The sequence below is a fragment of the Spinacia oleracea genome, chromosome 3, assembly GCF_020520425.1.
Source record: "Spinacia oleracea cultivar Varoflay chromosome 3, BTI_SOV_V1, whole genome shotgun sequence".
Lineage (NCBI taxonomy): Eukaryota > Viridiplantae > Streptophyta > Magnoliopsida > Caryophyllales > Amaranthaceae > Spinacia > Spinacia oleracea.
Genome location: NC_079489.1, coordinates 22,850,513 through 22,911,460, shown reverse-complemented (window position 1 = coordinate 22,911,460; position 60,948 = coordinate 22,850,513). Strand labels below are relative to the sequence as shown.

At 37.5% G+C, this 60,948-nt stretch overlaps 3 protein-coding genes across 3 annotated transcripts; 1 reads left to right on the top strand and 2 right to left on the bottom strand.

Annotated features, from left to right (window-relative positions):
* The first annotated feature begins 355 nt into the window (after positions 1-355).
* LOC110775141 (uncharacterized) lies at positions 356-3,579 on the top strand. Its single transcript, XM_021979745.2, has 2 exons — positions 356-1,151; positions 2,992-3,579. Exons 1-2 carry the CDS (start codon positions 448-450, stop codon positions 3,254-3,256), a joined length of 969 nt encoding a protein of 322 aa, XP_021835437.1. The 5' UTR covers positions 356-447; the 3' UTR covers positions 3,257-3,579.
* Positions 3,580-4,003: 424 nt separating this feature from the next.
* LOC110775139 (U11/U12 small nuclear ribonucleoprotein 35 kDa protein) lies at positions 4,004-12,366 on the bottom strand. The gene is made up of 8 exons (XM_021979742.2): positions 12,150-12,366; positions 11,935-12,032; positions 11,795-11,846; positions 9,176-9,246; positions 7,230-7,320; positions 7,047-7,122; positions 6,065-6,143; positions 4,004-4,683 (listed from the first exon to the last, which is right to left on the bottom strand). The coding sequence occupies exons 1-8, from the start codon at positions 12,301-12,303 to the stop codon at positions 4,321-4,323; spliced, it is 984 nt and encodes a 327-aa protein (XP_021835434.1). The 5' UTR covers positions 12,304-12,366; the 3' UTR covers positions 4,004-4,320.
* Positions 12,367-45,957: 33,591 nt separating this feature from the next.
* On the bottom strand, positions 45,958-52,804 carry LOC110775138 (alkaline/neutral invertase A, mitochondrial-like). Its single transcript, XM_021979741.2, has 6 exons — positions 51,653-52,804; positions 49,872-50,037; positions 49,581-49,792; positions 48,818-49,311; positions 48,669-48,717; positions 45,958-46,552 (listed from the first exon to the last, which is right to left on the bottom strand). The coding sequence occupies exons 1-6, from the start codon at positions 52,463-52,465 to the stop codon at positions 46,226-46,228; spliced, it is 2,061 nt and encodes a 686-aa protein (XP_021835433.2). The 5' UTR covers positions 52,466-52,804; the 3' UTR covers positions 45,958-46,225.
* Positions 52,805-60,948: the final 8,144 nt, after the last annotated feature.

Here is a 60,948-nt window from a genome sequence, read left to right as displayed (position 1 = left end):
AAGGATTTAAACTATATGTTCATTGGTTATATGTTGTTTGGGTATGAACAATATGTTCATTAAAAAACAGGGTGCACAGTGAGCATTGTACACCCGGGTGCATAAACCATATTTTGGGCAAACATGGTGTAAATGGAAAACAAAACCTCAAAATTAGGACATTACTCTTGAGTAGGTCAATTTAAGCTTGCTCTGTTTTTCTGAACTTCCTTTTTTTTTTCATCCGAAAGACTCGCAAAGTTAATCCGCACTTACTACGTACGAAGTATAGGACCCGAGACCCCGAATAGAAGATATCCGATTTCATTACCAAACCGGCAAAGAAGATGTAAAAATAATGTCCAAGTTAGGACAACTCAAAGCCTCCACCTGTACCTGCACTCACTCATTTTCCACAGTTTAAAAACCTGACCAGCCGCTTCTGCTTTCTCTCTCCTCCGCACTTCCATGGCTTCATCTTCCAAATTCTCCAAAAATGATCTTGTCTCTACTTCACCACCACCGCCACCACCACCTCCAACTCCTCTACAGCAACACCAACAACCACCTCTCAAAAAACCAAGCGACCCCATTAACATCAGCAAGAAACGAAAGCTTCACACTTCAACTCCCTCTGACAACAACAACATTCTCTCTCCTTCCATGGAAGACCTCTCTCTCTCAAAGTCCTCACACCTCACTCATCAAGAGGTCCTCCGCCGCCGTCTCCACCGTGTTCGGAGGCTCTCCACTGTTTACAGAGACCATTACTGGGCTTTGATGGAGGATCTTAGGGTTCATTATCGGGATTACTACTGGAAGTACGGTGTTAGCCCTTGCAAGGAGGAGGATGAGAGAGAAAGTGGCGGTGATCGAGAATTCGCCGGATTCAATGTTGAAGGATGTGGAGAATCCAATAACAATAACAACAATAGCACCATTACTAATAATCATGGAAATTGCGTTGTTGCGGGAAATGGTGGTGGTGGCGGAAAATTAGGGTTAGGGTTTGCAGGTGAGAGTGTGCCGGAATTCAAATCCTCTGGGAATAATCGGTGTGCTTATGTAACGTGTAGGTTGAAGGCTATGGCGTTAACTAGCTTTTGCTATTTGCACATTTTGTCTGATCCTCAGCAGAACCTGTACAAGGCTTGCAACTATATTATCAAGATGTAATAATCTCTCCTCCTTTAGTCATTACTTTTTCTCTTGATTATTTATTCTGATTTAATTTGCTAACTGCCTTTTAATTTGTTGCATAAACACTCTTGACTATTATTTCTGATTTATTGCTATTTGGCTTTTAATTTGTTGCATGATTGTTCAATATGTTGAAAGTATGGATGATTCTGGTAGGCATAGGAACTTGAACGGCATCATTTTAGGTGGCTGGTGGCCATTTCCGTTGTACAACCGGAGGCTGAAGGCCATTCCCGTTGTACAACCGGAGGTTGATGGCAATTTCTGTTGTTCAAACGGAGGCTGATGGCAATTTTAGCTGTATAACAGGATGAATTGTACAACGAATGCTACTCTTGTTTTTTAGCTCAGTTGCTCATTTGGGGAGCAACAATATGAGCGGGGTTGTACTTAGATGCTCTGCTTTGATGGTTTACAAATACTGATGTTGAATTATATGGTTGTTGGTGAACTGGTGAAGCATGATATAAAACTTGTGCTGATTGGATGGAAAAATAATAATTGTTGTGTATTGAAAGGCTTAATTTTCACATCTATTGAGTTTGGAGATACTCCCTCCATTCTATTTTAATTGACAGTTTGGAGATACTCCCCCCATACTTCGAATCAGACTATCATTCTGGACGAGGGAGTACCTTTGAAAGTGTCAAAGGAAACAAGGAGTAGTTTGAAGGAATAAAGAGCTTAGCTTTCCGTTGATTATGTGCAAAATATACATATAAATACAAGGCAAAGGAGAGACTTAAACCTAACTTGTTTAGGACCCTAGGAAACCGCTTCACATAAGCAATACAACACGTTAACGAACTAGCTCATAGTTACCTGAATACCATATATTCCCTAATAGGAAGTATACTATAAGGCTATCAACAGGGTTTTGTATGCTTTTTGAGTGAAAATTTCCCTTTCTTTCCAATATCAGCACTGGTTGTATTGCCACACCCCCCCCCCCCTATATTTAGGTGGGAAAAGAACTCTGGTGGCCAATTGGGCTCAAAACCTCATCGGAAAAACAATTTTCCTACTTTATTTTTTGATCTTTTGTTTTCTTCTATCATGCCTCCCTGTTCTACTATCTCCATTTTGCTAGAAAAAATGTTATCCATCTACTACTAATCAGTTAAAGTTTATCGACAATTAGAAAAGAAGGTATGAATTGAAACTTTTAGTGATAATCATCCTTTTTCAGTTTTTCATCAGTCATCACTTGATCTCTAGTATTTGAGGAAAGATAAATAATACAAAGTCCAATAACATTCAGTTCATCAAATCGTCTTTCTGTAGTTTGCCAGCCTAGGAAAGATACCAAATCAGAAGTGTGCACAGAGCAAAGTTTCTCATAGAAAAATCCGCCATTACACTCTCATCTCTCTTAAAATTTAGAATAGTGAGTAGAAGATTTGTGAGATAACAGAATTAGTTTGCAAAAAGCTGTAGCAGCAACAACAATAACAACAATTGGAATGGGGCTGCAAGGTGGTAAATGGGAGAATCAGAGCGAGAGGGAAGGAGAGAGTGAAAAGGGAAGGAAAAAGAAGAGTATCAAGTTCTCTTAACTGATGGAAGTGTGATGCACACACCTATTTCTCCTCTCCGGCTAAGTTTCAGGCCCACTGGATCGCCACATTTGTTTTTTGTTACATATATGTGGTCAGAGGATACCTGTTTGGCAAATGAAATACATTGTAATTTCTATTTGGGCATTCGACCATTTAGCATTTCAAAAAAGCTGGTATTATTAGCGGTTTTATGAAGTTTAACATACAGCACTGTTTAGTGATGCTTACCAAAATGTATTTCTTGTATATCCAGTGCACAACAGGGACCGATACTTTGCGGGAGGCCAATACTAAAAGCAACGGTTCCATCACTGTGCAACATTCACTTTCCGAAGGCTCAGAAAGATGTTAAACATGCGTTGAAGAAAGGAGGTCTAAATGTGTCATCATCTAGTAAACTTGCTGACAAGTTCCATGTTATTGTAGCAGAGTATGTTCAACTTATACAGTCCAAGAGAAGGGCAGCTCAGAAGCGTAATGTCAAGACTGTTGTTGTCAAAGAAGAATCAATGTGCTGAACAACTTTTCTGCTTCAGGATAATAACTTGCTGGGCTAAGTTGAATGCTAAATTTTGTCTCGGGGAGAGAGTTGCTGCTTGTTATCTATGTTACCCGCGCATGATATGCCTTGAGACTTTTTATCCAAGTTAGCCTTTCATAACTTTGCTGCCAATGTATTTATGTTCAAAAATGTATGAGGCGTCACCTTATTTATGCTATAGTGTTGTTGTTTAGACCCACAGTTTGTAAATATGTAAGTTTATTACATGTTGTATGTATGTAAAGTTAGATTTACATTTTGAAAAAGCATTATAAATATTTATAATAGATTCCTTGGGCAGTTTTATTTGTTTTGTCACTTTTATGCACATTGCATTTGATTTATGTCTGTTGGTGATGGATTATTTTGTTTGGTGTTTGGCATCCTTATTCTGTCTTTGTTTTCAAGTTTGACGAGGCCTTTAACTTGGATGAACCATAGGAATTCCTTCGAGCAAAGATGATTATTCCGATACACAAAGTTCTGCTATAGGCTTCTATTATGACCCGAGACCGGGGATGATCTGCAGTTTTGACTTTTGACAGCTCATTACACCCCTTTCTGCCTCCACCACCACATACCTACGAAAATTATATTGTTATGATTTTTTTTAACAAATTTCACATGTTTTGTTTAACAATAATTTCACAAAAAGTTAACATTAATAAACATGTAAATATGAAGAAAAAAAACATCCTTTTGTTACAATAAAACACAAATAATATGATCTCATGAACTTTCTTTTAACAAATTAATCATCGAATTTGTTCATTTTACAAATAATAACGAATTTTAAAGCCAAAAAAAAGGGAAAACCCTCATAATCGGGAGCACAATCTGGTCTAGGCGAAATTGGATTGGAAACTCGATTTGGCCTAGGTGAGGAATAGGATTCCGATGGTTTCCCGGCCAATCAACAAGATGGGGAGTACCACCATCGACGCACAATCAACACCCAATCTTCAACGGAGTTTCCCCCTGACATATACATACACACACACGCAAAAACTCTAGAAAACATCAGAGAAGATGTTACTCAAATCAGTATTCTCTACTCCTTGATCTCTTTTCATGATGATTGGAGTGTCTTCTATGCTTCTGGTGCTTGTGTGAGTGCTTATCTCTTCTGCTTTCCCTGTCTTGGGAGCTTCTTTTCCTCCTAGGTGAAGATTCTTCTCTGTCTTCAGAATTCCTTTCCCTCCTCGATGATGATGATAATGATAATGATGTTTCCCAATCTTTGGAGTTCCTTTCCCTCCTCGATGATGATGTTTCCTGATCTTCAGAATACCGTTTCCTTTGGGGAGGCGATGTTTCCTTCTCTTCGTAGTAGTTCCTTTTCCTCCTAAATGGCGATGTTTCTCTCTCTTCCGAATTTCTTTTCCTCCGAGGTGGTGATGGTACCTGCCAATATGTTAGGCCAATTAAATTACTAAAATCAATGCACCCTGTAATTAGTAGCTACTGATGTCAAAAAAAAAAGTACTTGTAGCTAGTACAGCTCAAAGGAAAGGCAGCAGACATGGTACGAGAATAGTGATGCAAAGAGATAGAGATGGTATAAAACTTGCTTCGTTCCCAGCACCAGCATTTGGCCAAGAAAGTATGCCTCTGCTTACTCCAAAACTTTAAACAACGAAGGATATTGAATAGTGTTAAGCAAGAGGCTTGGTTGTTTACTCTATCAGCATAGACAAGATCCCGAACTGCAACTTATAGTGTCATAAAAGCTAAAAGAATTGCTTTCTAAATACTAAGAAAAGCTTGCCCACCCATAAGCTGACAAACAAACAAAGGGACTTCAGAACTTATTATGCCATATCAACCATCAACACCTAAAAAAGGCCAAGATTGCACTCAGAAAATCTGCCTCCGTATCTCAACCTAAACTGATGGAAATAACCTTAAACAGATGAAAAGAGCAGAGCAGGATAAGGGAGATGTCCGCAGCAGTGTATTAAGTGACAATTGTTCATTTTTGTTTTGAAAGCTGTCCTCTACTCCCTTTGTCCCCTAAAGAACATTACTTTCCTTCATAAGTTAAAAGTCAACAGAAGTTTAACATAGCTACTACGAAAAGACTATAGTAATGGACTAACGGTGGTTGAACTGGTGCCCAAGTCACCTTAAGAAAATGTATTTATCTGCTGCGACTCTGGGCATCTAAGACAGACACTACCAATACTGGGGTGTGATAGGATGGGGAGCGAACAAAGACTATATACCATCTCTCCAACTGATCCCCTCAATCAGCACTACCCCAGCAAAACCAGTTCCTTAGTTCTCTCTTCCCTTCTTAGATGTAGTCCAACAAAACCTTAGCTACGAAATATCAATAAAACCTATCGTTCTTTCGCTGAAATGACACCTGCGATAACATAAACCAGTTGGTTAAATATGAAAGTTCTTTATAGAGTCAGCACAATGTCATTGGTATAGATGCCCCGAAAGCAAAGTTCGCCCAATTTGTTGAAAACTAGCCCAGTGCATTTAGCTCTATGATGAAAGCAACACAGCAAAGCTTGGCTGGATCGTTCTGACTGCTAAGTGACTCTTGAGGCCAAACGGTTAATTCAAGAGTAAATAGGAAGGAAACTCTTGGAAGCATGTGTTGTAGCTCAGGGTGGATATAGATAAAGCATCTTGGGACTCTCTTGGTAGCCATACCTAGCTAAAGCATCTTACATTCAGACCCTCTTGGTAGCCAGACCTGTATAACTATATTGGGTCTTTGTCATTGCTGAGAAGGAAATGCATAAAAACGAGGAAACAAAGTCGCATGTACCTGGAAACGTGTCATAAATCTCCCCTCCGGTGGAGGGGGAATGCCAAGCCTTTTTAAATCATCATGGGGGATAGGTCGCCTGCATCAAGAAAATAAGTCAGTGAACATGAGAGACTTCTTAGCTTCCGTGCATGCCCATAATTCTAGATTGAAACAGAAGCCAATGCCACAAAGATTCCATTTCTCCCACTTATAAGAATACGAAATGGTCTGGATTGTTTTGCAAGCCACATAAACACCAGTAACTTCACAGGTAAACACAGGAAAAATTACCAAGCATGCAACTGTGGAGATCTTAAACCACCAAAAAAGAGCATGCAGAAAAAGATTGTGAACATAAAATTATTACCCCAGCACAACTTTAAAAAACCAGCTGTAAGTGCATTTCTATATATCTAATATGAACCACAAGGCAATCCAAAAAAAATAGGAAAAATTGATATTATCGGTCCCAACTATGGCCGATTTACTTTAAAAGGTCCCAACTTTTGATTATGTCAGGGTGGTCCCAACTATAGAGAGTGTTTTCCAAAAATGGTCCCTTAGTTAAAATTAAGTGCTAAATAACTTAATTAACACTCATATCTCTCGTGCAATAATCATATTTTTTAATTAAATGAAGTAAATGGAACAGTATGATATGCTTAAATCAACTTAATTAATAGTTTAATAAACCAAAGGACCATTCTTGGAAAACACACCTTAAAGTTGAGACCACTCTAGAATAATCAAAAGTTGGGACCTTTAAAAGTTAAACGGCCATAGTTGGAACTGTCAATATCAATTTTTCCAAAAAAATATATACTCGAACTTGGCACAAACTCAAGGCATTAAAAAATGAATTTGATCGAAGGGATAACAAGTAGAAGTTCTTGCATGTAGTTTAAGTTGATTAACCTCATTTACGGGAGGTTTTACTGTTTTACACACATAACTCATAACTGCAATAAAAGAAAGAATTTGTGGAACGGGGAGTGCATACAGTGGAGCACGGAATGGTCTTTCTCGTCCTCCAAAACGAAGTTGTCCAGATTCTTTCTTACCACCAAGGCCGCCTCCTATAAGAGGGAAGAAACTGAGTAAGTCAAACTAGCACACAAACCTTCATGTGTACTACGAAGATTATTAGTAGTAGAAGAAGAAGACAAATAGATGGTAAACTGACCTAACCTTCTTGGGATCCATCCAGGCATTAGTTGTTGTCTGTTGTAATCAACAATGATTTCAGAATCATCAATAAAAGAATGGTGTGCATCCTGCATGGAAAGGATAGAAATAAGATCTACATATTTTTTATTTTCATCAGGCATGTAAACTATATAATTATGTAACTATTTTTATTCTAAATTATACGTCACTTCAAATATCAATGCACTATTATTACATGTTATTTCAATATACCAAAACAATATTTGTCAGGTTTACGTGTCAATGCAAAAGCTAACAACTCCTTAACTCGGTAAGTATCCTGAAGGTTTGCATTGACATGTTCGATGACATACGAGTAGTAACTAAAACAAGGAAGCTAGCTGTTGGTCATGGCTAGAGATCTGCCAGCCATTACAGCTATACCATCTAATGCAAACCCAAAATCCCTAGGAATACCAAGACAGCAACAGAAAAAAAGACCGGGGAAAGAGTATGCTGCTTAAACTAGTCCCTAAAAGTGTGTAATCAGTATAATCAGTATACAACAGCAAACATTAGCCCCTTTATAGCTGGAGATAACCCAAGTATCCTCCCTGAATAATTGTCAATATGAAACCCTAAAAGAAATTTTTTGATGAGCTCGTCACATCCTCAGTGAACAAATTATCCATACCTTAAATCTCTCACCAGAAGATGGATGTAAGTTTTTTTTTGGGAAAATATACAACTGGCAAGTGACAACAATCCATTGCACATCCTATACATACATACAAATGGATCTAGTGTGTGCAAGATGCAAGTTGAGTTGGCATGCTTCCTGTAAACTTATTGATACACTAGGTAAACACTGAACAGAATAATAATTCAAAAGACCCTCCTGCATGCTAGTTAAAAAGAGCATTAAGAATTCAGATTCCCAAAAGAAGCTGATTAATCATTGGTATTCAATAAACTACTTGGATTGAATAAAAAGCCTAGTAGATGAGTTTCCAGAAGGGTTTAGGAATTTCACAATGTGGGAAGCATCGTTGGGTAGCCGGAAAGGATGACAAATGAATCTGATTAGAAAATACAGCCACTCCCAAGGATTTCTTGGTTCCTCCCACCCTTTAAATTGAATATGTTTTCCCTTATAAAAAAGGAATACATTTGAAGTGAGTAGGATCCTTGGATTTCATTCATTCTTTCACCTTCTATTTCTTCTATTAAAGTGGGTCTGGGAAACACAATACTCTACAGTAACCATAAACAGAGGGCAAACAACAAGAGTACACAAAGTTGAAAAGGACACAAACTGCATTATCTGTTTCCAGTAGAGATAAGCACTTGATATGTTCTCATTAACACGTCAACTCACAGTTCACACGCACATGAATGTATCTCAGAAGAGTCTACATATCCTACAAACTAAAGTACTCATCAGTTGAAGTTCACATCCAATAAAAAGGTCTATGTTATTTAGCCTTGGACAAGGATCAAATCGAACATGATCCAGGAATAAAAACAAGCGGTATCTAAAGATTCCAGCCCTGCTTTCCCCTAAATCGATAATTTAAGTATCCAAGTTCCATAACATACCTGGGATATCTAAGCATCGAAAAGGACAGGGGTCAACATGATGAAGTCACTTTCATAAAGGATTTACAATAATAAGGGAGCATGAACTGTAGCCCATCTCCATATTATTAATTTATATACTCTTTCCACCGACATGATCGCAAGCTTTAAATTTTGGGACTCAGTGTTGCTAGTCACAAGTTCCTAAGCTTGGAAACAGTGCATGGCGGCGGGGCTGAGCATGACAAAATCATCAGCAACCAATATTAACCAGCTGAGAGTTAGGGGAAACTAAAATGCACATAAACGAAGGGTCCAGGACTCCAAGAGTACTAGAGTGGTTGTTTCCAAGAGGTTTACTAATAAATGAAAATATATATACTGTACTAAAAAACAAATGATAACCTCATATGCATGCCTCATTTCTTTCTCTCTTTCATATTCAATAAAAGCATAACCCCGAGATGCACCGGTAACTGCAACCATACATGATAAAGTTAGAAACTTGTTACCAGATACATTAGCACAGATTTTTAATATGTTACGGGAAAACTTCTCGAATCTCGAATGAGACTACTGGATGCAATCTCATCAGTGCTGAACGTCATCAGATTTCAAGGAGTCCAACATCGACAAACAGCACAGAAAATTAAGTTTGCACATAGAAAAGCCTAACAATGGAGAAGACCGTAGTTATAAGGTGAAACTAGCTAGGTTAGTAACAAAACATATCCAGCACTACTGGAGCTAGACACCACATTTAGCTATTTCCAGAAACTTCTGAAAGCCTTTTCCCCCTACTTTTAAGCATCAATCTCATCCTTCTACTCTAAAAACAACCTAAAGTGTGAGGAGAATAAATGACAATTATTTGGCAGCTTTGTTAGTGCATTGATCTATTTCCTGTCTTCTAGCATACCAATTCTGGTTGTTTACTACTTTACTGTTAGAGTACATGAAAGTGCTATAGCATTTCCTTGTGAAGTTATTTGTTTGACACTTGTTCTCACTTTCCAAGAATTCAAGTGTTTATAGCCTTATACATCTCAAGTCTATCTACCTGTTCAGAAACCATAAGGGTTCCTATGTAAGGAGGAAAGCATTAGTCTGCACATCCATGGCACTGAAACAAGGTCGAGACAAGGAGCCACTCTTCTCACCCAAAATATAATCCTACACATCACAAAATTCTTATAAGTAAAAAGATTGCCTTGTCTGTCACTCTGTCTAATAATTCTTCTTGGTAGAAAAACTTAGTGTCACTTACCAGAACCGAAAACTAGCTTCATAACTTATACTTTCTTGTCAAATTCCTGAATCTTCTAACGAATGCAAGAGCACAAAATTCTATGTAGCAAGCATGGTGTCTCAACGATGTCTCAATAATCCCAATACTGCATCTCATAGGAAAGATCAACGCCATGTGACAGCCTGACAAGTCTCCTATTACTCAGGAAAACCCAATTTATAATATGCTTCCCCAGTCCGAAAACAAAGTCCTTTCACTTTTGACATAGATTCCACATGTAACTAGATCATTTTTTCCTTTATACATTTGCTCCAGTACAAGCTACATCATAATAACCAATCATTGAAGGGGCCTATTTGCAAATTATTAAGTTTATACCTTTAACAAGAACTTTGGACTTTCAACATTACAACATAGTAATGAGGAAATTTATTTTAGAATAGGAGTCGTTTGTAGAAGTGCGTAGATTGACCAATGAAGGCAAAGGTAAGTCGGGCAATTGCTTATGCAAGGTAAGTATGAAAACATGAAATATTATGGGAAGCATTTATATCCCACATTTTATACGCAACTGCCTTTTTCGGTAAAAATAAATAAGATTTGAACCACTGCCTTGTAAAACAATTGTGTTCAATCTGCAAGCACTAACGGTGTTTGTAAATTCCAGACTATTTTATGGCCCAGAAAACCAGGCCCATCATGAAAGGGTACAAAGGGAGGGAACAATTATGGTTCGTACTTTTTGTTTTATAAGAGAGAGTATTATATTAATCAACCAAGAAAAAGTTTACAGCACGAGGACAAAGTATCCTCAGATTGTAACCAAAAGGTAATTTTTTGGAACTTGTTTAGCATGATCCAAAACCCCATATATAATCAAACCAATGAAGTCGCGAGCATGTAAGTTCTGCAAAAATTCCTACTTTGAGCTAAGAGAGCTTAAGAGAAATAGAAGGCCTACTGTTAGAATCCATCCTACCTTTCATATTTTCCTTTCTCATTCATATCTTCTACTGCTTTTCCTCTGTGTATTTTAGGATCTTTAAGAATACATGTTTAGAGGGTGACCTTGATTAGACTTTAGAGTTATTTTATGCTTCAGTGCTCATTATGAATTTAGCTATCTCCAAACTAAGCCTCTTTAAAGGGCTATGACGAATGAATGAGAATCAATGCTCTCCACCTTAGTACATTTGTTGATATAGGTATTTCCTCTATGTTAATCCCCCCATCCACTTGACACTCTCAGAAATACTCATTCTAGTCATCTCGGACTTGCTTGTCCCGATTCCCCACTAAGTGGATCGAGTGACCCTTAGCCCTCACTCTTTTTTGCACATGCATGATTAGAAATTCAGAACCTATACTTTTCAAATGCTTGCCGATTTCAACAGGTTAGCAATCAAACATTAATAGTAGGAGTTTACCATGGTGTTGGACTGTTGGGAGCCTAGTATTCTAGTAGTATTCTTCTAATTACCAGTTTCTAAAAGAGGACATCAAACATAACTCTCCAGCTTTAAACCCTAGGCTATCCTTCGTGGTTTACAGCCGAAACATAAAAACTGGTGACGTTTGTGCACATGCCTTGAAAAACAACATACCACAATGCATCAACCACATTTATATTCTACATGAGCAATCAAGAAAAACCCATGTTACTCCAAACCATAGACAGCACAATATCTATACTGTTCTGCAATTATAAATATTACCAATAATACAACTTCTTCATACTGAACAAGAATAAGCCAAGAACGTGAATGTAATCTTACCTATGTCTCTCACTATTCGAAGATTCTTCACCTTACCATACCTGCTCATAGCCTGTAAATTACAATCATCCACCATAAAACTATCATATTAGTTCCCCTAAAAATTGAAAACAACAAGCATTCATCATTTAATGAATAACCTTGCAAAGGGTGTCTTCAGTGGTGGAGCGAGAGAGATGACCTACAAACAAAGTGCAATAAGGGTCTCCTACAACTTTTGGATCACCAAATGGGTCATCTGCAAAATCCCCAATAAAACAAAAACCCCAGAAATTATTCAGAAGAAATTTGAATTGGGTACGAAAGAGAATAACTAAATGGAAAGAGGAGAGAGAAGGAGAAAGAGTATAGATACAGAGGCCAGCGGAGGAGCAGAGAAGAGCTCTGTAAACAGCGTTGTCGTGAGGAAGAATGTCAGTGCCATCGATGCTGCCGGCTTGAATGGGATGATATGCTTGTGCGTAAAACACCGCATTCACGCTGTTACTGCTTCTGTTTGTTCCGCTCATCCCGGCCACTTTGCTCTCTCGCTTCTTCTTTTTTTTTTCTTTTTCTTTTACTGATTTTAGTGATATCCCTTGGTCCCAAATACTCCTAAACCCCCGTAAGTCCGTAACTCATGAGAGTCAAGCTCGGAAACGGGGTTGGCAATTTCATCCGAACCCGCCGGATATCCGCCAACTAAATTAAATATATGGATAAAAATCTTATAAAACACAGAGGTTAAACGGGTGGCGGATTAATCGGGTCAGATTCAGGTGGAAGTTCTTCCAACTCATTATCCGATCCATCTATCAGTTAAATCTTTTTCTACAATTGAAATATAAAGGGACCCGTTTAAAATCCCAACTTTCAAAGTTTTTCGCTCTGTTTTAAACATAACATCATTTAAAATAGAACTAGTTTTTGGGCCCGGGCGATGCCCCGGGTACTACATTAATGATATTCACATTTACTTATATGTTTTTTTTTGCAATGATAACATGAACATATATAATAGCTTAGTGGTAAAGGCTTTAATCTTTAAACTCAAGGTCAAGGGTTCAAACCTTATGCAAACCATGTTTGATATTTTTTTAATGTAGATTACATGCAGCGAACCACCCATAAGAAGGGTGCCACGTGTCACATAAACTTTCTTTTAAACGCCTTTTAATATATAGTATAGATAGATTAGTGTATGGTCTGACCGTTGCTTCGGGTTTTACTTTTTTTTGTAAAAATATGCCCATTTTTTTACTGTTTTTGTAAAAATGTGCCCATTTTTAAAAGATGGTATTTGATATTTATATGAGAAAATATAACAAACATTGTAGTTAGTTGAGATGGTACGAAGTGAAACTTTTAATCCATGAGGTTTGATGTTCGATCTCCATACTTATTAGTGGTGATGTGGCGTAATAAGGAGGGGTATACGTGACACATATACGTTTTCGTAAACGCCTTTTAATAAATTCTCTTCAATAAATAATAATTAAATAAATCAATTTATTTAAATAACCCAAATAATTATATGTATAATTTAAATGACTTTTTGGATTTTACCACCTTAAAAAGTTCCAATTTTTGTAATTACCACCTTATAAGTTGTTTTTTTCCTAAATTACCACCTTTAATTTAAAAACATTTCTGAAATCACCACTTGTTAACGTTTTACGTCAAAATTTATGTTAATGGAGCCCACTTTAACGATTTCTTTTCCTTTTCATTCCTTTTTTCCTATATTAAACAACGAGTTTCCATTCTTCCTCCATCGACCATCGGTATACCTTCCTCAAAAAAAATATAAGCAAATTTAACAAACATCAACCCAACCGAGCCAAAAGTATCATCTACCGTACTTGCAAGCAATGAATTTCCGACTCAGATTTTCATGAGTCCAAACGGTTAGCCTTGACACATAGCTCCACAGTGATAATAATCAGATAGTCCATCAACCTGCCACAAACCATTGAGTTTAAAATCCGAATTTAGAAAACCTCCAAATTTACAAGTGAAGAACCATAATTTCAGATTTTGAGGAATTACCTGCTTCACTACTCTAACCGTGATGCAATATAGGGGAAATTATAGAATTTTGTTGCCTAAATAAAATTACTTGGAAAAATTGAAGACAAAATCACAAAGTTTCTTACATTTTTCTGTTTTTTTTCAGGAAGGTATGACAATGGAGGAAGAATGGAAACTCGTGGTTTAATAGAGGAAGAACTGGGGAAAAAAGAAAAGAAATATTCCATCCGTCCTAAATTACTGGTTACACTTACCTTTGCACACAGATTTAGGTGATAAGTGGTTATCAATTGTTATTTTATTGAAAAAGTAGATGTGATATGAGTTAGTACGGTATTTTTTTTTTAATTGAATGAGAGAGGGAGTGAGGACAAAAAAAATTAGTTGGAAGAGAGAGACAGTATAATAATTGTTGGGTCATTCCTAATTTAGAAGTGTAACAACTAATCTGGGATGGACGAAAAAGGAAAGTGTAACAACTAATATGGGACGGAGGGAGTAGTTAAAGTGGGCCCCATTAACGGAAATTTTGACAGAAAACGTTAATTAACAAGTGGTGATTTCAGAAACGTTTGTAAATTAAAGGTGGTAATATAGGAAAAAGAACTTATAAGGTGGTAATTACAAAAGTTGAACTTTTTAAGATGGTAAAATCCAAAAATTCCTAAATATATTTGGATTTTTTTATGTGCGATTGAGCAAATATGAGATACAAGTGGAAATAATGACATACTTTATTGTGAAATTTCATATTTGTATAAAACATACTTAGTTCAAATTGACTGATTAAAGATGATGTTATACTACGTACGCACAATACAAATTTACATCTTGTTCTTTTTAACCTTTTCACTTTTGGGGGTTAGGGGGGATTTAGAGAAATTATGTCGAATAAACATAAGAGTTACTTGATCTCTTTAAATTTTTAAGGTTAAAATTGAAACAAATAAAACTTATGTTATAGTACATGTAACACCCCGACAATTCTCTCTTTTCTAAAATAACTTTTAAATATAAAACGTAGAGAATTATCAAGGCATTATCGCCCGTGTGAAAACGTAACGACTTATTCAGAATTTTGCAGCGGAAAACATAAAACTAACTGTAGGTTTATAAATAATCATTTTCAGAATAAATCCCAAAAACCAATCAACGAAAAACAAAGTTAATGTTACTAATTCAATAAGTTTTAGAGTCCACTTAAACAAACCAAATCCAACTTAGAAAATCAAATGAACTACAAGCTCTCTAATCCCGATCCCAATGATGCATCATCTTCAACCTGTAGATGGGCAACGCTTATTGATCCTTAGAGACTGCTCACCAAAGATGGGTCATCACAGGATCAATAAGGCATAGCCATGATCAACACACACATACAAAGCACGTAATCAGCAAAGCTGAGTACTACATACTAAAACAATAATAATCCTAACATGATACTATTAAACGATCAATCCTAACATGATACTACTGAACATAAGTAAGGACAGACAAAGCATGATAATTTGACGACCATACTTAACTAGACTAGGCTAGACTGGACTAGACTTTTATAACAATAATATTATTTTATTTGAAATAGGCAATGGACCGAGTTTTCTAGCTAGAGGTCTTCACTAAGGAAGACGAGGTACGGGCGCGACTCCGTAACCTCAGTGACCTGCGATATCGAGGAACGTTTGACTAAAAATAGGACACGGTGATCAATTCGGTCCGAATGAAAGGCCATGGGCTACCACCATGAACCCCAACTCCTGTTTGTCCGTCACTTTAGACGTGCACAGTCTAAAGCTATTGCTACTCAGTTTCACTTTACATGATTTACAAATTAACACCCTGTTATGACTCAACAATCACATAAGGCATACAACTCACATTTATTTACAACTGCTTTTATCTTGGAATTGAGTAAGTGATCACAAAGGCATCAAACAAGACTCATTCCAATTAACTCCAATCTTTCCTTTAATACTGATCAACCCCTGTATATGGGTATATGGTTTCAACTTACTAAATGAGGTCCTCCGCCCTCATAAAGTAGTGAAAAGCTAAAAGGGAACAACAATCAACTGATCTGAATTATATACTAAGTAATCTAGTGTTCCCAATCAAACATGTTTGCATCAATCATCCATACTAACATGTTATAATCCTCAAAATGCAATATAAGTTTAATATGTTCATCCAACAGTATCAAACATGCAATTTCAACCTGACTAAGTTCATCAACAACATCAACATAACCAAGTTCATCAACAATTCAACATGGTTTCAACAATTAGCACACATTCCAAGCACACAGGTATGTACGTACCTTGTGTAAACAAACTGATAGACCACTTTAACGAATTCAAAAGTCACCCACAAAGAATTCTCCGCCTAAAATAATCAAGAAACGTACCCAAATCAATTCCTAATCATTTACAGCAACATTAACGTACTCTAAACACATCCTAGACATATTTAGAACATTCCCCAACATCGAAACTTAATTAATTAACTTCCTAGAATAGTGATTACTACACTAATGATCACCAATTATCATAAAAGCATCCCTTTTAAAATTCCAGCAATATAAAATAGTTTCAAACTACTCCAACATATATCAACATGCTTAAAATCATAAAAATAATAACTTTGATAATTCATAATCATCCTACCATGATTTAAAATCGTTAAAACCTTAAAAATTCATACTTTAATAATTAAAACCATTATTTCAATCAAATTGTATAATCTGAAAATCAATAATTTGATTATGCAAAACATGAAATCTATAATTCATAATTAACTCATAAAAACTATAATTTAATTCAAGAAAAACATGAATTATATTAATAAAACATAATTAAAACACTAAATTAGTTTAGGGTTTAAAGAAATAACCAAATAAAGAAGAGAGGGAGCTGCTGGCCGGCGACAGTGGCGGCAGCAGGCGAAGGTCGACGGCAGGGCGGCAAAGCTGGTGGCGCAGGTGGTTGTGCGGTGGTCGCGTAGGCTGGCGACGCGTTTGCGGGGCAGGAAGGAAGAAGCAATGAGAGAAGGGAGTGTTGTTTGCGTGCGTGGAGGAGAATGGAGGGAGGCCGGCTGAGGTTGGGCGGTGCGGCAGCAGACACAGCCGGCGGAGGTCAGTGGAGCCGCCGGTGGTTGCGCGGTGGTGGCTGAGCGAGCAAACAAAAGCAACGATTAATAAGGAGGGAAAACGAAAGAGGAGGAGAACGAAGGAGAGGAGGGAGAAAGAATTACCGACGGCGAGGATGGTGGAACGACGATGGAGGAGCGCCGGCGGGGTGGCGGCGGCGTGGACAGCAGCAGGGACGACGTGAATGGCAGCAGAATTTTTTTTGAGGGTTGAGTCCACGTGAGTTGCAAGGGAACAAGGAGGGTTTTGAGTTTTACGTGAAATAGAATAAGGGAGTTTTTGGGTTTGTATTTTGGGCTTTTTCCATGTGGGCTAGGATTAGGATTTGGGTTTTAGTGTTTGAGTCAAAACCGAATAGGATTGTTTTTCCGAATTCAACGAGTTTTCCTAATTCAGATTCTTTTCAACATAAAAATTCTAAAATTATTTTTGATTGCAAATCGTTAAAATATTTAGAATATATTTAAATTAAATTAAATATACCTTAAATATATAAATATAATAAAGTTCGGAAATCGTTAACTATTTAGAACGTACTTTAAATAAAATAAATATACGTTAATTATATATTTATTACTAAAATTCATAAATTCTATTTAAATATAAATAATATACATTAAAATATATTAATAAAATTTATAAATTTACGGGGGATTACAATCTACCCCTCTTAAAAGAAGTTTCGTCCCGAAACTTGACACGAAATTTCCCACATTTTCCCCGAAAGCTTTTAACTTATTCTTACTAGAGAAGTATTTGTGCCACCTATGTGCACTCTTTTGTCAACTCAAAACTGTTTGTGTTACTAATGAACACCTTTTCTTATGCGGAGAGTCTATTTGCTTTGCCTAAACTGAAGGAAATAATGCCCTTGGTCCAAGTATGCATTCTATGTTAAGTCTAATAAATGCGGTTCAGTATTAATTAACAAGTTAATAATTCAGTGAGATCAAGTGAACTGAATGCCTAGCTAGAGGCCGCTTCAGTTCAAGTGGAATTAATGATATTAATCCACAGCTTACTCTTGACTGAACCCGTAGGGTCACACAAATAGTACGTAAACGGATCAAGTATTTAATGGCATTAAATACTCCATCTATGAATATTCGGAACCGACGGATCTTGGTTTCAGTGGGAGCTAAGATCGTCACAGGCAAGAAATGAATACTCCGGAAACGATGATATTGCCGGAAACGGAAATATGGATCGTATCGGAAATATAAATATTATCCAAGTCGTAGATGTTGCCGGAAACGGAAACATGGTACGTATCGGAAAATATTATCGGAAATGGAAATATTGCCAGAATCGGAAATATTGCCGGAAACGGAAATATTATCAGAATCGGAAATATTACCGGAATCGGAAAATAATTCCGGAAACGGAAATATTAAATATTTGTTCGAAACGGAAATTAATTCCGGAATCGGAAATATTAAATATTGTTCGTATCGGAAATGAATTCCGGAATCGGAAAATTTAATCGGAAGCGCATCGTACGAATAAGCATCGGACGAGGCCTGCCGGACGAGGCCCAGCACGAAGCCAGGCCATCGCCCAGCAAGCCAAGCGCGCCGCACAAACAGCCACGCCAGGCCCAGCGCAAGGCCAGGCCCAGCAGGCTGCGCAGCGCGCACAGCGGGAGCAGCGCGCACAGCGCGCAGCGCGCGCGGGCGCTGCGTGGGCTGCTGCTCGCGCGCACGCATGGTGCCCATCGTGGCTGCCGTGCGTGTGTGTGCAAGTGTTTGTGTTCGTGCACGTTTCCTAAAACATGCAGAGTTCGGTTAATGATTAAATTCCTAATTCTATTTGATAAATTAATTAAATTAGAGTTCTTGTAAGATTCTAGGTTTAATTAATTTGTATCTGAATAGGATTTCGATTCCCTTTCCATACCCCTATAAATATGAGGCTAGGGCTCACAATTTATAACAAGTTTCAAAGTATTCAAAAGTGAGTTTTTTGAGAGAAAATTCAAACACACATCTTGCTCCAAAAGTGCCGAAATTTTCTAGTACCTTAAGGGCGATTCTAGTTGGTCAATCTTAAGGCGGATCCGGACGTGCTGTGGACTATCTACGGAGGGACGACACTTGGAGTCCTAAAGACTTGTTCTTGTTCGGTTCGGGCGCAGCTAGGGAGGGCACGCAACAAAGAGTATGCATCTAAATTATGCTATATGATTATGTGTAAATAATATGTTGTCCTGGGTTAATGGTTGTTTCCGCATGATCTATGTAATGTCATATGTATCATAACCTAACAGTGGTATCACGAGCCCCTTATTATTTTCATAATCTAAATTGCATGAACATGGTTAAATATTACAAATTTGCAAGAATTAAAAGGGGTGATTAATTTTCGTAATTGTTAATTAATTGCAAATTGCGTTTATTTAATTATACGTACGCAGTTTTTCGGCAGTTTCTTCGTTACTCATCCGAATTGAGTGATTTTTGTGTCAATTCCGCATGTAAAAGGCATTCTAAAATTTTGACAAAAATAGTTTTTTTCTGCCGAACCCAGAATTCTCAAATTCGAAGCCTAACTATGACTTTTCGAAGGTTTTAGTTTTTCGAATGCAAAATTTCGTAAATTTAAGATGTTAAATTAAATATTTGCGATTCTTGTTGATAAATCTTGAATTTTTGATTGACCTACTGCATATGTTTAACAAGTTTGAATGCCTAGTCTTGTTAATTATGCAATCTAATTTGTAATTATGATTAATTTGTTGAAAATTAGAATAATTTAGAATTAATTTGATTTTCATAATTAATTGTAATTTAATTAGAAACCTATGATTAAAAACCACCATAAAAATTGTAAATTTATGATAAATTTTAAATTTTTATGACCTAGACTTGAATCCATAACAATCGGAAATCAATTGGATAATAAATTTTCGATTTTTTCGCCCTAAAATTATGAAATTAATATTATTTATTAATTTGTCATTAATTTTAAATATAAATTTTAAATTTTTATGCGATTCGTTCATAAAACTTGCACGCACGAAGCAATGGACGCTTCGTGTTACCCTTAAGGGGTGTTGTGTAATGCGGGCATGCGACGACGAGCAAGGGAGCTCGTCGCCCGTGCGGCACGAATGCAATGAGCAAGGGCGTAGTGCACGAGCACAAGGCAGCAGCCCTGCCTTGTGTCGTGTGCCACGAGCAATGGACGAATGGGCATGGGCGAAGGGCGAGCCAAGGCAGTCGCGTGTGGGCAGCAAGCGAGCTGCGCCACAACGCGCGCTGCCTCGCACAAGAGCGCGCAGCCTCGCGCGCAGCGAGCGCAAGCTCGCGTGCCACGAGCGCTGCGCCCAGCATTGCTCGCGCGCACAATGAGCGAAGACTCGCGCGCAAAGCCAGCATTGCTCGCGCGCACAGCGAGCGATGTCGCCCGCCCAGCGAGCGATGTCGCGCGCCCAGCGAGCGATGGCTCGCGCGCCCAGCGTGCGATGTCGCGCGCCCAGCGAGCGATGTCGCGCGCGCACTGCGAGCGATAGCTCGCGTGCGATGAGCGCTGGCGCGTGCAGCGAGCACCAATGCGTGCGGAGGCTTGCGATGGGGATGCAGCAGCTATGCGACGAGCGCATGGGCTGCGCGCACATGGCCAGCAATGGCTGTGTGCGTGCGGCCCATGGGCGTGCAACGCGTAGGGTGTTTGCGTTACGATTAAAAATCGTTTTGAATGTTTAATTTGAAAATTTCAGTTCACGTAATTTTAATTAATTTTAAAATTAATAATTTAAATTATTTTCTTGGATTTTAATTTTGAATATTGTAATTATAATAAATTTTATTTATTCTAATTATTTTACTAAAATTAAAATCATGAATTAATTTAAATACGACTGAAATTAAATTAAACTTTTTGGATTCAATTATAAATTGATATGAGCTTTAAATTTTAATTAAATTTGTATGTTTCCGGTTGGACTAGAAATACATTTTTATGTTTAAAATTAGTAAAGCATATAAATTTATTGGTTTAAGTGGGAGCGCTTTTAGTCATAAACTCTTGATTAGGTCTACAAATCCTTAAGGTTAAAACAACTTGATTAGAATTAATAAGGACTGAATAATTGGTAGATTATTGGTGCCCTTGATTAATTGCTGCAAATGTTTACGTGATGCATAATGTGTTTTACTAACCAGCTATGTGGGCCATTCATGATAATGAATGGGTGAATGGTATATATTGTATATGTACTGTTTTGCAGGTTATGAAGTGACTAGTATGGCCCAAATAGGATAGAAAATATGGTCTGCGTACCATTAATTTGAATGTAATTGGTCTAAAGTACCAAAGTTATTTTTCAATTCAAATATGGTCTGCGAACCATCAAATAGTTGTAATTAGTTATAGCTTATCCTATTTGAAGAAAATGGTGCCTCCCACGGAGATTTTCAAGACGGACTTTGAAGTCAAAGCTTCAAGATGAAGTCGGGCCATACTAGATCACAAATATCTTATGCATGTTTTAAGTTATTTATTGTTTTAAATATGTCTTAAAATGCATGAGATCAAAAGCTTGATTATGTTGCATGATTAAGGATTTTAGTTCACTTAAAATCTAACCAACATAGTAAGAGCCTTAAGTTCCAAACTTAAAAATTGAGTTAAAAGGTGCCATGCCAAAATATACACTTGCTTGGATATCCTTTACATCAATCTAGTAATAGTTTTCGCTCAGCGAGGTGTTACTTATTGGTCCTAAAGGGGCAAGGTACACAAATAATTGTGAGTACATGTTAGTTTTGGTGAAACTCAACGATATAAGTAAGGAGTCCTTTTATGTCGTGGCAAATTCGATAGGTTTACCTAATAAGTTCTTAGACGTACCTATCAACCAAGAATAGTTTCTAGACTATTAGCAAAAGGCTTTTGCTTACCTAAGATGTTCTAGGATTAAGTCGACAAACTGTGCTTAGTTCTTCAATGATTTTAGGATCTTGGAATCATTTTATTCACACCTGCCGGAACACATAATTTGAATAAAATGCTTAATAAACATTGAATTATGCATGTATGCTAGAATTTAAGTTTATTAAGAGAAACCGTGAATGGTTATTTATTTGTTTATTCTTTTCAATTGTAGTTTTTAATATGGCAAACAACAATTCATTCAACATTCGATCAATTCTCGAAAAGGAGAAGTTGAACGGGAAAAACTTCCTTGACTGGCAAAGGAACTTGCAAATAGTTCTTATGCAGGAAGAAAAGGAGTATGTCCTAGATGAGGCGATGCCCGAAGCTGCAGGCGACGGGGTCACTCAGGCAGCCCTCAATCGTTGAATTGATGCCAACAAGGATGTGAAATGTCTAATGCTCGCCACCATGAGTGCGGATCTGCAGAAAACGTTCATCAACTCAGATGCTTTCACAATCATCAGTGAGTTGAAGAACATGTTCCAAGATCTGGCTCGAGTCGAAAGATTCGAGACTCATAGGCAAATTCTTGAGACCAAACTTAAGAAAGGCGAGCCCGTAAGTCCACATGTTCTCAAAATGATTGGACTCATTGAGAATATGAGTCGGCTGGATCAGCAATTTTCTCAGGAAATGGCTATAGACACCATCCTCCATTCTCTTCATAGCGGGTATTGTTAGGTTATGATACATATGACAATTCATAAATCATGCGGAAAAACCATAAACCCAGGAAAACATATTATTTACACATAATCATTTAGCATAGATTAGATGCATACTCTTTGTTGCGTGCCTTCCCTAGCTGCGCCCGAACCGAACAAGAACAAGTCTTTAGGACTCCAAGTGTCGTCCCTCCGTAGATAGTCCACAGCACGTCCGGATCCGCCTTAAGATTGACCAACTAGAATCGCCCTTAAGGTACTATTATTTTCGGCACTTTATAGGCAAATGTGTGACTGAATTTTTCTCTCAAAAACTCACTTTGAATACTTTGAAACTTGTGTTATAAATTGTGAGCCCTAGCCTCATATTTATAGCGGTGTGGAAAGGGAATCGAAATCCTATTCAGATACAAATTAATTAAACCTAGAATCCTACAAGAACTCTAATTTAATTAATTTATCAAATAGAATTAGGAATTTAATCATTAACCGAACTCTGCATGTTTTAGGAAACGTGCACGAACACAAACACTAGCACACACACGCACGGCAGCCACGATGGGCCCCATGCGTGCGCGCGAGCAGCAGCCCACTCAGCGCCCGCGCGCGCTGCGCGCTGCGCGTGCTGTGCGCGCTGTGCGCTGCGCGTGCTGTGCGCGCTGTGCGCGCTGCGCGCTGCGCGCAGCCTGCTGGGCCTGGCCTTGCGCTGGGCCTGGCGTGGCTGTTTGTGCGGCGCGCTTGGCTTGCTGGGCGATGGCCTGGCTTCGTGCTGGGCCTCGTCCGGCAGGCCTCGTCCGATGCTTATTCGTACGATGCGCTTCCGATTAAATTTTCCGATTCCGGAATTCATTTCCGATACGAACAATATTTAATATTTCCGATTCCGGAATTAATTTCCGTTTCGAACAAATATTTAATATTTCCGTTTCCGGAATTATTTTCCGATTCCGGTAATATTTCCGATTCTGACAATATTTCCGTTTCCGGCAATATTTCCGATTCTGGCAATATTTCCATTTCCGATAATATTTTCCGACACGTACCATGTTTCCGTTTCCGGCAACATCTACGACTTGGATAATATTTATATTTCCGATACGATCCATATTTCCGTTTCCGGCAATATCATCGTTTCCGGAGTATTCATTCCTTGCCTGTGACGATCTTAGCTCCCACTGAAACCAAGATCCGTCGGTTCCGAATATTCATAGATGGAGTATTTAATGCTATTAAATACTTGATCCGTTTACGTACTATTTGTGTGACCCTACGGGTTCAGTCAAGAGTAAGCTGTGGATTAATATCATTAATTCCACTTGAACTAAAGCGGCCTCTAGCTAGGCATTCAGCTCACTTGATCTCACTGAATTATTAACTTGTTAATTAATACTGAACCGCATTTATTAGACTTATCATAGAATGCATACTTGGACCAAGGGCATTATTTCCTTCAGTCTCCCACTTGTCCTTAGGGACAAGTGTGCATTTCCTAATTCCTTTGTCGCTCGATGCTTGCTCTTGAACATAAGGTAAGAGTTGTCATCCTTATTATGTCCAGAGGTGTTCCTCGGTTTCAGAGTTCAACTGATCAAATAAACAGATAATCATAGCCTATGATTCATCCGAGCACGGCCATGCATTTCACAGTTTCTAGCTCTCCGAGTGGCCTTGTACAACTTTTAAGCATCTCATCCCGATTTATGGGAGGACAATCCCAATCTTGCGATCTTGAGATTAGACTTCGTTTGATAGGTGATTACCTGAGCGTTGCCTTTATAGCCTCCTTTTACGGTGCGACGGTTGGTCAACGTCAAAGCAACCAGTTCTCAAACAAGTAATCTTCAAATCACTCAGGTATTGAGGATTTAGTGTCTAATAATTTAATGAAATTTACTTATGACAGACTTTCATCTCTTACAGTAAAGTTTCATAGGTCTCGTCCGATACTAGTCTTCCCAAAGTAAGTATCTATGCAAATGATTATGACATTGCCATGTCCACATAGTTCAAGAAACAAAACTACTAGTCATCTTGCATTCTAATCGTCTAACGTTTTCTATGCGTCCAATTTTATAGAAAACTCCGATTAGGGACCATTTTCAACCTTTGACATTCAAGTTCACTTGATAGACATTTCTTAGTCACAGGACTGGTCCTGACAGTCTATCTTGAATATATCGTCAAATTGAAGGGACTCATCATTTAATAAACCACAAATTAAATGGAAAAATGAATTCTTTTCATTTATTGTGAATGATTAACCAATAATGTTTTACAAAGATTTAAACTCTAAAACTTTAAAACATTAAACAGAGACATCAAAGCCATTCTCCAATATGCTTGATTCCCATAGCTGCAGTGTGCGAGTTGTGCTTCGCCTGCGGCAGAGGTTTAGTTAATGGATCTGATATGTTGTCATCAGTTCCAATTTTGCTTATCTCGACTTCTTTTCTTTCAACGAACTCTCGTAGAAGGTGAAATCTACGAAGTACATGCTTGACTCTCTGGTGGTGTCTAGGCTCTTTTGCCTGTGCAATAGCTCCGTTATTATCACAATACAGGGCTATTGGTCCTTTAATGGAGGGGACTACACCAAGTTCTCCTATGAACTTCCTTAGCCATATAGCTTCCTTTGCTGCTTCATGTGCAGCAATGTACTCCGCTTCAGTTGTAGAATCCGCAATGGTGCTTTGCTTAGCACTTTTCCAGCTTACTGCTCCTCCGTTGAGGCAGAAGACAAACCCAGACTGTGATCTGAAATCATCTTTGTCGGTTTGGAAACTTGCGTCCGTATAGCCTTTAAAAATTAATTCATCATCTCCACCATAGACCAGGAAGTCATCTTTGCGCCTTTTCAGGTACTTCAGAATATTCTTGGCAGCAGTCCAATGCGCCTCTCCTGGGTCTGACTGGTATCTGCTCGTAGCACTGAGTGCGTACGCAACATCCGGGCGTGTACATATCATAGCATACATTATTGAACCAATCAATGATGCATATGGAATCCCATTCATTCGTCTACGCTCATCAAGTGTTTTTGGGCACTGAGTCTTGCTTAGAGTCATTCCATGAGACATGGGTAGGTAGCCTCACTTGGAGTCCGCCATCTTGAACCTATCAAGCACCTTATTGATATAAGTGCTTTGACTAAGTCCAATCATCTTTTTAGATCTATCTCTGTAAATCTTGATGCCCAATATGTACTGTGCTTCTCCTAGATCCTTCATCGAAAAACATTTCCCAAGCCAAATCTTGACAGAGTTCAACATAGGAATGTCATTTCCGATAAGCAATATGTCGTCGACATATAATACTAGGAAAGAAATTTTGCTCCCACTGACCTTCTTGTATACACAAGATTCGTCCGCGTTCTTGATGAAACCAAAGTTACTGACTGCTTCATCAAAACGTATATTCCAGCTCCTGGATGCCTGCTTCAATCCGTAGATTGACTTCTTTAGCTTGCATACCTTTTTAGCATTCTTTGGATCCTCAAAACCTTCAGGCTGTGTCATAAACACAGTTTCTGTTAAAACGCCGTTTAAGAAAGCAGTTTTGACATCCATCTGCCATATTTCGTAATCGTAATATGCAGCGATTGCTAACATTATTCGAATAGACTTTAGCATTGCAACTGGTGAAAAGGTTTCATCGTAATCCACACCGTGGACTTGCCTGTAACCTTTTGCAACCAATCTAGCTTTGAAAACTTCAAGTTTCCCATCCTTGTCCTTTTTCAGTTTGAAAACCCATTTGCTTCCAATGGCTTGGTAGCCATCTGGCAAATCGACCAAATCCCATACTTGGTTTTCAGACATGGAGTCTAATTCAAATTGCATGGCTTCTTGCCATTGCTTGGAGCTAGGGCTCGTCATAGCTTGCTTGTAAGTCGCAGGTTCATCACTTTCAAGTAATAGAACGTCATAGCTCTCGTTCGTCAAAATACCTAAGTACCTTTCCGGTTGAGATCTATATCTTTGCGATCTACGCGGGGTAACATTTCTAGATTGACCATGATTCTCACCAGATTCTTCTAAAGATCTCTGAGTTTCATCCTGAATGTCATCTTGAGCATTCTCTAGAGTTTGTTGTTCGACTCGAATTTCTTCGAGGTCTACTTTTCTCCCACTTGTCATTTTGGAAATGTGATCCTTCTCCAAAAAGACACCATCTCGAGCAACAAACACTTTGTTCTCAGATGTATTGTAGAAGTAATACCCCTTTGTTTCCTTTGGATAGCCCACAAGGATACATTTGTCAGATTTTGGATGAAGTTTGTCTGAAATTAATCGTTTGACGTATACTTCACATCCCCAAATCTTAAGAAAAGACACATTTGGAGGCTTTCCAAACCATAATTCGTATGGAGTCTTTTCGACAGCTTTAGACGGAGCTCTATTTATAGTGAGTGCAGCTGTATTTAGTGCATGTCCCCAAAATTCTAATGGAAGTTCGGCCTGACCCATCATTGACCTGACCATGTCTAGCAAGGTTCTGTTCCTCCGTTCTGACACACCGTTCCATTGTGGTGTTCCAGGAGGAGTCAATTCTGATAGAATTCCACATTCTTTCAGATGGTCATCAAATTCATAGCTCAGATATTCACCGCCTCTATCAGACCGCAGTGCCTTAATCTTCTTGCCTAATTGATTCTCTACTTCACTCTGAAATTCCTTGAATTTGTCAAAGGATTCAGACTTATGCTTCATTAGGTAGACATAACCATACCTACTGAAGTCATCAGTGAAAGTGATAAAGTAGCTGAAACCACCTCTAGCATTTGTACTCATTGGTCCACATACATCTGTATGGATTAAACCCAATAGTTCATTTGCTCTTTCTCCAACTTTAGAGAAAGGTTGCTTTGTCATTTTGCCAAGTAAACATGATTCGCATTTTCCATAATCCTCTAAGTCAAATGGTTCTAGAATTCCTTCTCTTTGAAGTCTTTCTAAGCGTTTCAAGTTTATATGGCCTAATCGACAATGCCACAGATAGGTGAGATCTGAATCATCCTTTTTGGCCTTTTTGGTATTTATGTTATATACTTGTTTGTCGTGATCTAATAAATAAAGTCCATTGACTAATCTAGCAGATCCATAAAACATCTCTTTAAAATAAAACGAACAACTATTGTCTTTTATTATAAAGGAAAATCCCTTAGCTTCTAAGCAAGAAACTGAAATGATGTTTTTAGTAAGACTTGGAACATGGAAACATTCTTCCAGTTCCAAAACTAGCCCGGAGGGCAACGACAAATAGTAAGTTCCTACAGCTAATGCAGCAATCCGTGCTCCATTTCCCACTCGTAGGTCGACTTCACCCTTGCTTAACTTTCTACTTCTTCTTAGTCCCTGTGGATTGGAACATAAGTGTGAGCCACAACCTGTATCTAATACCCAAGAAGTTGAATTAGCAAGTATACAGTCTATAACGAAAATACCTGAAGATGGAACGACTGTTCCGTTCTTCTGATCTTCCTTTAGCTTCAAGCAATCTCTCTTCCAATGCCCCTTCTTCTTGCAGTAGAAGCATTCAGATTCAGAAGTGGGTTGACTGACCTTTCTCTTTGCAGATTTGGCGCCAGTTTGCTTAGTTGGGCTGGCTTTGTTGCCACCTTTCTTAGCATTCCTCTTCTTTCCAGATTTCTTGAACTTGCCCCCACGCACCATAAGCACATCCTGCTTATCACTTTTGAGCGTCTTTTCAGCGGTCTTCAGCATACCGTGAAGCTCAGTGAGCGTTTTGTCCAGACTATTCATACTGTAGTTCAGTTTGAACTGATCATACCCGCTATGAAAAGAATGGAGGATGGTGTCTATAGCCATTTCCTGAGAAAATTGCTGATCCAGCCGACTCATATTCTCAATGAGTCCAATCATTTTGAGAACATGTGGACTTACAGGCTCGCCTTTCTTAAGCTTGGTCTCAAGAATTTGCCTATGAGTCTCGAATCTTTCGACTCGAGCCAGATCTTGGAACATGTTCTTCAACTCACTAATGATTGTGAAAGCATCTGAGTTGATGAACGTTTTCTGCAGATCCGCACTCATGGTGGCGAGCATTAGACATTTCACATCCTTGTTGGCATCAATCCAACGATTGAGGGCTGCCTGAGTGACCCCGTCGCCTGCAGCTTCGGGCATCGCCTCATCTAGGACATACTCCTTTTCTTCCTGCATAAGAACTATTTGCAAGTTCCTTTGCCAGTCAAGGAAGTTTTTCCCGTTCAACTTCTCCTTTTCGAGAATTGATCGAATGTTGAATGAATTGTTGTTTGCCATATTAAAACTACAATTGAAAAGAATAAACAAATAAATAACCATTCACAGTTTCTCTTAATAAACTTTAAATTCTAGCATACATGCATAATTCAATGTTTATTAAGCATTTTATTCAAATTATGTGTTCCGGCAGGTGTGAATAAAATGATTCCAAGATCCTAAAATCATTGAAGAACTAAGCACAGTTTGTCGACTTAATCCTAGAACATCTTAGGTAAGCAAAAGCCTTTTGCTAATAGTCTAGAAACTATTCTTGGTTGATAGGTACGTCTAAGAACTTATTAGGTAAACCTATCGAATTTGCCACGACATAAAAGGACTCCTTACTTATATCGTTGAGTTTCACCAAAACTAACATGTACTCACAATTATTTGTGTACCTTGCCCCTTTAGGACCAATAAGTAACACCTCGCTGAGCGAAAACTATTACTAGATTGATGTAAAGGATATCCAAGCAAGTGTATATTTTGGCATGGCACCTTTTAACTCAATTTTTAAGTTTGGAACTTAAGGCTCTTACTATGTTGGTTAGATTTTAAGTGAACTAAAATCCTTAATCATGCAACATAATCAAGCTTTTGATCTCATGCATTTTAAGACATATTTAAAACAATAAATAACTTAAAACATGCATAAGATATTTGTGATCTAGTATGGCCCGACTTCATCTTGAAGCTTTGACTTCAAAGTCCGTCTTGAAAATCTCCGTGGGAGGCACCATTTTCTTCAAATAGGATAAGCTATAACTAATTACAACTATTTGATGGTTCGCAGACCATATTTGAATTGAAAAATAACTTTGGTACTTTAGACCAATTACATTCAAATTAATGGTACGCAGACCATATTTTCTATCCTATTTGGGCCATACCAATTTTAAACATAAAAATGTATTTCTAGTCTAACCGGAAACATACAAATTTAATTAAAATTTAAAGCTCATATAAATTTATAATTGAATCCAAAAAGTTTAATTTAATTTCAGTCGCATTTAAATTAATTCATGATTTTAATTTTAGTAAAATAATTAGAATAAATAACATTTATTATAATTATAATATTCAAAATTAAAATCCAAGAAAATAATTTAAATTATTAATTTTAAAATTAATTAAAATTACGTGAACTGAAATTTTCAAATTAAACATTCAAAACGATCTAATCGTAACGCAAACACCCTACGCGTAGCACGCCCATGGGCCGCACGCACACAGCCATCGCTGGCCATGCGCGCGCAGCCCATGCGCTCGTCGCATAGCTGCTGCATCCCTATCGCAAGCCTCCGCACGCATTGGTGCTCGCTGCGCGCGCCAGCGCTCATCGCACGCGGGATATCGCTCGCAGTGCGCGCGCGACATCGCTCGATGGGCGCGCGAGCCATCGCTCGCTGGGCGCGCGACATCGCTCGCTGGGCGCGCGAGCCATCGCTCGCTGGGCGCGCGACATCGCTCGCTGGGCGGGCGACATCGCTCGCTGTGCGCGCGAGCAATGCTAGGCGCAGCGCTCGTGGCACGCGAGCTTGCGCTCGCTGCGCGCGAGGCTGCGCGCTCTTGTGCGAGGCAGCGCGCGTTGTGGCGCAGCTCGCTTGCTGCCCACACGCGACTGCCTTGGCTCGCCCTACGCCCATGCCCATTCGTCCATTGGTCGTGGCACACGACACAAGGCAGGGCTGCTGCCTTGTGCTCGTGCACTACGCCCTTGCTCATTGCATTCGTGCCGCACGGGCGACGAGCTCCCTTGCTCGTCGTCGCATGCCCGCATTATACAACACCCCTTAAGGGTAACACGAAGCGTCCATTGCTTCGTGCGTGCAAGTTATATGAACGAATCGCATAAAAATTTAAAATTTATATTTAAAATTAATGACAAATTAATAAATAATATTAATTTCATAATTTTAGGGCGAAAAATCGAAAATTTATTATCCAATTGATTTCCGATTGTTATGGATTCAAGTCTAGGTCATAAAAATTTAAAATTTATCGTAAATTTACAATTTTTATGGTGGTTTTTAATCATAGGTTTCTAATTAAATTACAATTAATTATGAAAATCAAATTAATTCTAAATTATTCTAATTTTCAACAAATTAATCATAATTAATAATTAGATTGCATAATTAACAAGACTAGGCATTCAAACTTGTTAAACATATGCAGTAGGTCAATCAAAAATTCAAGATTTATCAACAAGAATCGCAAATATCTAATTTAACATCTTAAATTTACGAAATTTTGCATTCGAAAAACTAAAACCTTCGAAAAGTCATAGTTAGGCTTCGAATTTGAGAATTCTGGGTTCGGCAGAAAAACACTATTTTTGTCAAAATTTTAGAATGCCTTTTACATGCGGAATTGACACAAAAATCACTCAATTCGGATGAGTAACGAAGAAACTGCCGAAAAACTGCGTACGTATAATTAAATAAACGCAATTTGCAATTAATTAACAATTACGAAAATTAATCACCCCTTTTAATTCTTGCAAATTTGTAATATTTAACCATGTTCATGCAATTTAGATTATGAAAATAATAAGGGGCTCGTGATACCACTGTTAGGTTATGATACATATGACAATTCATAAATCATGCGGAAAAACCATAAACCCAGGAAAACATATTATTTACACATAATCATTTAGCATAGATTAGATGCATACTCTTTGTTGCGTGCCTTCCCTAGCTGCGCCCGAACCGAACAAGAACAAGTCTTTAGGACTCCAAGTGTCGTCCCTCCGTAGATAGTCCACAGCACGTCCGGATCCGCCTTAAGATTGACCAACTAGAATCGCCCTTAAGGTACTATTATTTTCGGCACTTTATAGGCAAATGTGTGACTGGATTTTTCTCTCAAAAACTCACTTTGAATACTTTGAAACTTGTGTTATAAATTGTGAGCCCTAGCCTCATATTTATAGCGGTGTGGAAAGGGAATCGAAATCCTATTCAGATACAAATTAATTAAACCTAGAATCCTACAAGAACTCTAATTTAATTAATTTATCAAATAGAATTAGGAATTTAATCATTAACCGAACTCTGCATGTTTTAGGAAACGTGCACGAACACAAACACTTGCACACACACGCACGGCAGCCACGATGGGCCCCATGCGTGCGCGCGAGCAGCAGCCCACTCAGCGCCCGCGCGCGCTGCGCGCTGCGCGTGCTGTGCGCGCTGTGCGCTGCGCGTGCTGTGCGCGCTGTGCGCGCTGCGCGCTGCGCGCAGCCTGCTGGGCCTGGCCTTGCGCTGGGCCTGGCGTGGCTGTTTGTGCGGCGCGCTTGGCTTGCTGGGCGATGGCCTGGCTTCGTGCTGGGCCTCGTCCGGCAGGCCTCGTCCGATGCTTATTCGTACGATGCGCTTCCGATTAAATTTTCCGATTCCGGAATTCATTTCCGATACGAACAATATTTAATATTTCCGATTCCGGAATTAATTTCCGTTTCGAACAAATATTTAATATTTCCGTTTCCGGAATTATTTTCCGATTCCGGTAATATTTCCGATTCTGACAATATTTCCGTTTCCGGCAATATTTCCGATTCTGGCAATATTTCCATTTCCGATAATATTTTCCGACACGTACCATGTTTCCGTTTCCGGCAACATCTACGACTTGGATAATATTTATATTTCCGATACGATCCATATTTCCGTTTCCGGCAATATCATCGTTTCCGGAGTATTCATTCCTTGCCTGTGACGATCTTAGCTCCCACTGAAACCAAGATCCGTCGGTTCCGAATATTCATAGATGGAGTATTTAATGCTATTAAATACTTGATCCGTTTACGTACTATTTGTGTGACCCTACGGGTTCAGTCAAGAGTAAGCTGTGGATTAATATCATTAATTCCACTTGAACTAAAGCGGCCTCTAGCTAGGCATTCAGCTCACTTGATCTCACTGAATTATTAACTTGTTAATTAATACTGAACCGCATTTATTAGACTTATCATAGAATGCATACTTGGACCAAGGGCATTATTTCCTTCAGGTATGATCAGTTCAAACTGAACTACAGTATGAATAGTCTGGACAAAACGCTCACTGAGCTTCACGGTATGCTGAAGACCGCTGAAAAGACGCTCAAAAGTGATAAGCAGGATGTGCTTATGGTGCGTGGGGGCAAGTTCAAGAAATCTGGAAAGAAGAGGAATGCTAAGAAAGGTGGCAACAAGGCCAGCCCAACTAAGCAAACTGGCGCCAAATCTGCAAAGAGGAAGGTCAGTCAACCCACTTCTGAATCCGAATGCTTCTACTGCAAGAAGAAGGGGCATTGGAAGAGAGATTGCTTGAAGCTAAAGGAAGATCAGAAGAACGGAACAGTCGTTCCATCTTCAGGTATTTTCGTTATAGACTGTATACTTGCTAATTCAACTTCTTGGGTATTAGATACAGGTTGTGGCTCACACTTATGTTCCAATCCACAGGGACTAAGAAGAAGTAGAAAGTTAAGCAAGGGTGAAGTCGACCTACGAGTGGGAAATGGAGCACGGATTGCTGCATTAGCTGTAGGAACTTACTATTTGTCGTTGCCCTCCGGGCTAGTTTTGGAACTGGAAGAATGTTTCCATGTTCCAAGTCTTACTAAAAACATCATTTCAGTTTCTTGCTTAGATGCTAAGGGATTTTCCTTTTTAATAAAAGACAATAGTTGTTCGTTTTATTTTAAAGAGATGTTTTATGGATCTGCTAGATTAGTCAATGGACTTTATTTATTAGATCACGACAAACAAGTATATAACATAAATACCAAAAAGGCCAAAAAGGATGATTCAGATCTCACCTATCTGTGGCATTGTCGATTAGGCCATATAAACTTGAAACGCTTAGAAAGACTTCAAAGAGAAGGAATTCTAGAACCATTTGACTTAGAGGATTATGGTAAATGCGAATCATGTTTACTTGGCAAAATGACAAAGCAACCTTTCTCTAAGGTTGGAGAAAGAGCAAATGAACTATTGGGTTTAATCCATACAGATGTATGTGGACCAATGAGTACAAATGCTAGAGGTGGTTTCAGCTACTTTATCACTTTCACTGATGACTTCAGTAGGTATGGTTATGTCTACCTAATGAAGCATAAGTCTGAATCCTTTGACAAATTCAAGGAATTTCAGAGTGAAGTAGAGAATCAATTAGGCAAGAAGATTAAGGCACTGCGGTCTGATAGAGGCGGTGAATATCTGAGCTATGAATTTGATGACCATCTGAAAGAATGTGGAATTCTATCAGAATTGACTCCTCCTGGAACACCACAATGGAACGGTGTGTCAGAACGGAGGAACAGAACCTTGCTATACATGGTCAGGTCAATGATGGGTCAGGCCGAACTTCCATTAGAATTTTGGGGACATGCACTAAATACAGCTGTACTCACTATAAATAGAGCTCCGTCTAAAGCTGTCGAAAAGACTCCATACGAATTATGGTTTGGAAAGCCTCCAAATGTGTCTTTTCTTAAGATTTGGGGATGTGAAGTATACGTCAAACGATTAATTTCAGACAAACTTCATCCAAAATCTGACAAATGTATCCTTGTGGGCTATCCAAAGGAAACAAAGGGGTATTACTTCTACAATACATCTGAGAACAAAGTGTTTGTTGCTCGAGATGGTGTCTTTTTGGAGAAAGATCACATTTCCAAAATGACAAGTGGGAGAAAAGTAGACCTCGAAGAAATTCGAGTCGAACAACAAACTCTAGAGAATGCTCAAGATGACATTCAGGATGAAACTCAGAGATCTTTAGAAGAATCTGGTGAGAATCATGGTCAATCTAGAAATGTTACCCCGCGTAGATCGCAAAGATATAGATCTCAACCGGAAAGGTACTTAGGTATTTTGACGAACGAGAGCTATGACGTTCTATTACTTGAAAGTGATGAACCTGCGACTTACAAGCAAGCTATGACGAGCCCTAGCTCCAAGCAATGGCAAGAAGCCATGCAATATGAATTAGACTCCATGTCTGAAAACCAAGTATGGGATTTGGTCGATTTGCCAGATGGCTACCAAGCCATTGGAAGCAAATGGGTTTTCAAACTGAAAAAGGACAAGGATGGGAAACTTGAAGTTTTCAAAGCTAGATTGGTTGCAAAAGGTTACAGGCAAGTCCACGGTGTGGATTACGATGAAACCTTTTCACCAGTTGCAATGCTAAAGTCTATTCGAATAATGTTAGCAATCGCTGCATATTACGATTACGAAATATGGCAGATGGATGTCAAAACTGCTTTCTTAAACGGCGTTTTAACAGAAACTGTGTTTATGACACAGCCTGAAGGTTTTGAGGATCCAAAGAATGCTAAAAAGGTATGCAAGCTAAAGAAGTCAATCTACGGATTGAAGCAGGCATCCAGGAGCTGGAATATACGTTTTGATGAAGCAGTCAGTGACTTTGGTTTCATCAAGAACGCGGACGAATCTTGTGTATACAAGAAGGTCAGTGGGAGCAAAATTGCTTTCCTAGTATTATATGTCGACGACATATTGCTTATCGGAAATGACATTCCTATGTTGAACTCTGTCAAAATTTGGCTTGGGAAATGTTTTTCGATGAAGGATCTAGGAGAAGCACAGTACATATTGGGCATCAAGATTTACAGAGATAGATCTAAAAAGATGATTGGACTTAGTCAAAGCACTTATATCAATAAGGTGCTTGATAGGTTCAAGATGGCGGACTCCAAGCGAGGCTACCTACCCATGTCTCATGGAATGACTCTAAGCAAGACTCAGTGCCCAAAAACACTTGATGAGCGTAGACGAATGAATGGGATTCCATATGCATCATTGATTGGTTCAATAATGTATGCTATGATATGTACACGCCCGGATGTTGCGTACGCACTCAGTGCTACGAGCAGATACCAGTCAGACCCAGGAGAGGCGCATTGGACTGCTGCCAAGAATATTCTGAAGTACCTGAAAAGGCACAAAGATGACTTCCTGGTCTATGGTGGAGATGATGAATTAATTGTTAAAGGCTATACGGACGCAAGTTTCCAAACCGACAAAGATGATTTTAGATCACAGTCTGGGTTTGTCTTCTGCCTCAACGGAGGAGCAGTAAGCTGGAAAAGTGCTAAGCAAAGCACCATTGCGGATTCTACAACTGAAGCGGAGTACATTGCTGCACATGAAGCAGCAAAGGAAGCTATATGGCTAAGAAAGTTCATAGGAGAACTTGGTGTAGTCCCCTCCATTAAAGGACCAATAGCCCTGTATTGTGATAATAACGGAGCTATTGCACAGGCAAAAGAGCCTAGACACCACCAGAGAGTCAAGCATGTACTTCGTAGATTTCACCTTCTACGAGAGTTCGTTGAAAGAAAAGAAGTCGAGATAAGCAAAATTGGAACTGATGACAACATATCAGATCCATTAACTAAACCTCTGCCGCAGGCGAAGCACAACTCGCACACTGCAGCTATGGGAATCAAGCATATTGGAGAATGGCTTTGATGTCTCTGTTTAATGTTTTAAAGTTTTAGAGTTTAAATCTTTGTAAAACATTATTGGTTAATCATTCACAATAAATGAAATGAATTCATTTTTCCATTTAATTTGTGGTTTATTAAATGATGAGTCCCTTCAATTTGACGATATATTCAAGATAGACTGTCAGGACCAGTCCTGTGACTAAGAAATGTCTATCAAGTGAACTTGAATGTCAAAGGTTGAAAATGGTCCCTAATCGGAGTTTTCTATAAAATTGGACGCATAGAAAACGTTAGACGATTAGAATGCAAGATGACTAGTAGTTCTGTTTCTTGAACTATGTGGACATGGCAATGTCATAATCATTTGCATAGATACTTACTTTGGGAAGACTAGTATCGGACAAGACCTATGAAACTTTACTGTAAGAGATGGAAATCTGTCATAAGTAAATTTCATTAAATTACTAGACACTAAATCCTCAATACCTGAGTGATTTGAGATTACTTGTTTGAGAACTGGTTGCTTTGACGTTGACCAACCGTCGCACCGTAAAAGGAGGCTATAAAGGCAACGCTCAGGTAATCACCTATCAAACGAAGTCTAAATCTCAAGATCGCAAGATTGGGATTGTCCTCCCATAAATCGGGATGAGATGCTTAAAAGTTGTACAAGGCCACTCGGAGAGCTAGAAACTGTGAAATGCATGGCCGTGCTCGGATGAATCATAGGCTATGATTATCTGTTTATTTGATCAGTTGAACTCTGAAACCGAGGAACACCTCTGGACATAATAAGGATGACAAACTCTTACCTTATGTTCAAGAGCAAGCATCAAGCGACAAAGGAATTAGGAAATGCACACTTGTCCCTAAGGACAAGTGGGAGACTGAAGGAAATAATGCCCTTGGTCCAAGTATGCATTCTATGTTAAGTCTAATAAATGCGGTTCAGTATTAATTAACAAGTTAATAATTCAGTGAGATCAAGTGAGCTGAATGCCTAGCTAGAGGCCGCTTCAGTTCAAGTGGAATTAATGATATTAATCCACAGCTTACTCTTGACTGAACCCGTAGGGTCACACAAATAGTACGTAAACGGATCAAGTATTTAATGGCATTAAATACTCCATCTATGAATATTCGGAACCGACGGATCTTGGTTTCAGTGGGAGCTAAGATCGTCACAGGCAAGAAATGAATACTCCGGAAACGATGATATTGCCGGAAACGGAAATATGGATCGTATCGGAAATATAAATATTATCCAAGTCGTAGATGTTGCCGGAAACGGAAACATGGTACGTATCGGAAAATATTATCGGAAATGGAAATATTGCCAGAATCGGAAATATTGCCGGAAACGGAAATATTGTCAGAATCGGAAATATTACCGGAATCGGAAAATAATTCCGGAAACGGAAATATTAAATATTTGTTCGAAACGGAAATTAATTCCGGAATCGGAAATATTAAATATTGTTCGTATCGGAAATGAATTCCGGAATCGGAAAATTTAATCGGAAGCGCATCGTACGAATAAGCATCGGACGAGGCCTGCCGGACGAGGCCCAGCACGAAGCCAGGCCATCGCCCAGCAAGCCAAGCGCGCCGCACAAACAGCCACGCCAGGCCCAGCGCAAGGCCAGGCCCAGCAGGCTGCGCAGCGCGCACAGCGCGCACAGCACGCGCAGCGCGCAGCGCGTGCGGGCGCTGCGTGGGCTGCTGCTCGCGCGCACGCATGGGGCCCATCGTGGCTGCCGTGCGTGTGTGTGCAAGTGTTTGTGTTCGTGCACGTTTCCTAAAACATGCAGAGTTCGGTTAATGATTAAATTCCTAATTCTATTTGATAAATTAATTAAATTAGAGTTCTTGTAAGATTCTAGGTTTAATTAATTTGTATCTGAATAGGATTTCGATTCCCTTTCCATACCCCTATAAATATGAGGCTAGGGCTCACAATTTATAACAAGTTTCAAAGTATTCAAAAGTGAGTTTTTTGAGAGAAAATTCAAACACACATCTTGCTCCAAAAGTGCCGAAATTTTCTAGTACCTTAAGGGCGATTCTAGTTGGTCAATCTTAAGGCGGATCCGGACGTGCTGTGGACTATCTACGGAGGGACGACACTTGGAGTCCTAAAGACTTGTTCTTGTTCGGTTCGGGCGCAGCTAGGGAGGGCACGCAACAAAGAGTATGCATCTAAATTATGCTATATGATTATGTGTAAATAATATGTTGTCCTGGGTTAATGGTTGTTTCCGCATGATCTATGTAATGTCATATGTATCATAACCTAACATAAACTTGTAAAATGTGCTAAAATAAGCATAAAAATGCATAAAAGTGCCATAAGATAGGTAAAAAGCGCGAATTTATATCGCATTCTACCCCTCTTAAAGAAAACGAGTTACGCCCTCGTAACTCATCTTAGGGAATAACTTTGGGTATTTCTCCTTAACGAATTATGTCCTCAATACAATATTCTCCCTAAACTCATTCCAACAAGTAAGACTTCTACAATTCTTTCCATACAATGCCTCAACAGGTTCCATCTTAAAGCTCGCATAGTAACTATTGTTGCAAGAAATTCAATCGACTCTAGGTGGTTTTCCCAATTACCCTTAAAGTCAATAACACAGGTTTTCAACATATATTTCATTAGTAATCTCAATCTGTCTATCGGTTGCAGGGTGGGAAGCAATATTCATTTTCAATGTTGTCCCCAAGATTCAACTGGACCTTATTGCCAAAATTTCAGACTTTTGTTCTCGGTAAGGATCTTACATGTTGCCCTATAAAGGTAATGTCTCCAAATATTCGTAGATAACACCATCACAGTTAACTCTAGGTCATGGGTTTGGTAATTAGCCTTATAAGGTTTCAATTGACGCGACATCAGCTAAATCTAGAAAGCTTCCTCCATTTCTCACTTCACTTGAATTTCGATTCCTTTTTCAACAAGTTGGTCATTGGTTTTGCTTACTTCGAAAAGTCTTTCACAACTTCCTATAATAGTCGTCTAGGCTTAGAGAACTTTAAATATCGGACACGTTCTTTGGAGTAGGTCACTCACTCACATCTTGAATCTTAGCAGGATCTACAGAGACTCTTTCTGGTCAACTTTTCCTTTTTACCAAACCTCCTTATGTCATAACTCTTGGTCTTAACTCTTAGCACTTCCACCAATTCATACATTCCCATCTTTTCAAGACAACAAATGATTTCTAACGATCCTGGACCACTCGAATCTTCTCTTAATTTTATTCCCTTAAGTAACGTAGTTTTCAATCAATTTAGTCTTCACTTTTCCGTCGGTGTCACTTATACACACATGACTTCAAGATTTGTATACTTCATTTAATAAAACTAGATTCTTTCTAAGCGTCTCCAAGACAATCCTCAAGTGTTTGTCATGCTCTTTCTCATTCCTTGGATAAATCAGGATATCATCAATATAATAACGAACTTAATTCGGAATTCGTGGAAAATCTTATTCATCAAATCCATAATTATGGTAGGTGCATTGTTTAACCCAAAAGACATTATTCTAAACCCATAATGACAATAACGAGTCCTAATGAGGTCTTAGGCCCTTATCAGCTATCCTTAATTGGTGATACTTCAAACACAACTCAGTCTTCGAGAATACACTCGCCCAATTCAATTGATCCAATATGTCCTCTATTCTAGGCAAATGATACTTGTTCTTGATGGTGTTTAGCTCCCTAAAATCGATGCATGATTCCATACTCTTGTCTTTTCCTTAACAAACAACACAAGAGCTCCCCACTGTGATGCACTAGGCCTAATATACCCCTTAACAAAACAACTCTTGCAACTGCGTCTTAATTCGCTCATTTCGAGAGGTGCCATGCTATAAGGTGCCTTGGATATAGGTGTCGTTCCAGGAATTAATTCTATAATGAACTCAAGGGCTCTAACATGTAACATACTTGCAATTTCACTTGGAAACACATCAATGAATCCACTCACAATGACAAACATCCTCGATTTTGACTCCAAGTTCTTTATTCACCTCAAACACACTACAGAAAAATAGTTCACGCTCCCTATTCATCAATTTCCTCACTCGTATTACAGAAATAACCAAAGGTTCTTGGACTACCCAAAACATCTATACTAGGTCAATCTTCCAATATGGTTCCTTACATTTACTTTCTGAATTTCACAGTACGTCTATCTTAGCCTTGTACAAACTTAGTCAATTCCATCCTAAGGTTTATGAATTCTTGTGCCTTTTGATTTCTCATAAAAGGAGTTTCCTTAAAGCAGTAACAAACGAATCCCAATTGAATCTCTCAACAATGCTAAGTCTAACCCCATTTTCTCTCCACCACAAATCAGCTTCATCTTCCAAGTACAGTACAACTTGACCCACTCTCATGTTCTCAAGACAGTTCACATCCCCAAACAGTTTCTCAAACTCCCTAACCTAGTTCTCTAAAAAGGTAGGATCAGCTTGCCCCTTAAAGTATGGTGGCTTAACTTTGGTTAGTCTCTCAAACATGTCCCCAGTAGAATCAGGACGCTCAGTTCTCTCTACAGCCAGTCTTCCCGCCAAAAGGCGAATAGCAGCAACTAACTCACTATTGCTTGACATTCTAGTATGCGACCTAAAATTAATTATTCTACGATACATAACTCATATGTCCCCTCTACGAGAGAAATTTAGATTTGATCATAGAGATCGCATCAACAAACACTTATTCGAGAATGTACACCAATAATAAAGCAATCATCGTCACTCACTCAAGAAAATATCCCCATCAAGGACATACAATTTGAAAACAATTGAATGGAAGTTCAATCACAACAAATAAGTAATAATATTCCCATTCGCGTGCCCAAAATAAAATCTTGATCATTTGGATTATCAATAATCTAACTCTATTCCTCAAAAGAATGTTAATAACAATTCCTAAACCATAATAACGCACTTGTCCTCAAATTAACATAAAGGTTCTACGACACAAACATAAACTATTGTTGGCGAATAATGGAATTCTCAAACTGGAAATGAATACTTTAACTTCTATTGCTAACTCTATAAAGGTTTATTACATCCTTGAAATTAATAAAGAACATTTCAAACTTCAATAAACTTTAACTTTAAACTGTTGTAGCTTTGCTACTTATTCTTTAAAACATAAAAGAGCTAATTAACTATTTATGACTTCAAAATATTTGTGGCCTCTTGCCTATCCATTGCTCCTGAAACTTGCGGAGTGAAATTTAGATCTCAAGATCATCAAACTCTTCCCCAGGGTCTTCATCTTCTTCCATATTTTCATCTTGATTAGGCTCATTTGCCACCTCCTGTTCACTTTCGAGCTCTGCATCTGAATCACTAGAAATTTCAATGGTTGGCTCATGGGCCACTAGGTTAGGATTCTCTGCCTCAACACCTACATTCTCATTCTCCACAGCTACATCATTTTCCTCTAGGTCATTATTTACACTTACTCCCATAGGTTCTTTTGTAACTGCATCTCCAACATGACTCCCTACTATTTTACCGTCTCTAAACCCACTTTCTGCCGCCTCAATAATGGTGGTTAGAATCTCTGAATCATATTTCCATCTACCATCCCAAGTCTCATACTTAGCCAAGTTTGGAGTTCCATTTCAGAATGCATGTCTTTAAACTTTTCCTTGAGTTCTAGGTATGGAAATTTGTTAGGTAAGCAATTAATAATAGTGGCTGCTATCGTATCCTTTCTCATTAAGATAGGTTGCCCTAGAACTTTAGCATGATATTCGCATCCAAACAATTCTCTCTTTTCTAAAATAACTTTTAAATATAAAACGTAGAGAATTATCAAGGCATTATCGCCCGTGTGAAAACGTAACGGCTTATTCAGAATTTTGCAGCGGAAAACATAAAACTAACTGTAGGTTTATGAATAATCATTTTCAGAATAAATCCCAAAAACCAATCAACGAAAAACAAAGTTAATGTTACTAATTCAATAAGTTTTAGAGTCCACTTAAACAAACCAAATCCAACTTAGAAAATCAAATGAACTACAAGCTCTCTAATCCCGATCCCAATGATGCATCATCTTCAACCTGTAGATGGGCAACGCTTATTGATCCTTAGAGACTGCTCACCAAAGATGGGTCATCGCAGGATCAATAAGGCATAGCCATGATCAACACACACATACAAAGCACGTAATCAGCAAAGCTGAGTACTACATACTAAAACAATAATAATCCTAACATGATACTATTAAACGATCAATCCTAACATGATACTACTGAACATAAGTAAGGACAGACAAAGCATGATAATTTGACGACCATACTTAACTAGACTAGGCTAGACTGGACTAGACTTTTATAACAATAATATTATTTTATTTGAAATAGGCAATGGACCGAGTTTTCTAGCTAGAGGTCTTCACTAAGGAAGACGAGGTACGGGCGCGACTCCGTAACCTCAGTGACCTGCGATATCGAGGAACGTTTGACTAAAAATAGGACACGGTGATCAATCCGGTCCGAATGAAAGGCCATGGGCTACCACCATGAACCCCAACTCCTGTTTGTCCGTCACTTTAGACGTGCACAGTCTAAAGCTATTGCTACTCAGTTTCACTTTACATGATTTACAAATTAACACCCTGTTATGACTCAACAATCACATAAGGCATACAACTCACATTTATTTACAACTGCTTTTATCTTGGAATTGAGTAAGTGATCACAAAGGCATCAAACAAGACTCATTCCAATTAACTCCAATCTTTCCTTTAATACTGATCAACCCCTGTATATGGGTATATGGTTTCAACTTACTAAATGAGGTCCTCCGCCCTCATAAAGTAGTGAAAAGCTAAAAGGGAACAACAATCAACTGATCTGAATTATATACTAAGTAATCTAGTGTTCCCAATCAAACATGTTTGCATCAATCATCCATACTAACATGTTATAATCCTCAAAATGCAATATAAGTTTAATATGTTCATCCAACAGTATCAAACATGCAATTTCAACCTGACTAAGTTCATCAACAACATCAACATAACCAAGTTCATCAACAATTCAACATGGTTTCAACAATTAGCACACATTCCAAGCACACAGGTATGTACGTACCTTGTGTAAACAAACTGATAGGCCACTTTAACGAATTCAAAAGTCACCCACAAAGAATTCTCCGCCTAAAATAATCAAGAAACGTACCCAAATCAATTCCTAATAATTTACAGCAACATTAACGTACTCTAAACACATCCTAGACATATTTAGAACATTCCCCAACATCGAAACTTAATTAATTAACTTCCTAGAATAGTGATTACTACACTAATGATCACCAATTATCATAAAAGCATCCCTTTTAAAATTCCAGCAATATAAAATAGTTTCAAACTACTCCAACATATATCAACATGCTTAAAATCATAAAAATAATAACTTTGATAATTCATAATCATCCTACCATGATTTAAAATCGTTAAAACCTTAAAAATTCATACTTTAATAATTAAAACCATTATTTCAATCAAATTGTATAATCTGAAAATCAATAATTTGATTATGCAAAACATGAAATCTATAATTCATAATTAACTCATAAAAACTATAATTTAATTCAAGAAAAACATGAATTATATTAATAAAACATAATTAAAACACTAAATTAGTTTAGGGTTTAAATAAATAACCAAATAAAGAAGAGAGGGAGCTGCTGGCCGGCGACAGTGGCGGCAGCAGGCGAAGGTCGACGGCAGGGCGGCAAAGCTGGTGGCGCAGGTGGTTGTGCGGTGGTCGCGTAGGCTGGCGACGCGTTTGCGGGGCAGGAAGGAAGAAGCAATGAGAGAAGGGAGCGTTGTTTGCGTGCGTGGAGGAGAATGGAGGGAGGCCGGCTGAGGTTGGGCGGTGCGGCAGCAGACACAGCCGGCGGAGGTCAGTGGAGCCGCCGGTGGTTGCGCGGTGGTGGCTGAGCGAGCAAACAAAAGCAACGATTAATAAGGAGGGAAAACGAAAGAGGAGGAGAACGAAGGAGAGGAGGGAGAAAGAATTACCGACGGCGAGGATGGTGGAACGACGATGGAGGAGCGCCGGCGGGGTGGCGGCGGCGTGGACAGCAGCAGGGACGACGTGAATGGCAGCAGAATTTTTTTTGAGGGTTGAGTCCACGTGAGTTGCAAGGGAACAAGGAGGGTTTTGAGTTTTACGTGAAATAGAATAAGGGAGTTTTTGGGTTTGTATTTTGGGCTTTTCCCATGTGGGCTAGGATTAGGATTTGGGTTTTAGTGTTTGAGTCAAAACCGAATAGGATTGTTTTTCCGAATTCAACGAGTTTTCCTAATTCAGATTCTTTTCAACATAAAAATTCTAAAATTATTTTTGATTGCAAATCGTTAAAATATTTAGAATATATTTAAATTAAATTAAATATACCTTAAATATATAAATATAATAAAGTTCAAAAATCGTTAACTATTTAGAACGTACTTTAAATAAAATAAATATACGTTAATTATATATTTATTACTAAAATTCATAAATTCTATTTAAATATAAATAATATACATTAAAATATATTAATAAAATTTATAAATTTACGGGGGATTACAGTACAATATTATTTGAGTTTAGATTACGACTTGTGTCGTAGGTTGAACCGATATAATTTCAATATTGTTATACTTAATATTTAGCATTTTTTAATACTACGTACTCCGTATACGTTAAGACCTGTGTAAAAGATGTGTGGTAGATTATATGATCTGAATTACCATGAGATTAAATGCTACTTAAAGTTTTTTTTTTTTGAGGGAACTTAAAACTTATATTGTAATAATATATTGGTCAAAAGTTTTTTTTTCACAAATTCTTATTTATAATGGGTGTACGATAAATATTGTACACCGAAGTTAAAGTTAACGTAAAATGCATAAAAGTTACCCTTATATACGTAAAAGTTATCTATTTTTTACTAATAAAATTTTTCATTTTAATTAAAAGTATTTCTTCAAAATCACTAATAATGTATAAAATTTATCATTTAGCCCTTTTAAATGATTATCTATCAACTTATTTTTTAATAGTATAAAAGTTAGAGAAAATTGGGTAAAAGTTATAGAAAACTGGGTAAAAGTTATGTTGGTGTACAATAAATTTATTGTACAACTTGTGCATACAAGACCTTTTGTTTTTTTTTTTGAGTTTTGTGACCCATATAAAACATATGTTGTAGATTTTATGGTAAAGATTACTACAAGATACAATGTGTTTTGTTGTTCGTAAAAATATATACAATGTATGTCATTACTAATTATTATTTCTTATATTGTTATTTTGGCCTGAAATTTGTCAAATAGAATTTTGAATTTATAATAGGATCAGATTTGGGTCAACACATGTATAATGTATAAGTACCTACAATTATGTCCCTTGATTTGGGATAATTGCCTCAATTGCTCTTTCGTTATTGTGTTATTACTTGTCTTCCTCGTGTAAAACAGTAAAAGCCGAGTAGTAGGATGACACTACAACTAATTATCTAATCTTTGCATTTTTTTAACTAATTTAATTTAATTATCAAGAAGAGAGGGTATTATATATACATAATACTCCGCAGATAGGTTATACTGTTATATCAAAAGTTAACAAAATAAACATGTCCATGAAAAGTGGTGGTAGTAACAGTGAGTCAGGTACATGTTCATTACTAAATGTCACGTTTCATCTAGTTCATACATTTCTAGAATCTACAACAAGTTTGCATGTTGGTAAAACAATTACCACCATTAATCTTATTACCATCTGGAGTTTGCAGTAAAAGCTTAGCTCATAGGTACATAAAGCACTGCATTGTGTAGTTTAACAGTAGAAACATAATCAAAGTTTCATGACAAATTTGCATGTTTGGAAACAGAGACTTGGCAACCAATATCAAGAACTATGCCATATGCTGATGTCTTGTGACACCAGGAGAACACTTGTTTCTGCCTCCTTTGTTGAGTGCACAAACACATATCTCAAGAAGCTCATAATCCTCGTCACAAATCAAGGCAGAAGCAGCATCAGGGTTCTCTAGGAGCATCTTCGATGTTAGATACCCAGCAATAGTCCAAGTTTGATACAGCCGTGCCTGTTTACCAATAAACCGTCCCTTTTTAGTATCATAATACTCTGGCCATTTATCCACTGATAGCCTTTTCTCAGCCAAATTAATAGCTTTTTCAGCTAGCTCCGGCCTCCCCATCTTTATGCAAGCTAGTGTGAACTGCAAAATAGGCACAATTAAGAATGTTATCGTATAGCAAATTATCAGCATCCATGATGCCAATGCTTGTGGTGAGGGAAACTCTTTCCATGCTAGTAAGTCGCTTAAGGGGTGAAGTGTAGAGGAAACTACTGGATAGTTACAACTTACTAATTTGCTTTGGTGGTATGTTAAATCAGTGCCTTTGAAAACTAACAGTGATTAGTGATGTCCACTTATAACTCTTTTTATTAAATGGCCCTTACTTTGGCCAAGACTTGGCACTGATTTCATATTACAAAGGTTCCATCCAACGCACAACACTAACTTTCTGGTGATGACAATAACTTATAAGCTTCATTGACATGGTCAGATGAGGTTGCTTTAACCAAAAGAAGCAAAAAGGTAACACGAAAGATAACATTGTTCTTAGAATTTGTTTCTAAAATTGTTTGTGTAGTTTTGGTAGGAGAGAACGACGCACACATGTACCACAATGCAACTCATATCCACCACATGCTGACGACTGCTGAAACAGTTAAACATGTCCCTGCTGTCTAGGTCTGGGCTACAGGATCAAAGAATCTGAAAGCTAAGAAGTTTCTTGCTAGCAGAATTCAATAGCCTTAATATTTTGCATTTTCTGGGATTCTGGATTTCTAGGTACTGATGTTTGTCCAGCGCCCCTAGTATTTAGCTGTTTCTTGAATTCTTCTGGAAGGGTAACCCTTCCGGTCTTTCCATGTGAGATTTTGCTATCTGTATATGGGGTATCTACCCCTTTGATGTATGGTTGTCTTGTAGAATTCCTATGTTTCTTGATATTGAGAATTGTTACTCCATCCCCCATCCCCATCCCCCAAAATAAAGATAAGGCTTGAATTGCAGATCTGATCTCACAAGCCTACAGAATGGCATTCATGTATATGAGCTCGAGAACATATGGATGAGGTTTAACTTAAAGGACCAGTGGTCAGTTAGAACACGAGTCAACTGGGAAAGTACTTGTGGCCAAACAGGCCTTGGCTAAGATCAAAACCTAGCTACCAGTGTGTTGTGACATCAGGTTTTATACTAGTCCACCAACTCCTCTGAATAACTAATACAAAGCATTCTGTTACTCTACTCGCAGCTATAGTAGCAAACTTATTATCCTATAATTGAAACACTTTCCTAATTTAATTCATGACTATAGATTAGAAGGAAAAGAAAATTTGGTTGTCAACCTTCACACTAAAGGTTTGCCTAGTTTGACGCACATTTACTAGTGAATCAGTGATATCCAATATAGGGTGCGGGGAGGGGTGTGTGTGTGTGAGGGGGGGTGGAAAAGAGGGGGAAGGTAGCCGGACACCATCTAACAGACTAGTATAAATACAAACCTTAGGAGATAGAAGTACATTAAATTCATTGACTACATCTGTTAGAGGAAAACTATCACCCACACTTACATCAGCCAGTTTGTGTGTGCGGGGGGAGGGTAATGGGAAAGATATTGTACTGAATATCTGTTAGATAAATAGATAATAGTCTTTCAATTTTTACTTGTGGGAGTATTCTCCCACATGGAAGAAATATGTTGTTTGTATATCCTTAAATATACCCATGTGCATCATATATTGAATATGTGTTGGCTTGAGTTATTGGCCAAGTGGGGCTTTGGGCTTGGTGGTGCTAGTATTGGGTTAGTAATATGGCTATATATTATTAATCAAGACTTAGAACTTACGACGGTTTATTTAAGGATGTTATTAACGTTTAATCTTTTGCGGTTATTAATAACATTAATTATTTATTTGTTTTAATAGGATAATATCAGAGGTGGTTATTTTGGTAACTGCCTATTCTTTTCCTATTTAAACCTAAGGCATGAGATTAACGTTTAATCAGTTTTATCCATACTTCTCACAATGTCAGTTTTCTTCCAAAAAAGGCATGTTCATGGGAATGGTTGAGTTTGCTGTATTCCATTCATGATTAGGGAATCCTGGGGTAAATTAGCTTTGAAACCCATCAGCAATATAGTGGGGCTAATATTATACTAAGGACAGAGATTGACTCGTCCTAATCTAGTTTTCTGTATTTACGTTTTTCATCATTCAAAGTATAGTAGATAACAATATCAAAAGACACATACCTGCCACAAAAGTGTAGGCCAAGATCCACCATTATGATATGACCATGGACTGCATGCAAATGAGGAGGATTAGGGCTAACTATCGAAATTCAAACAAAGAAGTTTACTACCAAAGAAACAACTATAGAAGCGGGAGAAATAGACTTTACGTGTTCTTTGGATCACAGCCAGTGATAATGCGCCATTCCTCGGACTCCAGAGCAGGGAAACATATTTTAAGAGGCATATCCGCTATAAGGTCATCCCATTTTGCTTCAATCAAGTTAAGCATACTCTCATTTTGCTGGGGTGTCCCCAAAGATGAAATGATAGACCAAAGATTCCCAAGTGTGAAAAAACGGAAATCCATTTGAGCGGGTTGAAGATTACCAAGGAAATAACCACCTTTCTCAGGGATCCAGTCTCCCAACCATGAAGGTATCTGTTCTGGATAGATATTGAACTTGTTGATGGCATCAGTAGAATATTCCTCTGTCTTGTAACGATATATTTCATTGAGCTTCTCCTGGTCAACCCAATAATATTCCCTAATATGAAAAGACAGTGCACTTAACCGATTGTTGATTGCTGCCACCAAACTTTTGGTCCCATCATTGGCGATTAGCATCTCACGTGAGCACCGTAAAGCTGAGTAGAATAAGGCCTGCGAGATCAAGTTAAAAGCATTTAAATATAGTCTTGTCACTTTGTCAGAACAATGTAATTCATCCATTGAACTCTAATTAGTACCTAGTGATTATGGTCATTGAAACCTAAGATACAATGAAATTAAACAGGACGGATCAATGGGTACACATTAAGAAAGATGATATTTTCCGAAACATTTTTGCAGACCAACAATGATGAATAAAACAACTGAGTGCAACATGACACCCAAGACGTAAGGTCTGGAACAAATAAAATTGAACTTACTTGAATCTCAAGAGGATGACCATGTATGCCCATGCGCCTATCAATCATGCAGGAACCATCCGTGACTAAAAGTGTAGGGAACATATCAAATCCTTTAGTTAAGCACAGGCGAAGAATCAGTCGCATCCCTGTCTGAACATCCACCCTTTCTTGTAGTGAATAATCACCAGTAATCTTTACATAAGCTCTCAGCAAAATAATCCACCACAAACCTGCACGTCAAACAGCTTTTTAAGACTGATGCAAGAACATTAATCAAACCTTCACGTCAAATATAGGTGAACATATTACCAGAATCAACAGGGGCCACACGTCCAATGGCTGCTTCACCAAAATCCGGGTCCAGAACTTCTTCAAAGACTCCTTCTTCTCCATCAAGAGACACGGTTCGAACTTTAAAACTTGCTGGCATTAACCCTTGTCCAGGAGAATAGCAATCAACAGTTTTCTCCCAGCTCTATGGATTAAACAAGAAGGAATTTAGATAAAGGCCTTAAGAAGTGCTTAACAGTATAATGCACTACAATTGTAATTTCTGGCATACATGATCTTAGAGTCTTTTAGACAATATTTTACTCCCGCCTGGAAATAATTTTCACTTTTACTATTTTCAAATGTACAAGAAATAAGGTCACCTTTCATAAAATGGTAATAAGAAACTTTATGCACAACACCTAAAATGCCCCCACTGCTATTCTCCACTTCTTAACTATAATCAGATCATTATCCCCTGTATTCCATCAGATAATCTTTTGGGTTGAGTGCAGACCTCGGAGCTCACTTCCCACTTCCTGGCTAGAAAAGTATACCTATTGGATAAAGAATATTATGTATTCCCTGGTGCATTTGTGGTACTGATATTTAATTAGGTCTTTGCCTATTGGTTACTGATATCTACTTCCTCTCTCTCTTACCAGGTAAACTAAGCCCAAATCAAGTAGTACTCAAGGGTATCTTGGTCAACCAAATTAAGTTCTTAATCTTAAGATGTTGAAACAACAAGACTATTTACTTCTATATGGACGGATCAGTGTCAATTAGGAAGAGGCACACAAAACCAAGGATCAATTTGACTGTTACACTTAAACTAAACAACATTTTCAGTCAAGAACTCAAGTCCCAAACATAATATCTCTCAATTTTGTTTTATCACGAACTTAGGAGTTGTGCAAATGATGTCTCTAAGTCTCTTAGCGGATTAGTCAATATTCATTAAACTCGTGAGTAGGGAGTACAACCTGCTCCTAGTCCCTAACTCCCTACCACAGCAGATTTGCCAAAAAAGATAATTCAGTGCCTGGGATGTTACTGATTGATGAAACTAATTTATCTTCTAAGTTCTAAGTCGACAGCAAAATTAACATTTACTTATATTGAGTTATTTTACTATTAACTACCTATAATTTTAATGACAAACTTAACATCCATAGATCTCTCAGCTAAGATTAAGAATTTCATAACAATACGCCCTCTATCCCAGTATGTTGTCCATGTTGACTTATCACAAATATTAAGGAGTGTAATTGATAGAAAGAACTTAACCAATGTTTAAAGAAACCAGCTGTTTCTTTCACTAATGTTGGTCCCCATAACACTTTGATGCATGCTTAGTGTCAAAAGGATATCCTTGCTAGTATATGATATTCAGGTAGTTGATCCTTCAAGAAAACAGCATCAATAGTGTATACGATGTTTAAGCAGTGAACATAGATTGAACCCATGGATTACTGACACCAGAATCTTCTGAACAACTGCCTATATTACGATGTGTAACTTCTAATAGTTGGGCATAAACGGCATAATATTAATTCAAGGGACAGCAACAAAGAACATAGTCAAGAATAAAGTAATTCTACATAGACAACAGCAAATTAAAGAACATAGTATAGAATTAAGTAATTCTACTTAGACAACAGCAAAGAACATAGTAAAAATAAAGTGATTTTACATAGGCAGAAGCAAAAAACATAGTCAAGAATAAAATACGCAGCAAACTATGAAACTACCATAGATGCAGCTGAAGTCTAAACAGAAGTGACATTCTAGTGTCATTAAAGGTTACAAGAGATTACCTGCAATTGCAAAGTATGAAGCAGAAAATTCTTCACAATGTCTCCTTCCCCTTTGAGTAAGAATGCAAGTGCAGAAGGGACAAAATCACGGATAAAAACTTGATCATAGTTAAGCGCCTCCTTGTCATTGGGGTCATTTGCAGCCACTGTCCCAACTGGATTTCCACAATAATTCAGAATTGAGTTCCTCAACAGCCCCCAAGCCTCCTGCTCAATCTCCGAAAACTTGGCTTTATGAGAGGAAGCTTCAACCTCGTTCATACCCTCTATGTCATTGGTATTTACACCTATACTATCCTCTTTTTCTTCTACTCCTAATCCTGAACCATCTTCTATCCTGTCTATCACCAAAGGCTTTGCGTCTACACCTACATTCAACCCACCTTGAATGTAGTACTTCTCAAAGCTCTTCTCATTAACACGAGCTTCAGACAACGACGAGGATGATGATGATGATGTCGAATGATTCCTCACATCCGACGCCACATTCATTACCATGGAAACACCCCTACTCCTATCGTTACCACGACAACATCGCCTAAATATCTTAGCCCGACCCCATGAACCGGAATCACTAAAATCCTTCCGATTCGAGCCATTCTTACATTTACTACCTACGATTTTGGATGTACAGTGATCATATTTATACCTCCTAAGCTTATAATTCGATCTATAACTCCGTAACGTCGACAAATCATCAATCAGGATACTGTTCTTAGAAATCCCTAAAATGAATGAATTTCTACTACGACTAATCAGAGTTCTACAACTAAAATTCATAGTAGAAACTCCAATTGAGCTACCAGTATTCATTTATCAGCAATTCAAATTCGAAAAATCAGTGATATCTGATCTAATTGCAATAACAACAATCAGAAATCAAATCAATGATAAGTATGAATCTAGTACAAATCTGTTGAACTTGAAAAATATGATTCAACAGATTAAAATCTAAATCAATATATTTACAAATGAAATGGAGAAAATTAAAAGATCGTGAATTTGAAGAATGATTAATTAAATAAACGATAGAACCTGGAAAATGGAGAGAGAAATGGAAATGGTTACGATCTGAAATTGGAAATGAAAGAATCATGAAGTTAGCTTGCTTGAAATGCAACTTTGTTTAAATAAACGCGTGAAGTGTTGGTGGGGGGAAAGAACAAAGATGTTTGAATATTAAAAGAATCTTGCAAGCAAAGGTTATTGTTGTTACCGTCTTGCCCTTGCACGTGCTGTCCTTTTAAAACTCGGATAATGTTAATAAAAGAAAATTTGCTTACTCGTAATCTCGTATTACTTGGTTTTTGTAACTTTGCGAATTGATACTTAATCCTAACACTTATAAAGCTTCATACTTTGATTACTATTCACTCAATAGTGCATTTACGTGCATGCCCCTCATTTCCTTCTTTGTTTTATTTTGTCTTATTCTTAACAATAGAGCATTTACGGTTTCACCCTTCCATTGCTATACAAAATGTATTGTTTTCTTTGGGTATAATTTCCTATATATTGTACCTTCGAACTATCAATTAAAACGCATATGGTTTCTATTTCCCGTTACATGTAAATCCAACATCTAACTTTAACATATCATTTCTAGCATTTACCATAAATTGTAAGTTCCTAGTTTTAAGTAACATTTTTACAAAAATAATTTTGTTTACCTTGGGGGATCGTGCGCGCTAGCGCACGATCCAACAACTAGTTTGCTAAAAGTTGTCGGTTACTCCCTCCGTTTCTTAGTATTCGTACCGGTTTGACCGGTGGGAGTTTAACATACTTGAATTGACTTACAAAAGGTCTTGCGCGCACAAGGTGTACAATAAATTTATTGTACACCAAGATAACTTTAACCAATTTTTTTGTAACTTTAACCTAGTTTTAATTAACTTTTATATTAGTAAAAAAAAAGTTGATAGATAAACATTTTAAAGGATTAAATGATTAATTTTTTACATTATTAGAGATTTTGAAGAAATAAGTTTTATTAAAATGAAAAAATTTATCACTAAAAGTTAGATAACTTTTATATATATAAGCATAACTTTTAAGCATTTTGACTTAACTTTTACTCCGTTGTACAATAATTATTGTACAACCATTGTAAATAAGAATTTGTGATTGACCTATTAATTCAATGGGTAGTTGATAGTGAGGTTTTTTTTAATATAGTTAGTGGAAAATATGTAAGGGTTGGTGGGGATGTGAATTTTTAAATGTTTTTTTTTGTAGGGAGTGGGTTAGTAGGTAAATATGAGAAATAATATAATATTGGTAAAAAAATTTCCATTTATAGAATCGGTGCAAGTATTAAGGGACCGTCCGAAAAGGAAAGCGGTGCGAGTATTAAGGGACGGAGCGAATATGATTAACGTTAATCATACTTTAATTATTTTAATTAATTAATGAAATTTAAATTTAACAATAAAAAATACTACCTCCGTTTCAAAAAGACCTTTACGCTTTCCGTTTAGTTTGTTTAATGATTTTCTTTACACTTTACTTTATCATATTTTTGGACAAAAAAAATTATTACCTTACCCTTCTATCCCACATATTTATCATTTTCTACTCACTTTCTTTTTACTTTATTTTTATTTTTTTTCTTACGACCATCCAACTTTTTACACATTTTTCTTACTTTATCCATATTTTATATATTCAACCAACTTTTTTACTTTTTTCTTAATATTTGTGCAACTAGTAACCGTAAAAATCTTTATGAAAAGGAGGTAGTAAGAAGTTCCAGAACTAATTAAATTAGAAAAGTTGAAAATACTAAAAAAATAAAAAAAATAAAATTTGGGGTTTTTTCTGGATATTTTCCTATTTTCTGATTTAATTAGCTTTCTCATTATATTAACTAGTTAAAATATGATTAACGGTTGATTATGATAAAAAAAAAATTAGTGACTAATTGGGCGGAATATGGGCTAAGGTAGCAATTGACAACAATAACTAAACACTTAGGTAGTAATAGACAACTTTTAACAAGCTACATAGTACAGAGTAATTCGCAAAATTACTAAAGACCTAGCTAGTAATTGACAAATGCCCCGTTTTAACAAAAGGTGGTAGACGAGTTGCTCTGATTGGATTTGATTTGGGTTGTATTTTGATAAAAAAAAAAAAAGATAAATTTGTTAGTGTTTTAATTTACTATGTAGTAATTGACAAATTTTTCGTTAATAAAAGGTGGTAGACAAGTTGCTCTAATTGGATTTGATTTGGGCCGTATTTTGATAAAAAGATAAATGGTTTACTGTTTTTTTAGTAGGTAAAAAAACGGATCCTACTAAACCATTACCTATCAGAGATTATCCAGTTGGGTTGTGCAGGTCTTCGTTAGGCTAAGGACTCCGTGTTTGACGAGGATTCCACAGGTAGACTCTCAAACATTTTGCAGTTTATGGAGTTCGACCCTGTAACCTCCAAGTAGGCGAGTTCTCCACCAACATGTGTTGGTTGTTTACGGTTGTTTTTACCAAACAAGAAACTAACATCATTTTATAAATATACTTTGTATGGAGTATTAATTATTTTTCTGTCTAATTTTACTTGATACATTCTTTTTTTTTGTATTTTATCATGTTTATGGGTAATTTCAAGAGAAATAATTCTTCATTGATTTTATTTATACAAACATTCTTCACTTTAATAAAATAAGTTTCATGTTAAAATGAATTCCAATAAATTTAATCCATTAAGTGAAAAAACATTCACATAAAATTTGATTTTAATCGTATTCAATTAAGATTATTTTGACAATGTATAGTTTTGTTGTAGTAGCAAAAAATAATATGGGAAAATAGTTGACGAAATTTAATCACAAGTACAAGTACAAGATACCTCCCTTCAAACGAGTAATAGGTAAAAAATAATTTTTCTTTCTCGATAAGAATAAAACTATTTAATTAGGACCTACAATTTTGATGTGTAATTTAAATTTGGACAATGATAAAGGTCGCAAGTTGCAACAACATTTAGTTGTCGCAATCTTACGTGTCGCAGTTTAATTGATACATATAGGCGCCACGTAGGATACACGTCAATATAATATTTTTACTATCAATGCAATATTTCTACTATGAAATATGTAAATAAGGTAGTCGATATGAATAAGGAAACAAATTAGAATATTAAGATTTTCCTACCTTTTTTTATAACATGTATAATAGATAATATAAGTTAAATATTTTAATTTCTAATTTAAATCATGACACATAAGCATGTCATGTCATCATTGTGACACGGCTTAAAGGTCGCATGTTGCGACCTTTATCATTTTCGTTTAAATTTATAACGGACAACTTATTATTTTTTGGTACAAATAAATTACAAGGACAACATGACTTACAATTAAGAGAGGATTCTTCAAAATTTCAAATACTCCGTATATGATTTATCGTACAAAAACCATCGATATGTACCTATAAGTAGAGCTGTTAAAGTAGGTCATCGGGTCGGGTTTGGGTCGGGTCATTCCGGGTCTTGGGTCATGATCAGGTCGGGTCGTGTCGGGTCAATATTCTATCCGGGTTGAGTTCGGGTTCGGTCTGGTCGATTTCGATCAGGTCGGGTCATGTCAGGTTTTCTCCTATCCCGAGTTCCTGTCGGGTTGGGGTCGGGTCACATTTCGGTCAGGTTTGATTTCGGGATTGGGTCTTATCGGGTCGGGTTTAAGCCGGTTTGTAGCAGGTAATTTCGGGTTTGGGTCTTATCGAGTCGGGTTTAAGTCGGTTTGCAACAAAGTTATTTTCGGGTGGATCGGATAATAATCAGATCAGATAGAATTCAGGTCGGGTCACTCTCGGAGACGGGTCAAACTCGGGTCTGATAATTAACATATATACATTTTAATTATTTTATATTGTAAAAAATATTGTTTAACTTATTTTGGAGTTAAATTTTTCAGTATCTACTATCTAGTAATAAATAATTAAAATAGATTTATCGTTGAATTTAATATTTGGTCGTGTCATTGACAAGTCGGGTTATCAACAGGTCGGGTAAATCGGGAAGCGGGTTGTCACAGGTCGGGTTAATAGCGGGTTTCATCGAGTTACAATCGGTTTTGGGTTGACGTTGGGTCGGGTATCGAATCGGGTTCGGGTCATTGTTTGGTCGGGTCAGTTCGATTATCGGTCATCTTCAAGTCGGGTGTCGGGTTCGGGTGTTACAACTTCGGGTTAAAATCGATTATCGTTTTTCTCGGATCGGATTTCGAGTTACCTGTTTTACCGTAATTTCGGATCATGATCTATTTCGAATTCGATCGATTCAAGCCGTATTTTCAGGTCAGGTCAGTTTTTGACAGTTGTGTACCTACAAGGCAATCGCTTTACTTGGTTATGTTAGTTTTAGTAGGCCTAAATAGCATATACCGAACTACGGAGTAGTTAGGACTTAGGATAGTTGTGAGCTTGTGACTTGTGAGGTTGTGAGTTTGTGACGATATGTAAAGGGTGAAAATGTCCAAGAAAGTATTTAATTAATGGATAAGGCAGGGTGCAGGAGGGTCGGTGTTGTTCACAAAAAAGAGTGAAAGAAAAGAAAAATGTGGGGTATTCCAAGGGAAAAGGCCATCAAAGTGGATCCAATATCTCCACGTTTGGTGGCAGTCACTGACAAAGAAAAAAAATCAAATATTATCTCTTTACTCGTGTTCTATTGCAAATCGTACAGAACTTCTGTGGCGAACAGCATCCGTTAAAACGAACCTTTCACGCTATATATATATATATATACTTCATTCGTTCCGAAAATATCACACCATAGTTGATTTTTACTCCTCTAATTATTATTTTGACTCTTAGTATCTCAAATCGTGTGCAAGTAAAAGTTATAAAAAATTAATATTTAGAAAATATATATCGATACGAATCTAACATGACCCCGCATGACTAAATTTTTCTTACGTATGAACCACAAAAAATTGTCAAAGTCGTAGTGTGAATAGTGTAAAAAAATAAATAGTGCGATATTTTCGGAACGGAGGAAGTATATATCATGTACCCAAAACTTATACAAAAATATATGAAAGCAAGTTCCATAGATAGAATATGTATTTGTTCATTACACACGGCCACAACCAACCACGCAAAACCTCCAATGGTTGTAACTAGGGACTAACTTGAAATTTATAAAAGTTTCAAGCTAATAACTAGACAATTGAAGTGAAAATATTAAATTGGCTTGGCCAAGCAAATTAGCTTGTTTAAGCTAATTTGCTTGACAACTAACTCCCAAAGTTGTCAAATAATTAATTGACAAGTGGGGCAAGTGGGACTAATTTAAATAACAAGCTAGTTGCTAGCCATTGGAGCACAAATTAGCTAGACAATAAAATAGTTTGAAATCTTATGTGGCATAACAAGCTAATTGCCAAATTAGCTTACTATTGGAGATGCTCTAAGTTACTACAACCCATTCAAAATAGTATTATCCAATACAATAAACAACATCCTAGCAAGTTCGATTCATAAGCGACCTCATGGTCTAAAACGACTTTCTCGTGATTATAACACATAATAGGAATAAACTTTCATTCCATCCCAAAAAAAAATGTTAAGATTGGGATGCATATGTTTTGCTTACTATTCATAATCATAGTATTCCTCGCCTTCTTCATCTTGTCCTTGATAGTTATCTTGTGCCCGGTAGTCATCTTCCTCTCCTACATCATCGTTAGCCTCTTCAAAAATTTCCTTCGCATTTCCATCATTGTTTTCACCATCATTATTATCCTCATCCTCACCATCTGATAGAAGAGTAAGAACTTCTTCTTTGGACATACCCTGGAAAGATCCAATCATTTAATCAATAAACCAAACTAAAAAAAAATTCAAGCACCAATCTTTAAGACCTACATCTGTACAAAGAGATATAAACCAAACCTACCAACCAAAAACAACCTATCAACATTCGTACAATTAAGGACTACCATCACCAACACAGAAACTCAATGGATTGGAAATAGAGGCACGGATGAAAATAAGCATGTGCATTGTAACAAACAGCAGACACTTGGCGAAGATCTTGAACAGTTCGCCTAATCAGCTTAATGAGGAAGTCTACACAGTTATTCGAGTTATCAAGGGGCTAACGGTTGTGTCTTTATTTCATGTCAAAAAATGCAGGATGAGGACATTCAAAGAGTTCAGTGTTTAGTTCCTTGATGTATCATTAATACAAAAGAAACTACAACATATTACTCCCAAAACTAAATTAAGCTAGAAAACCTAAGAAAAACCAAATGCACCAGACAAAAGTCATAATTTCAATGATATAAACAAATACCAAGTGGAAAAATATCTTATATTTTGCACAACTACGAATCAACCAAAGAAAAACCAAATGCACCAGACAAACGCCATCATTTTAACGAAGCACGTGATATTAACCAAACCTGCTACCAACCAAAAACAACCTATCTATCTTAGAAAAAAGAAAACTCAATCAACTCGGGATAGAAGAGTTTCGACCCTTTTAAGAAGATCATCGGAGATCAACAATTCTCAATAATAAGCTAGTTTAACGAAATTATAAGGGGACATAAACAAATTTTGTCATTAATTATCATTGGAGGCAAATTAGAGAAATGGCCAAATGGGAGCATAAATTTAACAAAAGACAAAGGTAAGGAAAGAAGCTTTACCTGGAGCTCCAAGAGTTTTCTCACCAAATTAGACATCTTATCAAACTTCTTAACCATCTTTTGAGCTTCCGCCTCAACTTTAATTCTTTTGGCACGCTCCTCCTCCAAAGCACATCTCTTTGTGCGAGAACGGGGAACCTTAACCCCAATACCAAAAGTCTTCGCATAACCATTTTTATCTTCTCCCACATGCTTTTTAAAAATGGATATGCGATCATCACCACTACAAGAACCTTGAGGGAGACGAGCCAAATCCTCTTCAATTGCTTTCTATAAAGAATGAAAAAAAAAGAACAAACATTACAAATTATAAATGATATCAGCTAGAATATCAGCATATCGTAATAAATTAAAATGAATGTAGAGGAATTGCACCTTTGCAGCCGCCGAAGCATCATCAAGTCAAGAACCTTTTTTAGGTACATGAGTATCAAGCCATACATCAAGGGGATCAGGCTCTTTTCCGTCTTTTGCTTAATTAAGTATGATACAAATGCATGATCATATAATTAAACCACAAACACATAAAGTAGCATAAAAGTGAAACCAAATTAGTAAATATACCTTTATTTCTGCTCGTTTACGTGCAAAACTCTTGGAACCAGCATAGTGACACATCATTGACTTTCTCTAGTTTTCAATATTTCTTTTGCTCATTTCCTAAATTTTTAATGAACATATAATTAATTCTTAACATAAATGAAAATAAATGTATGTTTTTTGTTTTTGTTTTTTGACAATTAATAAATTGTAGTATTAATAACCAAAGACCTTGAGGAAACCCAAGGCAAACAATGTGTTACAAGCCACTAAAACAACACCAGAGAGCTACAACAACAACTACAACTAAGCACAAACTATTCCAGCTCTAAGTTTTACCTGGCCTTTAGGAGATTCCCAAAACTCCACCAATTTCTTCCACATGTCTTCAGGTATATGGGGTACTTGTAACCTTTGATTAATAGCATCTTCATGAGTTCTTCCGTCAAAATGTTTTATCTTTAACTCACATTTTTGGAGTCTCCACGCAACATTCATAGTCTGCATTGCCCATGAAGGAAATAATGCCTTGGTCCAAGTATGCATTCAATGTTAAGTCTAATAAATACGGTTCAGTATTAATTAACAAGTTAATAATTCAGTGAGATCAAGTGAGCTGAATGCCTAGCTAGAGGCCGCTTCAGTTCAAGTGGAATTAATGATATTAATCCACAGCTTACTCTTGACTGAACCCGTAGGGTCACACAAATAGTACGTAAACGGATCAAGTATTTATTGGCATTAAATACTCTATCTATGAATATTCGGAATCGACGGATCTTGGTTTCAGTGGGAGCTAAGATCGTCACAAGCAAGAAATGAATACTCCGGAAACGATGATATTGCCGGAAACGGAAATATGGATTGTATCGGAAATATAAATATTATCCAAGTCGTAGATGTTGCCGGAAACGGAAACATGGTACGTATCGGAAAATATTATCGGAAATGGAAATATTGCCGGAATCGGAAATATTGCCGGAAACGGAAATATTGTCAGAATCGGAAATATTATCGGAATCGGAAAATAGTTCCGGAAATGGAAATATTAAATATTTGTTCGAAACGGTAATTAATTCCGGAATCGGAAATA

Excerpts from the sequence above, each read along its gene's own strand:
- LOC110775139 (XM_021979742.2), bottom strand. The coding sequence starts at position 12,303 with ATGAGCGGAACAAACAGAAGCAGTAACAGCGTGAATGCGGTGTTTTAC. Across the intron at positions 11,847-11,934 it reads CTGAAGACACCCTTTGCAAG|GCTATGAGCAGGTATGGTAA; the intron begins GTTATTCATTAA and ends TGTAATTTACAG. Across the intron at positions 7,123-7,229 it reads ATGGATCCCAAGAAGGTTAG|GAGGCGGCCTTGGTGGTAAG; the intron begins GTCAGTTTACCA and ends TCCCTCTTATAG.
- LOC110775138 (XM_021979741.2), bottom strand. The coding sequence starts at position 52,465 with ATGAATACTGGTAGCTCAATTGGAGTTTCTACTATGAATTTTAGTTGT. Across the intron at positions 48,718-48,817 it reads GGCTGTGATCCAAAGAACAC|TCCATGGTCATATCATAATG; the intron begins GTAAAGTCTATT and ends ATTTGCATGCAG. Across the intron at positions 46,553-48,668 it reads GGCCTACACTTTTGTGGCAG|TTCACACTAGCTTGCATAAA; the intron begins GTATGTGTCTTT and ends CCTATTTTGCAG.
- LOC110775141 (XM_021979745.2), top strand. The coding sequence starts at position 448 with ATGGCTTCATCTTCCAAATTCTCCAAAAATGATCTTGTCTCTACTTCA. Across the intron at positions 1,152-2,991 it reads TGCAACTATATTATCAAGAT|TGCACAACAGGGACCGATAC; the intron begins GTAATAATCTCT and ends TTGTATATCCAG.